The 65,007-nt window shown below is 45.0% G+C and overlaps 2 protein-coding genes across 2 annotated transcripts; one reads left to right on the forward strand and one right to left on the reverse strand.

The window, feature by feature from the left end:
- The first annotated feature begins 19,897 nt into the window (after positions 1-19,897).
- On the forward strand, positions 19,898-46,221 carry bcat2 (branched chain amino-acid transaminase 2, mitochondrial). Its single transcript, XM_080511392.1, has 11 exons — positions 19,898-19,966; positions 22,850-22,921; positions 23,336-23,536; positions 25,189-25,299; positions 26,055-26,174; positions 26,248-26,411; positions 32,533-32,675; positions 33,073-33,158; positions 33,633-33,773; positions 34,198-34,272; positions 44,659-46,221. Exons 1-11 carry the CDS (start codon positions 19,949-19,951, stop codon positions 44,698-44,700), a joined length of 1,173 nt encoding a protein of 390 aa, XP_080367518.1. The 5' UTR covers positions 19,898-19,948; the 3' UTR covers positions 44,701-46,221.
- Positions 46,222-49,987: 3,766 nt separating this feature from the next.
- ifi35 (interferon-induced protein 35) lies at positions 49,988-60,634 on the reverse strand. Its single transcript, XM_080512244.1, has 10 exons — positions 60,591-60,634; positions 60,288-60,314; positions 60,060-60,131; positions 57,940-58,098; positions 57,728-57,844; positions 57,454-57,598; positions 54,906-55,015; positions 54,653-54,836; positions 53,304-53,413; positions 49,988-51,007 (listed from the first exon to the last, which is right to left on the reverse strand). The coding sequence occupies exons 2-10, from the start codon at positions 60,300-60,302 to the stop codon at positions 50,807-50,809; spliced, it is 1,113 nt and encodes a 370-aa protein (XP_080368370.1). The 5' UTR covers positions 60,303-60,314; positions 60,591-60,634; the 3' UTR covers positions 49,988-50,806.
- Between the last annotated feature and the right edge of the window lie 4,373 nt (positions 60,635-65,007).

A 65,007-nucleotide genomic window follows, 5' to 3' on the forward strand; every position in this document is an offset into this window, starting at 1 on the left:
GAAAACGGGACCTTGGGGGAAGTTAAGGCATGTAGTGGCGCCGCGATGGAGCTGAATCCCCTGATAAACCGCCGGTAGAAGTTAGCAAACCCCAAAAATCGTAATAATTGCTTGCGGCTACCCAGGGTCGGCCAATCCGCTACAGCCCTGACCTTCTCCCTGTCCATCTCCACCCTCCCCTCTGAGATGACGTGCCCAAGAAAAGAAACGGTGGGAGCATGAAAAACACATTTCTCGGCTTTGACAAATAAGTTGTTGCTGAGAAGACGCTCCAAAACAAAACGAACATGCTTGACATGACTGGCAAGATCCGAAGAAAAAATCTAAATGTCGTCGAGGTAAACGAACAGAAACTTATTCAATGCGTCTCTCAGCACATCATTTACGAGATTCTGGAACACTGCGGGAGCATTGCATAAACCGAAAGGCATCACCAAATACTCGTAGTGGCCAGAAGGTGTGTTAAATGCCGTTTTCCACTCGTCCCCTTGCCTAATCCAGACCAGGTGGTAAGCATTGCGCAAATCCAACTTAGTAAAGACCTTGGCTCCCTGCAGGCGTTCAAAGGCCGAAGTCATGAGGGGTAGTGGGTAGCGGTTTTTAATGGTTATCTCATTGAGGCCCCTGTAGTCAATGCACGGTCGAAGAGTCTTGTCCTTCTTTGCTACAAAGAAAAATCCCGCCCCTGCAGGGGAGGACGAGGGTCTGATTATCCCAGCCTCTAAGCCAGACTCAATGTAATCTTTCATGGCCTGATTCTCGGGTTGTGAGAGAGAGTAAATGCGACCCTTGGGAGGAGTGGTACCCGGCAATAACTCAATGGCACAGTCATAAGGACGATGCGGTGGCAGGGATGTCGCCTTCCCTTTGTTGAACACCTCCTTTAGATCGTGGTAGCAGCTGGGAACTCGCTCGAGGTCCGGATACACAGGAACCTCCACAGCTGCTACCTTAACTCCCGACACTGACCGACCGTGCTCGAAACAATCCCCTCCCCAACTCAAAATAACCCCCGACTCCCAGTCAATATGGGGCTTGTGCAAACGCAACCAAGGAAGGCCCAGGATAACTGGGTAGGACGGACTTAAACCTAAATGAAAAGAAATATCCTCAACATGGGAGGGACCGAACCATAACTGAACAGAAAGTGTCTTTTTATCAATAGAAAATATCTTGCGTCCGTCTAAAGCAAAAGCCTTTAAAGGCACTGATAACAGTTCAGTGGGGATATTATGTCTCTCAGCCCACTTAAGGTCCATAAAGTTCTCATCTGCACCAGAGTCAATGAAAACCTCAATGTCCAAGGTGGTGTCGGCATACCTCAGTTGAGCCGGTGTGAGTCTTCTTAAAGGCGCAGTGGAGGAGTTCTTAAGACTCACCGGAGCCCTCCTTAACCCAGGTGAGCCTGTCCCTTTAAGAGGACACGCTGCAGCTCTGTGCCCGTGCTGACCACAGTACAGACACAGGCCGCTGGTCAGGCGCCGATGCCGCTCCTGCTTGGAGATGCAGGTGCGGCCAAGCTGCATCGGCTCCTCCGGAGGTTGTGCAGCACTCGGGACCTGCTCCTGCTGGAGGGCGGGGCGGAGAGGGGCGTGCTCCTCCCGCGCGCTCCTGGATTCTCCTCCCTGCAGGTCAGTCTGCCTCAGGCGATCACGGACCGTCAGACGATTCTCCATCTTGACCGCCAGGGCAATGAGGGAGTCCAAGTCGTCGGGGAGATCCCTCAGGAAGAGCTGGTCGCGAACCGGACTGGCCAGCCCGTAGAGGAAGGTGTCCCGCAGTGACGCATCGTTCCAAGCGCAGTCTGCGGAGACGGTGCGAAACTCAATTGCGTAATCGATCACCGACCTCCTTCCTTGACGCAGCGCTGCCAGCGCTCGAGCGGCCTCCTGTCCGCCGGGACGCCGATCGAAGATCTTCGACAGCGCCTCCGCAAACTCGTCCACCGAGTCACACAGCCGGGATCGGTGGTTCCACTCAGCGGTGGCCCAAGCCTCCGCTCTGCCGGACAGGTGGGAGATGATGTACGCGACCCTGGACCTCTCTGTTGGAAATGCGCCCGGCTGCATCTCGAAGTGGAGACCACACTGGACCAGGAAGGGTCGCGAATCCCCGGAGTCCCCCGAGAAGCGTGCTGGGCTTGAGAGCGGTGACGGCGACATCACGAGGGCGGCAGCGGCGGCAGCTGGCGGCACTGCGGCGGCAGCGGCAGCTGGCGGCACTGCGGCGGCAGTGGCAGCCCGAACCTCTGGGACCGAGAGGCGGGTGATGAGCTGCTGGAGGTGACCGGTGAGTTGGTTCAGGTGAATCTCCACTGACGTGTGTCGATGTGAAAGGTCGTGGAGACCCGCCGTTAAACCAGACAACTGCTCGTCGTGTTGCGTGAGCCGGTCCCCCTGCTGACCAACTGCTCCTAGCAGCTGGTGACCAGAGTCCGCTGGGTCCATGACGGTTGGTTTGTTCTGTCACGGATACGGACAGGACCCAAGTGCAGGACTCTGGAGGCAGGCTGGGTTCAATAAAGTCTTTTATTGTAATGACAGCACAGACCGATGATTCACAGGTTGCTTCTTGACGTGAGGAGCACAGCAGACTGGACTCCAATGACTGGACAGGACAAACGAGACATGGAAGACTAATACTGGACCGGACGGACGGGACATCGCTAACAAACAAACCAACACTGAACAAACACACAGACAGGACATATATAGGGCAGGGTGATTACCAGAAGTGGCCACAGGTGAGGTGCTGACAGCCCAGACCTATGGCCCGCCCACTCTTAAAGGGGATCTCACCCTACACCCTGACAGGAGTTTGAAGCTTTATGGAGTAGAGTCCAGGGAGTTTGAAGCTTCACGGACTAGAGTCCAGGGAGTGTGAAGCTTCACAGAGTAGAGTCCAGGGAGTTTGAAGCTTCACGGAGTAGAGTCCAGGGAGTTTGAAACTTCACGGAGTAGAGTCCAGGGAGTTTGAAGCTTCACGGAGTAGAGTCCATGGAGTTTGAAGTTTCAAGGAATAGCGTCCAGGGAGTTTGTAGCTTCATGGAGTAGAGTCCAGGGAGTTTGTAGCTTCACGGAGTAGAGTCCAAGGAGTTTGACGCTTCACGGAGTAGAGTTCAGGGACTTTGTAGCTTCATGGAGTAGAGTCCAGGGAGTTTGAAGCTTCACGGAGTAGAGTACAGGGAGTTTGAAGCTTCACGGAGTAGAGTCTAGGGAGTTTGAAGCTTCACGGAGTAGAGTCCATGGAGTTTGAAGCTTCACGGAGTAGAGTCCAGGGAGTTTGTAGCTTCACGGACTAGAGTCCATGAAGTTTGAAGCTTCACAGAGTAGAGTCCATGGAGTTTGAAGCTTCACGGAGTAGAGTACAGGGAGTTTGAAGCTTCACGGAGTAGAGTCCAGGGAGTTTGAAGCTTCACGGACTAGTGGCCAGGGAGTTCGTAGCTTCACGGACGGGAATCCAGGAAGTTTGAAGATTCACGGAGTAGAGTCCTTGGAGTTTGAAGCTTTATGGTGTAGAGTCCAGGGAGTTTGAAGTTTCACGGAGTAGAGACCAGGGAGTTTGAAGCTTCACGGATTAGAGTCCAGGGAGTTTGAAGCTTCACGGAGGAGAGTCCAGGGAATTTGAAACTTCACGGCGTAGAGTCCATGGAGTTTGTAGCTTCATGGAGTAGAGTCCATGGAGTTTGAAGCTTCACGGAGAAGTATACAGGGAGTTTGAAGCTTCATGGAGTAGACACCAGGGAGTTTGAAGCTTCATGGAGTAGAGTCTTGGGAGTGTGAAACTTCACGGAGGAGAGTCCAGGGAGTTTGAAGCTTTATGGAGTAGAGTCCAGGGAGTTTGAAGCTTCACGGAGTAGAGTCCAGGGAGTTTGAAGCTTCACAGAGTAGAGTCCAGGGAGTTTGAAGCTTCCCGGAGTAGACTCCAGGGAGTTTGTAGCTTTACGGAGTAGAGTCTTGGGAGTTTGAAGCTTCACGGAGTAGAGTCCATGGAATTTGAAGCTTCACGGAGTAGAGTACAGGGAGTTTGAAGCTTCACGGAGTAGAGTCCAGGGAGTTTCATGCTTCACGGACTAGAGGCCAGGGAGTTCGTAGCTTCACGGACTGGAATCCAGGAAGTTTGAAGCTTCACGGAGTAGAGTCCTTGGAGTTTGAAGCTTTATGGAGTAGAGTCCAGGGAGTTTGAAGCTTCACGGAGTAGACACCAGGGAGTTTGAAGCTTCATGGAGTAGAGTCTTGGGAGTGTGAAACTTCACGGAGGAGAGTCCAGGGAGTTTGAAGCTTTATGGAGTAGAGTCCAGGGAGTTTGAAGCTTCACGGAGTAGAGTCCAGGGAGTTTGAAGCTTCACAGAGTAGAGTCCAGGGAGTTTGAAGCTTCCCGGAGTAGACTCCAGGGAGTTTGTAGCTTTACGGAGTAGAGTCTTGGGAATTTGAAGCTTCACGGAGTAGAGTACAGGGAGTTTGAAGCTTCACGGAGTAGAGTCCAGGGAGTTTGATGCTTCACGGACTAGAGGCCAGGGAGTTCGTAGCTTCACGGACTGGAATCCAGGACGTTTGAAGCTTCACGGAGTAGAGTCCTTGGAGTTTGAAGCTTTATGGAGTAGAGTCCAGGGAGTTTGAAGCTTCACGGAGTAGAGTCCAGGGAGTTTGAAGCTTCACGGAGTAGAGTCCATGGAGTTTGAAGCTTCACGGAGTAGAGTCCATGGAGTTTGAAGCTTCACGGAGTAGAGTCCATGGAGTTTGAAGCTTCCCGGAGTAGAGTCCATGGAGTTTGTAGCTTCATGGAGTAGAGTCCATGGAGTTTGAAGCTTCACGGTGTAGGATCCTGGGAGTTTGTAGCTTCATGGAGTAGAGACCAGGGAGTTTGAAGCTTCACGGAGTAGAGTCAAGGGAATTTGAAGCTTCACGGAGGAGAGTCCAGGGAATTTGAAACTTCACGGAGTAGAGTCCATGGAGTTTGAAGTTTCACGGAGTAGAGTCCAGGGAGTTTGAAGTTTCACGGAGTAGATTCCAGGGAGTTTGAAGCTTCACGGAGGAGAGTCCAGGGAATTTGAAACTTCACGGCGTAGAGTCCATGGAGTTTGTAGCTTCATGGAGTAGAGTCCATGGAATTTGAAGCTTCACGGAGTATAGTCCTGGGAGTTTGTAGCTTCATTGAGTAGAGTCCATGGAGTTTGAAGCTTCACGGAGTAGAATCTAGGGAGTTTGAAGCTTCACGGAGTAGAGTCCAGGGAGTTTGAAGCGTCACGGAGTAGAGTCTTGGGAGTTTGAAGCTTCACGGAGTAGAGTCCAGGGAGTTTGAAGCTTCACGGTGTAGAGTCCATGGAGTTTGAAGCTTCAGGCAGTAGAGTCCCGGGAGTTTGTAGCTTCACGGAGTAGAGTACAGGGAGTTTGAAGCTTCCCGAAGTAGAGTCCAGGGAGTTTGAAGCTTCACGGAGTAGAGTCTTGGGAGTTTGAAGCTTCACGGAGTAGAGTCCAGGGAGTTTGAAGCTTTACGGAGTAGAGTCTAGGAAGTTTGAAGCTTCACGGAGCAGAGTCCAGGGAGTTTGAAGCTTCACGGAGTAGAGTCATGGGAGTTTGAAGCTTCACGAAGTAGAGTCATGGGAGTTTGAAGCTTCACGAAGTAGAGTCCAGGGAGTTTGAAGCTTCACGGAGTAGAGTCCAGGGAGTTTGAAGCTTCACGGTGTAGAGTCCATGGAGTTTGAAGCTTCAGGCAGTAGAGTCCCGGGAGTTTGTAGCTTCACGGAGTAGAGTACAGGGAGTTTGAAGCTTCCCGGAGTAGAGTCCAGGGAGTTTGAAGCTTCACGGAGTAGAGTCTTGGGAGTTTGAAGCTTCACGGAGTAGAGTCCAGGGAGTTTGAAGCTTTACGGAGTAGAGTCTAGGAAGTTTGAAGCTTCACGGAGCAGAGTCCAGGGAGTTTGAAGCTTCACGGAGTAGAGTCATGGGAGTTTGAAGCTTCACGAAGTAGAGTCATGGGAGTTTGAAGCTTCACGAAGTAGAGTCCAGGGAGTTTGAAGCTTCACGGAGTAGAGTCCAGGGAGGTTGTTGCTTCACGGAGTAGAGTCCAGGGAGTTTGTATCTCCAACAAGTGAGAAAGTGAAGGTGAAGAACCTGCTGCTTCCTCAGCAGAGGCTGATCCATGTCACGGTGCAGCTACATGGACACATCAACTGCCTGGTCAACAATCACGGCTGGCGTGAGTTTCCTCCACTGCAGCTCCTGACGAGGTTCCATGTTCCAAAGCTTGATATTAATGTGGTGAGGATCCGCCGGCCACTTCCTGTCTGTCCTCAGATCCTCCTCATAAAGCCACCGGAGACATGACAGTACAGGAGTTCAGAGATCTGCTAGACTTCAACTTCATCAGCTACTTCCTGGCCTCCAAAGTAATGACGCTCACCCATAATCCCACGTTCCTCTGTCATTGTAATCACCGTAGTGAAGTAATAGGATTACACTCCTTAGTTACAGATGACGAATGAGATATTACTAATCTGTTAATCTTCGACTTTGATTATATGTGGAAACAGTTGGAGAGCCATTTAATTCAAGAAGGGCTAAATTCTATAGAGCAACTTCTTCTAACATCAGATTATAGAGCATTTCTCTTCTCTAACAACCAGATTATAGAGCATCTTCCTCCTCTAACATCCAGATTATAGAGCATTTCCCTCCTCTCACATCAGATTATAAAGCATCTTCCTCCTGTCACATGGGATTATAGAGCATCTTCTTCCTCTAACATCAGATCACAGAACATCTTCCGCCTCTAATATCCAGTTTATAGAGCATCGTCCTCTATATCCAGATTATAGAGCATCTTCCTCCTCCAACATATAGATTATAGAGCATCTTCCTCCTGTAACATCAGATTGTAGAGCATCTTCCTCCTGTAACATCAGATTTTACGGCATCTTCTTCCTCTAAGTCTCTATGTTGTTGTAGACTTTTTATAAAGTTGCTCTATCACATTGTCATTGCTTAGCACCAATCTTGGCCCTCTGTCTCCCTCCCCTCCCTCCCTTTCTCTCTCCCCCTCTCTCTCTCCATAGTTTGCATTGCTATCTGCGTTAGCATCGTGGAAGCATCATCAACATCTCAAGCCTGGCCGATAGCATCGGGCAGAAAGACGTCGCCCCGTACGTCGCCACCAAGGTGAGACTCAGACCAGGTGAACCTGTAATCACCCATCCACTGACTGCTGGAGTGACGTGTTTCCTCCACCGGGGGGCGATCACCTCCATGACCAAGGCCATGGCTGTGGACGAGAGCCGCTACCACATGAGAGTCAACGTGTGTGTGTGTGTGTGTGTGTGTGTGTGTGTGTGTGTGTGTGTGTGTGTGTGTGTGTGTGTGTGTGTGTGTGTGTGTGTGTGTGTGTGTGTGTGTGTGTGTGTGTGTGACTATTTGAAAACTGAGGCTTTGTCTTCATAAACAGGATTCAATCCTGATTTTCCAGGTTAGAAAAAAAACTATCATGACTGTGTTAGTTCAGTTTATGAATTTCACTTATAAAGCACTTTATAGCTGTGTGAGCAGCCCCAAAGTCCTTTACATAGCTCACTACATTCACCCATTCATACACTATTGGAGGCTGCAGCCATGCAAGGCGCTGTCACTCCAATGGAAGCAGTTTGGGGTTCAGCGTCTTGCCCAAGGACAATTTGGTATGTTAGCAGGCAGAGATGGGAATCGAACATGCAACCTTCTGATTGGGAGACGACCGCAGCTATACCACTAGTTTAGTTTATTTCAGACATGTTGGTACAAAACAAAAAGGTCAACTAATACAACAAACAACAAAACAAATATAACAGAGCAAAGCAAACAAGGCAAAACAAAACAAAATAGGGACATAACTAATAAATAATGGTCCAACATATCCAAAAAGGAGTAGGAAGAAGCAGAGCTTATTTAGTCCTACCCCTTAGTCACATATATTTATATATATATATATATAAACATACATACATACATACATAAATACATACATAACACATATGTATCTTCTTTACAAGAAAAGAAAAGAAAACAAAAAAACAAAAAACCACAACAAAAACAAACCAGCAAATAGAAATATAGATAAATAATAAATCATCCTTACACCCGTGTCTACAGCCCTTCCTCCCTGTGCTTGGTGAACACCATTGCTTTGTACTCAGAGTTCGAATTACGGAGGAGCTGGGCTCCCCTGTAAGCCTGATTTGAAAAATTTAGGGGGAGCTCTAAAAACACTGACGCATACCTATTCTACAAACTTGAGAGGTCTGATCGGAAAATAGGGCTCCCCCGAAAGCCACATTGTAATTCGAACCCTGTTTGTACTGTTGTTTTTTTTTAATCGATTCATGCTGGACACAGCCTGAGCTCCGCCCCCAAACTGTTCTACAACGTCACTCCACATATAGAAAGACAAAATGACTTCAGTGTTTTGCAAAACCTGACATGTTTTAACTTTAAATCCCCTCCCCATTTATAACCCCCTTCTCTGGTTAAAATTTTTTATATATATATATATATATATATATATATGTAACCCGTCTATAGCCTGCAAGCAGATAGAAATAGGGCCCTGAACTCGTTAGCATAAAAACAACAATATTAGTTTTGGGACTTGAAAATCAAGAGTACCAGGAAACAATCAATGGCAGCCGATGATGGTAAGTAGAGTTCACGGTTTGGTTTTTTCACCTTTCACCTCAAAACAATTCACAGCCAACAATATGACAAAGAAAGCTTAGTAAAAGTTAACAAATAAGATGCTACTTTATTACAAAAAAAAGAAACATTGCAACAATAAACAAACAATCATGAAAACCTCGGCTAAGCCGGCATAAAAGTCTTTCAAAGCAAAATAACCCGTTGCCAGTTAAGTGGGAGTTCATGGGGAAAAATAAACTCAGTCTTGTTCTCCCAAACAAGTGGAATCAAATTCCATGCAATACCTTCTAGAGGTGGTGAGGTGAGTCGGTGGTACAAGTTGGAGCTGGGGGCAGGAGCAGGAGGCAGGAGGTGGTGCAAGTTGGAGCTGGGGGCAGGAGCAGGATGCAGGAGGTGGTGCAAGTTGGAGCTGGGGGCAGAAGCAGGATGCAGGAGGTGGTGACGAGGGGCCGCTGGGGTCCCACGTGGCCAGAGGAACTCTGAGCCTCTCGGGGGCTCAGGGCGCTATCTGGTGACGGCTGGTCGTCTTCGGAGGGAAAACAGTTCAGTTTCCGTTGATAGCTCGGACACACGCTGCGAGGAGTGGACGTCTATTCCACCACTGCTCATTGGCTGATGGCCGTACATCTACAATGAAGTTCTGGGCTAAAACTTCAGCCGTAGCTCGCTCAGTCCACACTTTGCTTTGTCAGCAAAACTCTCTCCCTCTGGCTGCTGTGTCTCCTTCTCTGCTCTCCCGCAGTCTGGTTCACCCACACCCTCTTCACACCTGTTTCCCTGCACACCCTCTGCTCACCTCAGCTTCCCAATTAACCAATGAGCAGCCATCAGGCTGCAGCCAGGCCCACAGCCATCTCTCCACCCAGAAACATCGCATTTCAGAAATACACCACATGAACACAAATAAACAGTTGAATACACAAAATGAAATACATCAAACATTCAAATAAACTTTTACATGTTGTACCTTTAACAAACCAAAATAAATGTATTTGAATCACCTTTTAATATATTTTAAACTTTTTATCCCACTACCAGGGGCATATATTTATCAATGTTTTAATAGGTATTAATATTTTCCACTGTGCTACACCCTCCCCCTTCTGAAGGTCTGATGTCCTCAGCAGACTATCAATAGTTCACCTAGTGGACAAGAAGTGGGAAGTGGTCAAGTGTATGCTAGCCCTTTCCAATCTTTATGAGCACGCCTCTATGTATAATAGTGATAGGCTGATCTTTGGATTTTCCTGGTGCATCATAATTTAACCTGACAACTGGTTTCACTGTTCTTTTGGGACGTGTCCCACATGTGCTTTCTGGAACGTCGGCTGTCTCAGGCTGTTTGGATTGATCTTGGGAATTTCCAGTTTGGACATTCTCTTCTTCGGATGCTTCTTGTGAGAGTTCGCTGTCCGATTCCGGTGAAAGTTCCCGTTCAGGTTCACTCTCGGAGTCGAGTGAAGATTCCTGGTCGCCGTCCTGAAGGGGTTCCTCCTCAGAGTCATCACTTCCAGAAATTTCAGAGGGCGGCTGAGAAACAGGATCATCTTCCTTCATCACTATTGAAGGCCCTTGGTCCACAAGATCTTTTCCCCAGGTGAAATTAGGCCTTACAGATCTGTAGAACTCCAATTCAGGGGATGAATCAGAATCTTGTGCCTCCTCCTGTGTGGATGTCTGAACCTGTTGCTTTGACCTTGCTGACCTTTTGGATGTGACACTTGTTTTTGGCTTTGTTGGTGCGTCACACTCCATTTCAGCTATTGGTAGTCGCACCAATTCCCCAATAGGCAAGATGTGATCTCTGTGTATAGTTTTCAAGCCTCCTCTTCCATCTTCCTGTCTCACCTTGAACACTGGTAGATTGGGCATTCTTCCAACTACCACATAAGGAACGGGACTCCATTTATTCTCCAACTTGTGTTTGCCTTTCAGTCCCCAATTCTTGAGTAACACTCTGTCACCAACTTCAAGAGATTGGAAACTTACTCTCTTGTCATAAGCTTTCTTGTTCTTCTGATGGGATTGTTTGGCGGTTTCAGACGCCAGATGGTAAGCTTTTTGAAGATCATCTTTTAACTTTTGCACATACTTCGCATGCTTTTCCATCTTCTCACCTGTTGTCGTTCCAAAACACAGGTCAACAGGGAGTCGGGCTTCCCTTCCAAACATGAGGAAGTAAGGGGAGTATCCTGTGGAATCACATTTAGTGCTGTTGTATGCATGAACCAGATATCCTACATGTTGACTCCACTGTTTCCTTTCCTGACTCAGGGTTCCAAGCATGGAGAGCAAAGTCCGATTGAACCTTTCCAGTTGAGGATCTCCTTGGGGATGATACGGCGTCGTCCTTGATTTCTTGACTCCCATCATTTTCAAAAGATCTCGGATCAACTTGCTCTCAAAATCCCTTCCCTGATCGGAATGGATTCTGGTGGGCAATCCATAGTGCACAAAGAACTTGTCGACCAGAACCTTTGCGACAGTTTGAGCCTTCTGGTTCTTTGTTGGGAAAGCTTGTGCATAGCGAGTGAAGTGATCTGTCACCACTAACACATTGCTAATGCCTTTGGAATCTGGTTCCAGGGACAGAAAATCTATGCACACAAGATCCATAGGTCCGCTGCTCATAATCTGATGTAATGGAGCTGCTCTTTGACCCGGGGTCTTGCGTACCAGGCATTCTCCGCAGTTCTTGACATGCTGCTCAGCCTCTCTGGCCATTTTGGGCCAGAAGAATCTATTCCTCAGCAGATCAGTGGTTCTTTCAATACCAAGGTGTCCTACATCATCGTGCAAGGATTTAAGCACGGCGGCTCGAAACTCTTTTCTTTTATGAACAGTTTGTCTTTTTCTCGTTTCAGGTGAGAGAGCTCTGAGTGGTTGGGACTATACTCAGGCCATGACTGCTGTTGAACTGCCTGCATCGCTGGTCCAACACTTTGGTCTTTCCTCTGTGCCGCGATCAGCTCTGACTGGGACAGAAGCTCCAATGACTTCAGCTGCATTTGAATAGGACAGGTGTAGAGCTCAGGAACAGCAGCAGAAGAAGCTCCCAACTGCTCCACATACCTCACAGAACGGTCAGAGGAGTGGATGAAGACATGCTGACAGACTGACTTAACACCATTCCGGGGTATAGTTATCCATTCCGTGTCATCTTCAGGCTCCTGGAAGTTTCTGGACAGCAGGTCAGCGTCAACATTGTGCTTGCCTGGTCGGTACTGTACATCAAAGTCGTAGGTGGATAAGGCTGCAAGCCATCTGTGACCAACAGCATTTAGCTTTGCTGTTGAGAGCACATAGGTCAAGGGGTTATTGTCAGTACGGACTGTGAAGCGAGCTCCATACAGATAATCATGGAACTTGTCCACAGCCCACTTGAGTGACAAGAACTCTAACTGATGTATGGGGTAACGCTTTTCTGACTGGCTCAGTTTCCTGCTCGCAAATGCAACTGGTCTCAAGCCCTCATTATACTCCTGATAGAGAACGGCTCCCAGCCCCTTTAAGCTAGCATCTACGTGTAAGATGTAGGGCTTGTCCGGGTTAGCAAAGGCCAGCACTGGCGCATGTGTCAGAGCGTATATGACCTGATGAAATGCATAAATGCAGGACTGATCCCACCTATCTCCAAATGGCTGTGATTCTTTGAGGTAGGTTTTATTTGGGTCTTTGTTAGCTTTTCTGCTTTTTTGCGTTGGAGCATAGCCTTTGGTCAACTCCGTCAGTGGCTAAACTATAGCAGCATAGTTGGCTATAAACCTTCGATAGTACCCACAGAAGCCCAAGAAAGATCTCAGAGTCTTCAGGTCAGTAGGCTGATGCCAGGTTGTAATAGCCTCCACCTTCTGTGGGTCTGGTGAAACACCATCTGCTGAGACAATGTGTCCCAGATATTTTACCTTTGGTTGGCAGAATTGACACTTGTCAAGCGAGAGTTTAAGTCCAGCCTCCCCAAGGCGGTCCAGGACTTTGAGAAGTCTCTCCTCATGTTCCTCCAGTGACTTTCCAAAGACAATGAGGTCATCCAGGTACACAATGACTTGAAGGAGATTCATGTCACCAACCGTCTTCTCCATTAATCTTTGAAATGTTGCAGGGCTCCAGTTATCCCCTGAGGCATCCTTTCAAACTGAAAGAACCCCAGGGGACAGATGAATGCGGTTTTCTCCTTGTCCTCTTCGGCCATTGCTATTTGGTAATAACCACTCCTGAGGTCAAGGACAGAGAACCAACGGCTTCCTGACAGGGAGTCCAACACATCGTCAATGCAAGGGGTGGTGTACTGGTCAGGAACTGTACGGCTGTTCAGCAACCTATAATCAATGCACATCCTTATCGATCCATTCTTCTTCCTCACGATCACGATAGGAGATGCATAAGGACTGCGAGACTCTTTGATAATGCCTGCGTTTAAGAGTTCCTGTAGGTGTTTCCTTACATCATCAATGTCTGCCGGTGTCAGGCGACGTGAACGTTGTCGAAAGGGCCTAGCGTCAGACAGACGGATCGCGTGCTCAACGTCTTTTGCTAAACCCACATCCCACTCAGTCAAAGAGAAGACGTGGGGTCTCTCGGCCAGTTTCCACTTCAGGCGATTTTTCCACTTTGAGGGCACAGGTGAGTCTCCAAAGTTGATGAGATGGGAGTCAAAAGCTCCTACTGCAGGTTTGTCAAGAGGGACAGATACAACACTCTCGGTAAGATACATGCGTCCCATGATTGTTCCCACAGGAATGATTATCTCTTTCAGAGACTGGTTCTGTACCAAAATCCGGAAGCTGTTGACATTGACTGCATCCCCTGGCACTACCATTGGGTGTAATAGAACGCTTCCTGGGAGTGGGAACAAGGGGGACATGTCAAACATCAAGATCTCATGACCAACAGGCCGTCTGAGATCAACCTTGCAGACCATTTGCAAGTCTTCACCAGGAGGTAAAGTTATATCACCTGGGCCTTGCCAGGTCACCATGCCAACATCATCCTGGTCACTGGTAAGTGATATCAAGTCATTTGCCTGCACATCATCAGCTTGTATGCCCAAGGTTTGTGTAATGTCCACCCCACTCTCCTTACATTGCTTCACCAGGCTTCTGACATGTCTAGTGTTTGTACCAACAATGACAGGGGTCTGCTCAGCTGTTCTGGGACAAATGAGCGCAAGAACTGTGACAGTCTGACATCTTCCAGCAATCTTTGCCGGGTACTCCAGATCCACCACAATGTAGCCACGGTAAGGATAGCTAACATCAGACTCACTCAAACCCCAGAGATTTAGACCAGACACCGGCTGAAGTGGGACATCAGGTAAGTATTTTTTATACCAGGACTCAAAAATGATTGTGACTTGGGAGCCACTGTCAAACAGTGCATCACAAACATGGCCATTCACTTTTAATTTCACTATGCTTGGTGGTCCAATCAAACCCTCAGGAATGTTTGCAGTCGCTGATGAAGTTACCAAGCTTTTCTTCACATTACTATTTATTTTGGGTGATGTGGACATTGTGGAAGTTTGGTTATCTTTGGACAACCTCAGAGCTTGAATCAGTTTTTTAATTACTTTACTCTGATTTTCTTCATTGTGGCATTTGGTTGCAAAATGTCCATTCTCTCCACACCTGTAGCAGAACTGCCCTTCCGCAGGTCTTGACGATCTGTCCGGAGTGTTGACAGCTCGGGAGGTAGCATCCACTTTAGCATCTTTATTCGGGTTGAAGGTATTACTCAGTTTTTGTTGTAATCTTTTTACTTGCTTCTTTAAAGCTGTAATCTCGTCCTCCTGCGTTTTATCACATATAGAAGAGGTGGTTACAGGGGTCTTTGCTCCTACAGAGGCAACCAATGACTTGAGTTCTTTAAGCTCAGCTTTAAGGATTTGTATTTCTGTCTGTTTGACTTCATTTGACTGCTTTGCCTGTACCTGATGTAGTGAAGCATTAAGTTTCATCCTTGAAGCCTCATACTCCTCTTCAGCACGAATCTCACTGAGAAGCTGGAGGAAAGTTGGGGGCCGAGCTTTCCTTTCCCTGAGACGTAGCTGCATTAACATTAAATCAGAAAAAACTGCACCTCTCAACAACTGTTCTATGCGGGCTCGATCCCTACTGGTCGGGGGTAGACCACCTCTCTGGACAACCTTAGACAGAGAGCGTTCCAGTCGTCTGAGAAAATCTGACAGATTCTCACCTGGTTGTTGCTGCAGCAATCTGAATGCAAAATACATATCATCACCTGACTCTGCAGTTCCAAAAGCACTATCAAGAGCTTCCAAGTACTCGGTGGGACTAGCGTCAGGATTTGAATCTCTCACAGCTTTGACTATCTCAAGTGCTGGCCCTTTAAGACTTTCCATCAACCCTTCGTCTTTTCTCTCGGTCAGTGCATTCGCTTTCCTCCACCATTAACCAGGCCTGTTCCAGCCAGTGGTCCATCTGCTCTTCACCCACTGGTACAGGTTGCATTCCTGAGAAAATGCGGAGGCGACGATAGCCACTTTCAGTTGGAGGTTTAGCAGTCTTTTGCATAAAATCTCCGACAGCTTGGAGAATGGACTCAGTAGAGTTTATGGCAGGTGGTGGGGTGTAGAGGAGAGCTGTCACATCATCCATGGTACGACCTTCAGCTTGCAGCAGTGCTTTCAATTTGCTCTTGAAATCTTCCTCAGCAACCGGTGAACCATCGACCACAACTAGCGACCATGTTTCTCCACTCTCCTGACACAGCACCTCCGGAGGAACACTGGCAGCTGCCAAGTCTTCCCTAGTCTCACACAAAACCATCAACTGATCCAGCTTTGCATTGAATTTCCGTCCCCTCACACAAACTTTACCCAGACATTTGATTGTTTGGAGAGTCTCTTCAATTTGGGTGATTTCCACATCTTCAGGGACCACCACCACAAGAGCATGAGTCTCAGCTACACCCTCACCTCGGCACCATCCCTTTAGCTCCAAAACTAACTCTGTTTTGTCTGCCATGGTCTTTCAAGGTCTAACAAAAACTCTTTATATTTACTAGTAACCCAAAACTAATCCCAGCAGTACCTCCATTTTATGTAGCCCGTCTATAGCCTGCAAGCAGATAGAAATAGGGCCCTGAACTCGTTAGCATAAAAACAACAATAATATTAGTTTTGGGACTTGAAAATTAAGAGTACCAGGAAACAATCAATGGCAGCCGATGATGGTAAGTAGAGTTCACTGTTTGGTTTTTTCACCTTTCACCTCAAAACAATTCACAGCCAACAATATGACAAAGAAAGCTTAGTAAAAGTTAACAAATAAGATGCTACTTTATTACAAAAAAAAGAAACATTGCAACAATAAACAATCATGAAAACCTCGGCTAAGCCGGCATAAAAGTCTTTCAAAGCAAAATAACCCGTTGCGGGCCAGTTAAGTGGGAGTTCATGGGGAAAAATAAACTCAGTCTCGTTCTCCCAAACAAGTGGAATCAAATTCCATGCAATACCTTCTAGAGGTGGTGAGGTGAGTCGGTGGTACAAGTTGGAGCTGGGGGCAGGAGCAGGATGCAGGAGGTGGTGACGAGGGGCCGCTGGGGGCAGGAGCAGGATGCAGGAGGTGGTGACGAGGGGCGGCTGGGGTCCCACGTGGCCAGAGGAACTCTGAGCCTCTCGGGGGCTCAGAGCGCTATCTGGTGACGGCTAGTCATCTTCGGAGGGAAAACAGTTCAGTTGCCGTTGATAGCTCGGACACACGCTGCGAGGAGTGGACGTCTGTTCCACCACTGCTCACTTGGTTGATGGCAGTATATCTACAATGAAGTTCTGGGCTAAAACTTCAGCCGTAGTTCGCTCAGTCCACACTTTGCTTTGTCAGCAAAACTCTCTCCCTCTTCTTCTTCTTTAGTTTCCGGCAGGCTGTACACTAGCATAAGCGTAATGCTGCCTCTACCGTTCAGGGTGTCACAGGGCTTTATTTTAGATTTTTGAGTACATGTTGGTGGAGAGAAGGAAGGTTAGAACAGCTTTGTCTATCAAGCGCGAGCTCGCTCCTGAAGAAAATAATGACTTAATTGAGAACACTGATATTGAGAGATCTGTTAACTGTCTGTATAGAACCTTTCTTTCAGCAGAGTGTATGGAACAAGTAAACAGTACATGAGGTACTGTCTCAAGCTGACCACACTCACACAGTCCGTCAGGGTGTTTACCAACGATCTTTAAATATGCTGCAAGCCCACAATGCCCCAGTCTCAATCTAGTTATCTTTACTTGGCTTGTCCGGCAACAACTCTCTCCCTCTGGCTGCTGTGTCTCCTTCTCTGCTCTCCCCCAGGCTGGTTCACCCACACCCTCTTCACACCTGTTTCCCTGCACCCCCTCTGCTCACCTCAGCTTCCCAATTAACCAATGAGCAGCCATCAGGCTGCAGCCAGGCCCACACCATCTCTCCACCCAGAAACATCACATTTCAGAAATACACCACATGAACACAAATAAACAGTTGAATACACAAAATGAAATACATCAAACATTCAAATAAACTTTTACATGTTGTACCTTTAACAAACCAAAATAAATGTATTTGAATCACCTTTTAATATATTTTAAACTTTTTATCCCACTACCAGGGGCATATATTTATCAATGTTTTAATAGGTATTAATATTTTCCACTGGGCTACATATATATGTTTTCAATATTTGACGGGAGTTGGTTGTGTATTGCTTTATACATTATTTAAGTTGTTTGAAGATTTATCAGGTCAGTGAATTTGAGTAATTTTGCTTTTAAGAAAAGTGGGTTTGTATGATCTCTATAGCCAGCATTATGAATAATCCGAATTGCTCTTTTTTTGTCAAATTGATAGTGGCTGTAGTGAGTATTTATAAGTATTTCCCCAAACCTCTGCACAGTAATTTAGATACAGTAACACCAGTGAACAGTATAATATGTGGATTGGTTTGTGGTTCAAAATGTGTCTTACTTTATTGATAACTAAAATGCTTCTTGATATTTTGTTTTGAACATGCTTTATATGAGATTTTCAATTTATTTGATCATCAATTAGAACACTAAGAAATGTACTGTCAAGAACTCTCTCAATTTCCCCTCCATCTATCTGTAAATGTACATGTACAACCTTGATACCATTGCCAAATACCATGAATTTAGTTTTGCTTAAGTTTAATGATCATTCGTTTATGTTAAACCACCTTTTTAATTTGTACATTTCACCACTGACTATTTGTATCTTCTGCGAAAAGAACAATTTTTAATACTTTTGCTATAGTAGTGATGTCGTTGATATAGAGTAAAAATAATTTTGGACCCAATACTGACCCCTGGGGGACACCACAAGCAATGTCCAAGCATGCTGATGAGTACTGCCCTATCTTCACAGACTGCTTCCTGCCCATTAAATAACTTTTCACCCAGTGCAATACCACACCCAGGCCCGCCCCTCCCTACACGCAGAACACGCGCTGTGCGTAGGGCCCCGCGATCCATGGGGGGGCCACATTTTGCGCAAGTGAATTGAATTTCCCTCGGGATCAATAAAGTATCATCATTCTCTGCAAATGCGCAAAGGATGCGCTGCATTTTGCCGAGAGGCACGTAGAACACCGCCACCAAGTCAGGAGAGAGAGAGAGAGAGAGAGAGAGAGAGAGAGAGAGAGAGAGAGAGAGAGAGAGAGAGAGAGAGAGAGAGAGAGAGAAAAGACGCAATGATTGAAAGCGCGAAGCGTCACCATCTGACCAATCAGCGTTCAGATGGGCCGGCAGGCAGTTGTTTACAGGTAGAGAGTAGAGAGAGAGAGATGGCTTCCAAACGTCAATACAATAATAATAGTAATAATAATAATTATTATTATTATGTTATTGGAAGGGGGCCCTCAAAATAAAATCCTTCTTAGGGCCCCCACTTGGCCAGGGGTGGCCCTGCTTCTCCTCCTCCTCTTCCTCCTTCCACTCCTTCTCATCCTCCTCCCTACTATTTGGCTAACTGATGCTCTCACGTGGCTCAAGAAATGAGCCCCGATGACTGCAGACAGACACAATTTACCTAAAAATCCAATGAAAAAGCACCCGGAGCTGTAAAATTGTAACAAGGAGATGAAAAAAAAAGGACCTGCAAGACACACAAAGTGACAGGGAGTTTTCAAGTAAAGACGCAAAGCTTCCGTTGCATTTTGAGTGTCCCTTTACACTTCAACAGCGTTAGGAGCCGCCGAAAACAAGTGTTCCTCCATTTCTGGAGGGGAAAACACAACTTTTCTGAAGCTCTGCTCCTGCTCCTGGTCACTCACCACTGCAACTGAACTATGGTTCTGCACAGGCTCAGTAGAGCCAACCAGAACAGTGTCATGACACACAGTCCATATTCTCCTGTACTTGGTACTTTTATTTTGACAGTAACCATCATTCAAAAAAGAAAGTAACATTACAACAAGGTTAATGCACATTAAAGAGACATAAATCCACCACAGACCACATAGACATCAAACGATCTGGTGAAAAGTCACCACAATGTGAAAGTATTACACTCATTTTTTTAAAAGAAGAGATGTGACACAAATTGATCACAAAGAAATATAGTAATTATAAAGAGGAAAATATGGCACAATAGGACTGAAAAGTGTGAAGACTGAATAAGTTCAAATAAATGGCTAAAATGACTTGAAATAGAAACGAAAGAAGTATTGTATTGAATTACAACTGAAGTACAATCAGACCAAATTAATTCAACAGTTGTATTATCTTTTATTCCCATGAGTAATCGTCTAATGTGGCAACTGATGGAAAAGTTCCCGTCTCGTGGGGTTTTTTTTGGCTCAATGACAGTTGTAAAACCGGCTCCGCATCACGCCTCTCTCCTCGACCAATCAGCGTGAAGCTTTCTGACTTCCTCTACAGCAAATCAGATGCAGGGATTCTGTTCCGCCTCACAATAAAAAAAAACAACATATATATATATATATATATATATAAATAAAAAGCCGTCACCGGAACAACAGATTAAATGTATTAAAGTAACATTTGTCCGGTTTTGTGTCCTTTGTTTTTTGTATTTATAAACTAAGAATTTAATGAAAAATAAAAACAGATTTTTATTCTTAATGATATGTAGACAAGCTGGGACAGATAGTTGAGAAAAATCCCCCTGAAGGGTGTTTATTGTGTGCAGGAGGGTTGGTTTTTCTCGCTCGGTGTGTGGTTCGGTTTCACCTATCGCAGTGTCCGGTTTCAAAGGCGGAACCATCGACTTTGACTGTTTGTTTCTACACGGACTCATATTGTTTTAATCTCAGCGGAGATGGCAGCGCTCCGTACGGTGAGTTCCTAATCTGTTTGTTATCGGTTTATCGACCTTTCCGAGTGAATGATTCACCCAGAGGAGGGTGAATGTGTCGCTGATGAGGCCGGAGGAGATAAGCAGCTGTTTAAAAGGACATTGCGCACCGAGACTGAAGAAACGGTGCAGCGAGGGAAGGACACCGACCGGGCTCTGTTCACAAATACACACATTTGAAATTATTCACCTTCCTGCATAAACAGTAAAAACATTTTTTAAACGAAGGTAAAACGTGCTTGTGCATACAAAAAATGATGTCAGCAAATCGGCATATCTCAAATGCTAAATAAATAAAACAAAATATCATCACTGTAGAAAATACAGTTTGACATGCTATGCTTACGAACTCTCGCTTCACTTGTTTCGTTTTTGGAATTAAGGTCATCAAACACGTCGTCAGTCGTGGTTTTAAGGAGCAAAACAAACCACGACTTCTGTTACTGTGGTGATTGTGCCACGTCCTCAAATACTGTAAATTGCTGGAGTTTTCCAATGGAGTTTGTCGTGAGCCTTCGATGTACACAGTTACATCATATCCTCACTGCACATTGTTTTCTTTTTTCTTCTGGAGACGATTTAAGCAATCCCTCACAGACAGAACCTTCATCCAATATGCATCTTTCAAAAGACAGCTTGAGGTTTGGTTCAGGAAACGAATAGTATTTCATGTCATAACATGACAGTTTTAAAAGTGAGTGATTTCTTTTTAAAGGTGAAATACAATAGTTAAATGAAAATGTGATTATTGGGAACGTGCATGAAATGTTTTGAACTTTACTTTAAAAACAATGTGTATGGTGGCTGGAGGCCTCTCACTAATATCAGCACGTCAGCGTTTATCAATTTATCAGGGACTTGAAGTCTGCACTCGAAGGAACGGTCCTTTATTTCCACTCGGTTCAGCCAGCAGGATGGAAACCACAGATTTGTTGACTGTTCAGATTCTGCAGTTCAACCGTTCATAATCCAAAGCACAACAACCGTTCATACGAGTAAAACGCTTGTGTTCAAAGGAGGATTCTCCTGACTGGCTACAAGTGTTTAAAAACTTTCCTTACCATCTTCTGTGTCGTTCATCCTTTTAACTTAAAATGCAAGGAAGTTCAGGAGGTTTCATGATTTGAAAAACAAATCTGTTAAACTCCAAGCACTTTTGAAAACAAAGAGAGAAAACTTTAATCAATTTGTCTTGAAATGTTAAAGTAAAACGAGGCTGACTGAAGTTGAGTGCATTTCAATCAAACAGGAGGTCAGCAGTCCAGGAACAAATAGAAAACTTCAACAAACACAAGAAATAAGAAATGAGAACTGTAAACACTTAAAAATAACAATCAAATGAATAGTATACGTTTATTGTTGATTGTTGTGTTAATTGAGTTGAATGATAAAATCTACAGAAACACGCAACAATCTGAACTTCTGTTAATTCTTCATAATAAATGTCGTTTTTGTTGGGTTTAGTTATGGAAACATATTTTTCACTTCAGACGTATGATGGTGAAAATGTGTTATCTTTGAGAAAGTGGCACGTTGAAAATTGTAGATTTTTGTGTTAAAATTAAGAGATTAAAAGGAAAATGTGTTTAATGGAGATTTTAAAAACTTGTCTTATTGAAAAACAAGATTTAATTAACTTTGTTTTAATTTTGTTGTATTGCTTCAAAAAAAATGGCAATAACTTTTTGGGGAATATTCAGACTTCTCACAATTTATTCCTGGAAATATTGAGATGATTTTATGTTTCAACAAACTTTCCTGTGTGATGGCGTGTCGTGTGTACACACACACACACACACACACACACACACAGTTTATTTCCAGCTGCTGGCAGCGACACACAGGCAGGAGTGATTGGTGAAACTCTCACACACCCACACACACAATGTCACACACGGTGACCCTGAGTTTCCATGGCGAAGGTAACCTGAGACCCAGAGGAATTAAAATCCACCTGATCCAGTCTGAGCTTCAGTCTGCAAACGCTCCGATCGGAAGTTACTATTTGATTAGTTACTTATTCATACTTTTACTTCTGAGCTGTTTTTATAAGATGTTTGATTCACTTACGACTGTTAGAAGAGGAAGATGCTCTATAAGATAATGTTAGAGGAGGAAGATGCTCTATAAGATAATGTTAGAGGAGGAAGATGCTCTATAATCTGATGTTCGAGGAGGAAGATGCTCTATAATCTGATGTTGGAGGAGGAAGATACTCTATAATCTGGTGTTAGAGGAGGAAGATGCTCTAATCTGTGGTTAGAGGAGGAAGATGCTCTATAATCTGATGTTAGAGGAGGAAGATACTCTATAATCTGATGTTAGAGGGGCAAGATGCTCTATAATCTGATGTTAGAGGAGGAAGATGCTCTATACTCTGATGTTAGAGGGGGAGATGCTCTATAATCCGAATTAGATGATGGAGATGCTTTATAATCTGATATTGGAGGAGGAAGATGCTCTATAATCTGATTTTAGAGGAGGAAGATGCTCTATAATCTGATGTTTGAGGAGGAAGATGCTCTATAATCTGATGTTTGACGAGGAAGTTGCTCTATAATCTGATTTTAGAGGAGGAAGATGCTCTATAATCTGAGGTTAGAGGAGGAAGATGCTCTATAATCTGATGTTTGAGGAGGAAGATGCTCTATAATCTGATGTTTGACGAGGAAGTTGCTCTATAATCTGATTTTAGAGGAGGAAGATGCTCTATAATCTGAGGTTAGAGGAGGAAGATGCTCTATAATCTGAGGTTAGAGGAGAAAGATGCTCTATAATCTGATGTTAGAGGAGGAAGATGCTCTATAATCTGATGTTAGAGGAGGAAGTTGCTCTATAGTCTAATTAAACTGTTAATCTTTGCAGGCTCTCCATGGGCGACTTCTTCAGACCCTCCCCTTCTCCGTGGGCTCCCTGCGATTGGCCAGCTCCTTCAAGGTAACCGGTTAAACATTTCCTACCGGTTCAGGTGAGGCTGGAGCTGTGGCTTCTCAGAGCGTCTGCAAGCCAATAACAAAATTCCAGAAACGTCAGAGAAAACTCGTCTGATCGGTGGATTAATATCGAGTTGAAACTTCCTGTTAAAACACAGACGTGTGTTAAAGTTCTTCTCTCTCTCTTTCTCCCTCTGTCTGTCTCCTATAATTCTTTAATTCAGTTAATTGATCACTTGAACCGACTGAGGAAGTAATTGTCCTGGTGCAGCATGCTGGATCAATAACCACAATATAAAACCTATTGCTGTCCTCGCTGCTCGCTCTGCTTCTCGCTCTCTCTCTCTGTCTCTGTCTCTGTCTCTCTCTCTGCCTCCATCTGTCTCTGTCTCTCTCTCTTCTCTCCGTCCATCTCCAGGCCTCAGATCTGGTCATAGAGCGCAGTACGGAGAATAAACCTAAACCCGACCCGTCCAGCCTGCTGTTTGGGAAGCAGTTCTCTGACCACATGCTGACCGTCTGCTGGTCGGAGAAGAGCGGCTGGGAGGCGCCGCACATCAAACCCTTCCAGAACCTGTCGCTGCACCCGGCCAGCTCCGCCCTGCACTACTCCATTGAGGTGAGGGGCGTGGCCAAACCACACCCACATGCAGCAGAGAGCAATGGAAGCATTATCAATAGGAGGAACGCCAGGTCGCATTGTTACTATGGTGACTGTCAAAATAAAACTACTATGATGGATTGTTATTATAGTGACTATCAAAATAAAACTACCAGGTTGGATTGTTATTATGGTGACTGTCAAAATAAAACTACCAGGTTGGATTGTTATTATGGTGACTGTTAAAATAAAACTACCAGGTTGGATTGTTATTATGGTGACTGTTAAAATAAAACTACCAGGTTGGATTGTTATTATGGTGACTGTCAAAATAAAACTACCAGGTTGGATTGTTATTATAGTGACTATCAAAATAAAACTACCAGGTTGGATTGTTATTATGGTGACTGTCAAAATAAAACTACTATGATGGATTGTTATTATAGTGACTATCAAAATAAAACTACCAGGTTGGATTGTTATTATGGTGACTGTCAAAATAAAACTACTATGATGGATTGTTATTATAGTGACTATCAAAATAAAACTACCAGGTTGGATTGTTATTATGGTGACTGTCAAAATAAAACTACTATGATGGATTGTTATTATAGTGACTGTCAAAATAAAACTACCAGGTTGGATTGTTATTATGGTGACTGTCAAAATAAAACTACCAGGTTGGATTGTTACTATGGTGACTGTCAAAAAAAAACTACTATGATGGATTGTTATTATAGTGACTGTCAAAATAAAACTACCAGGTTGGATTGTTATTATGGTGACTGTCAAAATAAAACTACCAGGTTGGATTGTTACTATGGTGACTGTCAAAAAAAAACTACTATGATGGATTGTTATTATAGTGACTATCAAAATAAAACTACCAGGTTGGATTGTTATTATGGTGACTGTCAAAATAAAACTACCAGGTTGGATTGTTATAATGGTGACTGTCAAAATAAAACTACCAGGTTGGATTGTTATTATGGTGACTGTTCAAATCAAACTACCAGGTTGGAGTGTGTGCGTGTGCGCGTGTTACACAATCAAACATCACCCACTAGTGGCCCAACATGGAAACTACATTTGTCAACAGAAGTTGGTCAAAAAGTTTGTTTTCATCTGCATGTATTTATTGGTTTGTATGTATTCTTCCAACTTTTCATGAAAACTATTAACCTGAAATTTTATGAAATCTTCAGGGATGAATTGTCATCACCAAGAATCAATCCATTAGGGTTTAAGATGTTAGTGACAAAACATTGCTCAATAAATCCCAAAAAACGGAAAAACTGTCCCATACAAAGTGGATGAGAAGCTCCTCATGGAGGAGATCAAAAGAGATCAGCGTCTGTTGGCATGGAGACGCTCCCTGCTCAGTGTTTCACATTGATGGCTATCATGCCAGTGATTAACAAGCTCAGTTCCACAGACACATGTGATGGTGAAGGTCTGTGCTCTACCGAGTGTCGCTCTCGCTTTGTGTTTCTGCTGTTTCCATGTAAACGACCATCACGTTCAGAACATTGTGTAAACGAGACCGAACACAATGCTGTTCTGCCGTCAATCTGAACCCGCCGCACTCCTCGCCCCACTCCTTTTCTGAAGAAGTGGGATGCCGGCGGCGGTTCTGCTGACTGATTTCTATGTGTTCTTGCTGCCCACAGCTGTTTGAGGGCATGAAAGCTTTCCGAGGCGTCGACAACCACGTCCGCCTGTTCAGACCCATGCTGAACATGGAGCGGATGCACCGGAGCGCCGACAGGAGCTGCTTGCCCGTGAGTCTGGACATTATCCAGTGAATCACAGATTGTTACTGTTGCACTAAACTCCAGTTTATTCATCCAAAATCTCTTTTGTCTCAATATGAAGATCAGCGTGTTACGTGTAGCACATGAGCTAAAATCAGCTGTCTGCAATTTTTATGACCAGAAGAACCGTTTTCACCAAATAAAATTCATGAAATGAAGATGGAAAAAAAAAATCCCCTGAATATTTTTAATGCACTTTAAGAGATTTTGCTTTTTTTGTTGCCCTTTTAGTGGTTTGGTTGCTTTTAGTTGCTGATTGTTTTAACAGGTTTAGCTTTCCTGTCAATTTTGTTCCTTTTTTGTTTTACGTTTTTTTCCCCTCCTTTTTTTAATGTATATTTTTTTTCTTTTTCAGTTTTTTTCCTTGTTTTATTTTCTTGGGGAAATGGTTTTTCCAAGAAATTCAAATCTTTTTTTTGTCAGTTTTTCCCATTTTACTTATTTATTTAAGCTATTTTATTCATTTTTAGTCAATTGGCTATCCTGGCTCTTTTAGCTGTTTTAACTTCTTTAGCAGTATTGATCCTTATTTGTTTAAGAATCAGTGTGTACTATAAAGCAAATAAAAATGAGAATGGGATATTTAATGTGCTAAAGCTTCATGGAGGAGCTGCAGAGCCACATCTGTCAGGGCACCTTTATGCAACACGTGTCCATGTATGTCTCACTGGTTTCAACATGTTTGATGGACACAGTGACACGTCTCCATCTCCTCTGAGCAGCTGTTTGACAAGTCGGAGCTGCTGCAGTGCATCAGGAAGCTGGTGGAGGTGGACCAGGAGTGGGTCCCGTACTCTCAGGACGCCAGCCTCTACATCAGACCCACCTTCATTGGGACCGAGGTGAGAGCGACCGCTGCTGCCGCCAAAAACCCCCGTGTTGGGCTCAGAGAGATAATCCCTGCTTCCTGTCCAGCCGTCTCTGGGTGTGGCCCGGCCCGGGAAGGCCTTGATCTTCGTCATCGTGAGCCCGGTGGGGCCGTACTTCAGCACGGGCTCCTTCAGCCCCGTGTCGCTGCTGGCTGACCCCGCCTTCGTCCGGTCCTGGCAGGGTGGCGTCGGTGCCTACAAGATGGGCGGGTGAGTTTCATCAAGCCATTCAGATAGGAAGTTAAAACAAGTTACCATGCACAATCAAGTTGAATTTAAGAAACAAGAAAATGAGATTGTAGCCATTTTCTCCAGTAATTTTATCATGTATACTCTGCGCCACAACAAAGACAAAGTACACATTTTAAAAGCTACCATGACGAGTTATGGTGAGTTTGACACGTCTGGTTTATATGGGCGCTGCTTTGGGTTTTCCCACGTTCTGTCTTGTTCCTGAACGCCTCATCTGTAGCCACAACCTTATGATAAACTAAACCGAAAGTTACGAATGTAACTACGGTTCTATGAATCACAAATGACCACCAGAGGCGGTGCTTAAAGCACTTCATGTTCCCTCCGCGCATGCGCAGTTCGAGTATGCATACCAACGATGTCACCTGTGGCCCCTGGGTGACCCAAGAAAGGTAATAAGTTCCGGTGTCACCCGAGGTTCGTTTCCTACAGAATCTTCTCGCGGAACACGGGGATTCTGAGTGACATGACGCTCTGGCGGTCATTCGGGATTCATAGAACCTTGGTTACATTCGTAACTTTCGTTCTATTTCATCCCCGCTGACCGCCAGAGGTGGTGCTTAAAGCACTGGATGACCCATACCAGCGTAATCACAAGGAATCCCAGCCACCAACCTTACTGAGAAGCCTCTGAAGATTGCAGGACCACGCCCAGTGGATGAGGAGTAGTGACATCCACATTGCAGAGCCTTTGTTGGGACCCCCATAACACAAAAAGCTGTGCAGACGTGCGTGTGGCTGCAGTGCTGTCAATATAAAATCTCAGGGCCCTGACCGGGCACAAGAGTTTTGACCTGGTCCCATCTTCTCCTGATGGGGGATCATACCGTGCAAGCCGTATAGGCTGATTAAAATATTAACCAGGCAGCACTTTAGGAATAAAAGCAGCATTCGGCCATAATGTGACACCCGCACCATCTGGGTGCCACTTCAGACACGACGGGCTGACCGACAACGCATGCAACTCACCGACACATTTTGTCGAGACGATGGCGATTAAAAACGCAGTTTTGCGTGACACCAACTGTGGCTCCGCCCTGGCCAGGGCTCAAAGGGAGGCCAACACAAGCCATTCAGCACTAAGTGCAGGTCCCATGTAGGGGCTCGTGGAGTCCTTGCGGGGTTGAAGTCTCAGAGCCCCCTTGAAAAACAAAGCCACAAGGCTGTGGCCCCCCACTGTGCCATTGTCGAACTTAGCATGTCGGTTCGATATTGCAGCCACAAAGACCTTTAAGGTGGATGGATCCGACCTTTATCAAGGAGAGACTGCAGGAACTCCGGAACCTTGGGTACAGAGCAAATTACTGGGTCCTTCCCATGGCTCTCGCACCATTCCACAAACAACTTGGCACCTGTTGGCATACTGGAGCCGAGTGGACTGTGCTCTGGAATTCAGGAACGTATGCCTGACAGGTTCTGCACATCCACTCAGTAGGGAGTCGGGCCTTTCAGTGGCCAAACACATAAGTGAAGGCGGTGGGGATTGAGATGCCAAACCTGACCCCCCTGCATTGACAACAGATCTTTCCTGTTGGGGAGACAACATGGATCGGTGAAACGGAGTCTCCGCAGCAAGGGAACCATGTCCGAGCTGGCCAGAAGGGGGCCATCAGCAACAACATGTGGCCCTTCTGGAGAACTCTCTGAAGTGTCTATCGAATCAGAGGTAGCAGTGGAAAGGCATAAGGAGGCCCTCTGGCCAAGGGTGCGCCAGCGCATCTTGGCCCAGAGGGATTGGTGGCTTCTCTCAGTGAAAACCAAAGGGGGCAGTGCGTTGATTCCCTCGAGGCAAACAGATCGACCCCTGCTTTGCTGAAAAGACTCCAAATCATGCGCACCACCTCTGGGTGGAAGCGCCACTCTCCCGGTGGAGGCTGTTGACGGGAGAGGGAGTCGGCAAGCCGGTTCAGATCCCCCGGTTGATACATGGCCCGCAGACTGGCCAGATGGGGGGGCGGCCCACCTGAGAAGGTGATGGGAGACTTGCAACAGTCGGGCAGACCTGGTCCCCCTTGGTGGTTTATGTGGAAGACTGTTGAGGTGTTGTCTGACCGCAAAAGTATGTGTTTTCCCCTAAGGTATGGCAAAAAGTCCTCGAGAGCGAGTTGCACTGCTCGCAGTTCCAGCACATTGATGTGATCGGTGCTCTCCCGCACCCGGAGAGGCTGGCATCAGTAGTGAGAGTCTCGCGGCGGCCTGGGACTGCGCCCACCGAGACGCCTCTCAACAGGAAATCCCTGTCTCTCCAAGGGGCCAAGCCAAGGGGACACTGGCTGACACCCTGAGCTTCCAGTAACTGTGGTAGCAGTTCGGCCACCTCTGCAGGGCGCGCAATGACAGCAGACCCAGCGGGACCATAGCTGTCATGGATGTCAGCTTGCCTAAAAAGTCGTAGGAAAGTGACATATGGCAACATCCTGTTCACCTGGAAGCCCGTGAGAAGACGGAGAATGTCCGCTACCCGGTGAGAGGTCGGTCGTGCCCTCATGGTCAAGGTATCCAAGGTCATCCCAATAAAGTTCCTCCTCTGAGAGCGTTTGAGGCACGGCTTTTCAAAATTCACCCTGATGCCCAATTGGGCCACATGGGCAAGGAGACCAGACGTATCCTGGGCCACCTGAGCTTGTGACTGTGCACAAATTAGCCAGTCGTCCAGGTATGGCAACACCTTCATGCTCCGCGACTGCAGGGGGGCAAGAGCAGCTTTCACAAAACAAGTGAAGACCCTTGGGGAGAGGATGGGCCGGTGGGGAGCACTCGGAACTGCCAGTCCCTGCCTCTGTATTAATAATATTGGCCTGTATCCACCAGTTTTTTTTATCACAAGGAAGTAGGCGGAGTAGAAGCCTCTGGGGTGTGACAGAGGATCTCCTTCCTCTATCACCTCTTTGGCCAGGAGGGTGGACAGCTCCTGGTCCAGTGCCAAGGCTTTCGCCGGATCGCTGATGACGGTGGCTTTGACCCGACTGGAGGTGGAGGGGCCGGCGTCGGAACTGAAGCTTGTAACCGTGAGTCAACGTGGAGACCACCCATGGGTCCGAAGCATGACCAGCCCAGTGACTGAGCTGCCGGGGGGGAAAAGACACCGACGGCCAGCCCAAAGGCCTCATTCTCTGGCCCTCCGGCCCCTTGGGGCCCTAGAGGGACAGTGGAGGGGACCCTCAGCTTGAGTTTGCCTGGGTGGCAATGGAGCTGGGGTGCGAAAGTCCACGGTTGGTGGCCGTGAAAGTCGCTGAGGACCACAACCCCTACTGGGGTGAACCTGTTGTGGAGGGTGGACACGAGGGATAGTGGAGGGGCCCCTAGGTGCTAGCTAGCTGCTGTCTTGTTTCACGTGCTCTGACGGTCCTTTCCAACGCCTCAACCGCGGCAGAGCCAAAAGCCCCGGTTCCACCGCACACAAGTGCCGGGACGGAGCGGAGCGGTACGGAATAGAGACCCCGACCGAAATTTTGGGTCGTGTCTCCACTGCAGAGAGGAGTGTTAAAAGTGGGTGGGGCTTATGAGCTCCGCAGAAATGTGACATTATAACAGAAAAGAAAGTCGTCAGATGTAGATCTTATGAATCCTCTGTTGTTGTTTAAATTCTCCACTTTGCACTGTTATTTTTTGCAGCGGAAAAAAAAAAGTTACTTTTTGCAGCGGTTATTTTTTGCAGCGGAGAGCTGCAGCGCAACTTCCGTGTTTGTTTTGAGAGAGCGAGTCGCTCGGCCACTTGCCGGCGGCTTGGGGCGACGTGCCCCGCACTGAGCGCTCGGGAAAGTCTGGAATGTAGTGAAAGTGACGGCTGAGGGTTTTTCCTCAGAGGATCCAGAAGTGGAGAGATCCAATGGACAAACGGGGTCTGGTGACGCCAAGCCTCTGGAATCTTTTGGAGTTTCTGTGACGCTGAGACGTCAACAAGCCAGGGATGCCCTGCCAAAATAAAATGCAGGAAATACCAGTTAGTCTGAGTGTGAAGAGCAATTTCCATTAGGAAGGTTTTTATTAGAGACAAACATCAACAACTACTACAGGAATCTCAGTTTGATTCTTAGAGGATTCTGGGAGAGGAAGTTTAGAAAACCTTTAAATTGAGTCTTTTCTTACTTTAGTTTTGTAACGTAAAAATCCGTATAACACTATAATGTGCAGATAATACAGGATAAAGTGTAGTTAAAAGTTTGTTTAAATGAAGGTGTTACTGTATCACCATAAAGCTTCTGAGCCTCTTCGGGACAGTTTTTAGCATTAAGTAGGGTTGGGTAGTAACGGATTACTTGTAATAGTAATTTTGATAGTTCAAAGCTTGTTCTGTTAAGTGTAATTTGTGTTTGCTGTGTATAAGATGTGTCAATACACTAAGCATGGGCCCTGGTGGATCCTGTCATCACAGACAGCGCTCACATGTCCCAGCTGCCCTGAACTACACACCGGCTCAGCGCTTAGTAACACTCTGAATGTCAAACAATTCACCGAACGCAACCTGTAGCCTCTCACTTTATTTATTTATTTGTTTGTTTGTTTGTTTGTTTATTTATAGCACTGTATTATTAGATTATTTTGCTTTTTTTGGGGGGGGTGAGATATATTTATTAGGTTTTTAACAACTTAACAAAAACACACACATTTGGCTCACATACATTATGATAAACAATCACTTTAACGTGTTAATACAACATCATGGAAAACCTTTATGGCTTCATGGTTACTCAAGACTTCACTGAGATTCCTGTGGTGGTGACTAATCTCTCCAACCCTCAGAAAGTCTCATTCTCAGGGTGTTTCCTGGAACGATGTCACGCCTCAGCAGAGAACGATGGCTGCAGTGCTCTCCTCGCTCCAGGAAGCGCTGAAGCAGATTACACTCTGTGTTTTCCTGTCAGCAACTGATTTTAATAACCTCACACATCTTTTCTGCCTCACCCTCATGAAGCCATAAACCATAATTAATGTTTGCATTTTCATGACTGGCCATATTTCACATCTGTTCATTGTTTAATCAAGGTTCCATTTCAAAGTTATCTGAGTCCAAAACATCCAAATTCTACCCAAAAACATTCTCATTTTAACTTTTTAACATCAAAATCATTAAAGATATTAGTCAAAAACATAATTTTTTTTTACTTTTTAAAGTTAGAAAAACATTAAAAATGTATGTTCTTAAAGTTCTCAAGTCAAAAACATGAAAATGTTTACTTTATCAAAAACATTCAAAAGTTTACTTCTTAATCAAAAACATTCAAAAGTTTACTTCTTAATCAAAAACGTTCAAATGTTTACTTCTTAATCAAAAACATTCAAAAGTTTACTTCTTAATCAAAAACATTCAAAAGTTTACTTCTTAATCAAAAACATGAAAATGTTTTCTCAAAGTAGCAGGAGTACAAATGACAGGTTAAAACAGGTTATTTAAAGGTTTTAATGAATATTTCATGGTAGAATAGTCAGTTTTGTTGAAAACGTTAACTTTCTATATGTGAGTGAGTTCTGAGGTTCATGGTTTTCTGTAATAACTCATTTATAAGCAGAGAGTTAGTGTTTTTTTAGCTGTGAAAGTTTGTAAATCTCAGAGTGGAGGACCCGGCGAGTGTGGGGATCCCATCCGGCCAAACTACCAGGATTTCCAAGAAAACAGAATTTTTTTTTTCAAACTGATTTCTTAAGAGTAGCAACACAATGCTGAGATGTCGCTGACGCTGTGGTGAAAGACGGGACGAGAATATAATACCCTTGAAGATTTCACTGCTTTGTGTTGCAGTTTGTTCCCCAGTTGTTGAGGAAATAAGTTGAGGAACTGAAGTGAGTGTTAAGAAGAGCTGATTGGATAAAAGCATCCATCCTGAGGGTAAATGTGATATTTCAGTGTTCATATTGATTTATATTTCATCCAGAAAACACAAAAAGACAGTTCTGATGCCATCTTGGATTCTTCTTTTAAAGGGTTCTGCTTTTAAATCCACCAAAGTCCAGTTTCCCTCACTAGGTGGTGCGTTGAGTCACTGGAAGCTGCAGTGGGATTCTTAAGCAGAAAAGTGATGGAAGCGTGATGAAGTCTACACAGTGAGCTAAATCTAAATACATTCCTCTTCCTCTGCAGGAACTACGGGCCGACCATTGCGGTGCAGAACGAAGCAGTGAAGCGCGGCTGCCAGCAGGTCCTGTGGCTGTACGGCAAGGAGGAGGAGATCACCGAGGTCGGCACCATGAACCTTTTCATCTACTGGACCAATGAGGATGGAGGTTAGACCCCCAACACGCCCTCACTCAGGAAATACTCCACTTTACTGTCACTATAAGTGTCATGTCCAACACGAACACTTATACGAGTCGCACTCGTAACTCAAATAAATGCACAACAACCATAATATGTCAAAGCTATTCTGCTTAACGCCGCATTTATTCAACTGACAAGACACTTTAGAAGAACTGCAGCAGTCGATGGTCAAACGGGGACATCTAGTGGCCACACCTTGGACTTTTTCACACAAGTTGCTTTTTAATATAAATTGCATTTAAAAAATGAAATTCAGGAGCTCTGTTCAGATTTGCTGGGGGTGGAGGATGAGTGGGCGCCAGCAGGGAGACTGCAGCTCAGGCTGATGGTAATACTAATGATGGTGTTGGTGTGTTTGTGCAGAGAAGGAGCTGGTGACTCCTCCTTTGGATGGCATCATCCTCCCCGGGGTCACCAGACAGTCACTCCTAGATCTGGCCAGAGATTGGGTAAGCTCCACCTCACCTGCAACGGGAACCACCACGTTCTTCCTGCTTTGCTTGAATTCAGCTTCCAACTTTATTCCTTAAAGTTCACTATTCTGATGTGAATAGTAGATGTGCGATGGTGAAGTCAAAAACAAAACAACATTTTGTTTTCAAAAACATTGCAATGTACTATTTTTAAAGTCAAAAACAGTCACATTAAAACCTTAACTTCTACAAGTCAAAAACACTGAAATGTCCTATTTATGAACTCAAAAGCATTCAAACTGTCTTGTTAAAGTCGGCAGGTTGTTTCCATATTATTAAACTGAATTATTAAAAATTAAATAAATGATTGTGATGAAGTGATCTCTCACCTTCTGAACTAAGAAGTTCAGCCTGGCAGAAAATGAACCTGAACCAGTCTGAGACTCAACGCTGCCACCTGCTGGCCGACACAAGCATAAGTGCGTGTGCGTGTGTGTGTGTGTGTGTCAGGGTGAGTTCAGGGTGACGGAGCGCACGATGACCATGTCGGAGCTGCTCTCTGCTCTGGGCGCGGGCCGGGTTCTGGAGGTGTTTGGCGCCGGGACGGCCTGTGTGGTGTGTCCAGTGGGAAGCCTCCTGTACCAGGAAGAGGTGACCATGATGACAGGAAGCCATTTCTCTCCATGCCACATTCCACACTTCTACCAGCTTTCAGACGCGTTCAAACTAATTAGTATTAATATATCCAGGCACATATATTTTATGTATAATTCACTCCAGTTGGTACATATTATTTACTCCAGTTTTATCTTTTTTTTTTTTTTCTCTTTACTTCATTAACAATTCCAATCCACTACATTCATACGTTTAAATAGTTAATAAACAAGGTTCGTTATTGTCGTACACACTTTTTTAATAAACCTCCTTTTATTAAAATGTCTCGTGTGAATTAATTAGGTTGATTTTTAATTTAATCCCGTTGTTTTTTTTTAAACAGATGTGCACTTCCTGATGAAGAGTTTGCGTTTTCTATTTAAAGGGAAGTTGTAAACAGATGGGACCTTTTTCTTCTCAGACGTTCCAGATTCCCACCGTGCAGAACGATGGCGGCCTCGCCAGGCGCTTCCACACGGAGCTGACCGATATTCAGGTGAGATTCTGAGGAATTAACAGGATTAAATGTTGCAGCTCAGCGGGGGCCGGAACCTCTCATTTCATTAGAACCCATACACTACCATACCGCTGCTCAACGGTACCAATATTCGGTACTTTTGTATGTTTATGTTGTAATAAATGTTCATTTGTTTTTCGATAAAATCTCTAAATCTATCAATTTAACATTTATTTCTCAACATATAAACTTTAACGTATATATCAAAACAGCATCCAACTGCTTGTACTGTAACAACCTTTCGCCTCATTGTAGATCTGTGATAGCAGAGCTATAGAGTTGTGTAGCTGTAGTTCTGTGACGATATAACTGTAGACTGTGTTGGTAGAGCTGTAGATAGATCTGAGTTGATATAGCTGTAGAGCTGTGATGGTAGAGCTGTCGCTCTTAATGGTAGAACTGCAAATCTGCGATGATAGAATTGTATAATCTGTGATGGTAGAACTGTATAATCTGTGATGGTAGAACTGTATAATCTGCGATGGTAGAACTGTATAATCTGCGGTGGTAGAACTGTATAATCTGCGGTGGTAGAACTGTATAATCTGCGATGGTAGAACTGTATAATCTGTGGTGGTAGAACTGTATAATCTGCGATGGTAGAACTGTATAATCTGCGGTGGTAGAACTGTATAATCTGCGATGGTAGAACTGTATAATCTGTGGTGGTAGAACTGTATAGTCTGCGATGGTAGAACTGTATAATCTGCGATGGTAGAACTGTATAGTCTGCGATGGTAGAACTGTATAGTCTGCGATGGTAGAACTGTATAATCTGCGATGGTAGAACTGTATAGTCTGCGATGGTAGAACTGTATAATCTGCGATGGTAGAACTGTATAATCTGCGATGGTAGAACTGTATAATCTGCGATGGTAGAACTGTATAGTCTGCGGTGGTAGAACTGTATAGTCTGCGGTGGTAGAACTGTATAATCTGCGATGGTAGAACTGTGTAATCTGTGATGGTAGAACTGTATAATCTGCGGTGGTAGAACTGTATAATCTGCGATGGTAGAACTGTATAATCTGCGATGGTAGAACTGTATAATCTGCGATGGTAGAACTGTATAGTCTGCGATGGTAGAACTGTATAATCTGTGGTGGTAGAACTGCAGATGTGTATTGATATAGCTGTGCATCTCTGATAGTGGATTTGTTAGGGTTGGGGTTTTTGGTTGAGCTGTAGATCTGTGAGAGTAGTACCGAGGTCATTGGATTGTGCAGTCGTCAGCCTGGAGAAACATCTCATGTTCCTGGTACACCACCAGGATCTTCTTCAGGTTACAAGTTCTCCCGCCACTGGCCTCGCACTGCACGTCACCAACGTTGCAGCGAGCGTAAAGCGCATTTTGATTGCATTTTAAGAAGCGGAGCCGTTCTGTCGAGTGCTTTCTGTCTCTCTCTCCGTTGCGCAGTATGACGTCATCACGCTCCGCATACGATGCCGAGTTCAAGTTCGGCTTGGAAAATCTCCTACTCTTCACTCTCTCACAGTCACACAGCCGCATTTAGCCACTGAGACGTGGTACCATTTGATTTCACGTGAATCAGTATTCGGCAGTATCGGTCAGTACCTATAAAAGTACCAAATTCAGTCCCCATCCGTACGGCTGAGATTTTTTTTTTTTTAACAGAAAATAGAAAAGCCCAACATATCCACATGAGCAGCAGGTGTGTTTGCGACTGTGGAAAGGAAAAACTCCCCAACAAGGAGAAACTTTGTAGAAACCAGAGTCAGAGGTGGAGGAATTCTGCGGACCAGTTGGGGTGAAAGGATGGAGGAGAGGAGAGGAGAGACCACCCCGGGGCCCGAGGCCACCAGGGCCAGACGCAGCCGCCCGGAACCGGGGAGGCCCCAACACGGAAGGCACCAGACAGAGAGTGCAGAGAGGAACCCCCCCCCAGGCAAGAGGGGCCCACAAGAGAAGGATAAAGGGCACAGAGCCCCGGGCCCCGATCCGAGCCGCCCAGCCGGGCCCGGCCGGAGGACATCTACCCTCCAACCCCCAGGAGCCCCAGTACCACGGCCCCATCCCCTAATCCCAACCCACACACACATGCACACCTAAGCATACGCACGCGCATACACATACACACACAGACACACATATACACATTCGCACACATACATTTACTTGAGGGGAGGGGGATGCCCCCCCACTCCCCAGGCCGTCAGCCAGGCCCCCACCAGGCCACTACGAGATCCCATCCTCCACCAATTGTGTTAGGGAGGAGAACCACCAGGGGGAGCCCCCCCCCCCACCCTGTGGGGTGTTGGGTGCATGTGGAGGTGTGTATTTGAGTTTTGAAGAGGTGGTGCAATGTGTGTGTCTAGGGTGCGGTTTAAAATGGAGGGGTAGCGGGGGGGGGGGGGGGGCCCGGGCGTTCTACCGCTGCCCAGCGGCAGAACCCCGAAAGCCAGCTGATCCCCTCAAGACCCTGCGTGACTAAGTGTAGTTAAAATTGTGGGCGGCGCAAAGTCGGGGGAGGGGCAGACCACAGTTAAGTGGCCTGGACCCCCCACCCTAGGCCCCGCCCACTGGTCCCTATTGTTGAGTGAGGTAACGGGGGGGGGGGTTGAGAGGGAGAAGGTCCCCCCGTCGCTAGGAATTAGCCCAGCTGGACCCCCCGCGCCGCCCCACCCCACCCTCGAGTGACCATTCTGGAACACAGTGACCAACACCCACCCCGACAAGGCACCGCGAGAGGACCCAGGCAGGAAGCCCCCCCACCCCACCCGATGGCCGAAGAGCAGAGTCTAAGACCCGCATGGCCCAGCACGAGCCCGGCTGGAGGCCAGCGGCTAGGGAGCATAGACCCCCCCGTACCCTCACATACTCACCTCGCATATTTATATATAGAACGCACACACACACACCTCGCATACACACACACCCATCCACACTCACATCCAACCCCCCACCCCACCCCACACACACACACACACACACCGCCGGACCGTCTCCCATATTTACGGCCCTGGGGGTTAACTCCAGCCAGCTGTCCATCCAAACCCGGAGCCCCTACTGCCCCCCGTCTCCCCCCGATCCAGGGGTGAGCCAGACCCGGAGCTCGGCAGCAGGGGCCAACCCTGCCCCAGCGGGGGAAGGGCGGCAGAGGAAAGATCCACCCCCGGTGCCGCAGCGGGCACCCCCACCAGAAAGGGGAGGGCACCCAGCCCCCAAGGCCCCGAAGCCCCACACCCACCCGCCTCGGCCCGGCGAGGGCCCGACGCCCAACACCCCCACCCCACCCCAGCAGAACCACCCCCTACCCAGAGCAGACCCTCCCCATACATCCCCATCAGCACCCCCCAGGCCCGGCCGCCACTCCCCAGGATAGATGCCACCTTCCCCCCAGACTGCAGGGCCGCCAACCACCCAAGCCACGACGCCCCAGCCACAGATGGCCCCAAGAGCCCCAAGAGCCCCAAGGCGGCACTACCACCCCCCCACAGGGCTACATGGTGTATTCAATTATTGGGGACCATGTCAACTCAAATTGAGCCAATTGATTTTTCCTGCAAGCAGAAATTCTCTCCAATGTGATGTGGTCTAGGAGTAAGTTTTTAAATAACTTTATATTCAGATTATGTTTTGATTTCCAGTTCATGAGGATCGCCTATTTTGCAACGCTTAGGGAGACCAGGAGTGTGAAGCACTCATTTTTCTCTCCTTTAATTTCTGTGAGATCGTCTAACAGGCAAAGTGCAGGTGAAACTGGAATGGGGGGTCCAGGCATAATGATAAGTCTTCACAGATCTTTTGCCAGAATGTTTGGACTGGTGTACACTGCCAGAGTGTGAAGACAGGTATCAAGGAGAACACAGTGTAGACAGGTATCAGGGAGATCACAGTGTAGACAGGTATCAGGGAGATCCCAGTCTAGACAGGTATCAGGGAGATCACAGTGTAGACAGGTATCAGGGAGATCACAGTGTAGACAGGTATCAAGGAGATCACAGTGTAGACAGGTATCAGGGAGATCACAGTGTAGACAGGTATCAGGGAGATCCCAGTCTAGACAGGTATCAGGGAGATCACAGTGTAGACAGGTATCAGGGAGATCACAGTGTAGACAGGTATCAGGGAGATCACAGTGTAGACAGGTATCAGGGAGATCACAGTGTAGACAGGTATCAGGGAGATCCCAGTCTAGACAGGTATCAGGGAGATCCCAGTCTAGACAGGTATCAGGGAGATCCCAGTCTAGACAGGTATCAAGGAGATCACAGTGTAGAGAGGTATCAGGGAGATCAGTGTAGAGAGGTATCAGGGAGATCAGTGTAGACAGGTATCAGGGAGATCAGTGTAGACAGGTATCATGGAGATCACAGTGTAGACAGGTATCAAGGAGATCAGCTGTGCAGTTTGAACATATGTTAGAGGAAGTGAGAGCATGTTGAACATCTTTGTCCTGTAATGAACTAGTGTAGGATCTTGTATTGTCTGAGCTGTATATTGGTGTTTCTGCTCATTGTGAATGTGTTTCTACAGATTAGTGACCAAAGCGTTGGGTCTGTGTTGATGTTGACATCTTCTTCACATTTGGAGCTTGAAGGGATATTGTGGTATTGGAACATGACAGGATTAAAGGATTTTAGAAAGTGGTTTTGGAGCTGAGATCTTCAGGAGGTTTGTCACTGTCTGAGGTCAGTTTAGGTTCATCTCTTCTAGTTTGAACTTTGTTTGTATTATTGACTGGAGCTGAAGATGTTCCAGATAGTTATTTTGACTGATACCATACGTTTCTATTAGATCTTTAAATGGAATAAAAGAGTTATTGAAGAGAAGGTGTTCCAAGGTTCTTCTTCCCTTGTTCTGCCATCTTGTGAAGTTTATTGGTTTCTTCCTTTGCAGGATGTCAGGATTGTTCCAGAAGGTGTGAGTTTGCAGGGAATGAGTGACGATCCATTCATTTGAAGAAATTCCCACCAAGCTGTCAGAGATTGTTTATATTGATGCTTTTAAAGCAGTTGTGTTTTTTGATGACAGGACTGAAGAAAGGAAGGTCTCTGATGTGGAGATCTTCACAGAAGGTTTTTTCAATGTCCAGCCAACCTTCATCTAAGTTTCTGATTAATCCATTTTACAACATAGTAATTTATTGGTAAGATAATAATTATAGAAGTTTGGAAGTTCAAAGCCACCTTGGTCCTTGGTGTTCTGCAGTGTTTTTAAACTTATACGTGATGGTTTGTTTTTCCATAAGAATTTTGAGATATGGGAATCCAATTTATTAAACCATGTTTTTGGTGGTTTTGTTGGAATCATTGAAAAGATGTAGTTAATTTTAGGCAGGACCATCATTTTAATTGTTGCTACTCTCCCCATAAGTGATATAGGAAGTGTCCTCCACCGAGTGAGGTCCTCTTCTATTGTTTTAATAAGGGTGTGGAGTTTAAGTGCACCAAGTCTGACAGTTTGGTTGAGATATTAATGCCGAGGTATTTGATGTTCCATGGTTTTAGTGGAGTATTTGCTGTGTGCTGAAAAATAGTTAATAGGCAAGACAAGTGATTTATTTCAATTTATAGAATATTCTGAAATTGCAGAGAATCTGCCTATTAACTCTATTGTTTCTGGAAGAGAGGTCTGTGCATTTTGTAAGAAAAGTAATACATCGTCTGCATAAAGGCATATTTTATGGGTTACATTTGCTGTTTGTATTCCTTGTATGTTATTGTTCTGTCTAATGGCTGCTGCTAATGGTTTGATAAAAAGTGGAAAGAGAGATGGTGAGAGTGGACACCCCTGCCTGGTACCTCCCTCGAGATTGAACCTTGAGGAAATTTGATCATTTGTTTTAACACAGGCACTGGGTGAGGTGTACAATGTTTTAATCCAGGAGAGGTCATTTTGTCTAAATCCAAATTTCCGTAGTGTTACGAGTAGAAATGTCCAATTTACCCTATCAAAAGCTTTTTCTGCATCTCAGGAGGTGATAATGGCCTTTTGTTTATTCTGGTGGCAGTGGTCTATAAGATTAATTAATCTGTGTGTGTTGTTAGTGGAGTGGTCTATAAGATTAATTAATCTGTGTGTGTTGTTAGTGGAGTGGTCTATAAGATTAATTAATCTGTGTGTGTTGTTAGTGGAGTGGTCTATAAGATTAATTAATCTGTGTGTGTTGTTAGTGGAGTGGTCTATAAGATTAATTAATCTGTGTGTGTTGTTAGTGGAGTGGTCTATAAGATTAATTAATCTGTGTGTGTTGTTAGTGGAGTGGTCTATAAAATTAATTAATCTGTGTGTGTTGTTAGTGGAGTGGTCTATAAGATTAATTAATCTGTGTGTGTTGTTAGTGGAGTGGTCTATAAGATTAATTAATCTGTGTGTGTTGTTAGTGGAGTGGTCTATAAGATTAATTAATCTGTGTGTTGTTAGTGGAGTGGTCTATAAGATTAATTAATCTGTGTGTGTTGTTAGTGGTGTGGTCTATAACAGTGATTCCCAACCGGGGGTACGCGAGGGTATTGCAGGGGGTACGCAGAAAGATTATAAATTAGCCTACAGTATCCACACAAAAAAAAAAAAAATGTATACTATATTATATTGTATTATATCATGAATTTTAGTAAGGCCATACGTTTATTTTCCATGAGTAGCAGTTCATCCACAGTGATTGTAACACTACAATGCACATAATATGAAAAGACTATAAAGTGGCGCGCTTTAAAAAAAAAAAAAAAAAAAGGTTCACGTTCTTGCTGCGGGCGCGCACGATTCGCGAAGCTAGCTAACTCTAGCTGCATACCGACTGTAAACATGGATGCATGGCTAGGCAGGAGTAAACGTCCAGCTAGCGCTACTGCTACCGTCGCCTCGGACGCAGGCACAGGGGAGCCCAGTGAAAAAAGGAATTATGAAAGACTTATGAAAGACAAGCAAGCGCAAGTGTCTCATTAAAAGGTATGTTTTTACACTCACAATAATTGTTTTATTTAAATGAGCAGTTGGATAGATAGAAAGGCAAAGGGTTAAATATAAGTACACATTAAGGCGAATAATCACACACGAGAGAGGGGGTACTTTTCACATGGAAACCAGCTCAAGGGGTACACTGGTCAAAAAAGGTTGGGAACCACTGGTCTATAAGATTAATTAATCTGTGTGTGTTGTTAGTGGAGTGGTCTATAAGATTAATTAATCTGCATGTGTTGTTAGTGGTGTGGTCTATAAATTAATCTGTGTGTGTTGTTAGTGGTGTGGTCTATAAGATTAATTAATCTGTGTGTGTTGTTAGTGGAGTGGTCTATAAGATTAATTAATCTGCGTGTGTTGTTAGTGGAGTGGTCTATAAGATTAATTAATCTGTGTGTGTTGTTAGTGGAGTGGTCTATAAGATTAATTAATCTGTGTGTGTTGTTAGTGGAGTGGTCTATAAGATTAATTAATCTGTGTGTGTTGTTAGTGGAGTGGTCTATAAGATTAATTAATCTGTGTGTGTTGTTAGTGGAGTGGTCTATAAGATTAATTAATCTGTGTGTGTTGTTAGTGGAGTGGTCTATAAGATTAATTAATCTGTGTGTGTTGTTAGTGGAGTGGTCTATAAGATTAATTAATCTGTGTGTGTTGTTAGTGGAGTGGTCTATAAGATTAATTAATCTGTGTGTGTTGTTAGTGGAGTGGTCTATAAGATTAATTAATCTGTGTGTGTTGTTAGTGGAGTGTCGTCCTTTAATGACCCAGTTTGATCAGGGTGTATGATGTGGGGTGTAATTGTTTCTATTCTGCTTGCTAAGGTTTTACTGATTATTTTAAGATCTACATTGATTAGTGATATTGGGCGATAGCTAGATGGTAGTGTAGATCTTTATCCGCTTTAAGAAGAAGATTGATGTTTGCACAGTTCATATGTTGGGGGAGAGATAAAGATTCTTTAATCTCAATTGTTATTAAAAAACAATTGGTGAGAGTAAAGGCCAACATTCTTTGTAAAATTCAGTGGTGTATCCATCAGGTCCTGGAGCTTTACCGTCAGGTCCTGGAGCTTTACCGTCAGGTCCTGGAGCTTTACCGTCAGGTCCTGGAGCTTTACCGTCAGGTCCTGGAGCTTTACCATCAGGTCCTGGAGCTTTACCATCAGGTCCTGGAGCTTTACTATCAGGTCCTGGAGCTTTACCGTCAGGTCCTGGAGCTTTACCGTCAGGTCCTGGAGCTTTACCATCAGGTCCTGGAGCTTTACTATCAGGTCCTGGAAGTTTACCATCAGACATGTGCTGGAGAGCTTCATGCAGTTCTTCTACTGATACAGAAGCTTCCAGGCCTTGGATCTGTTCGTCTTTTAATTTTGGAGGTCAACTGTTCAGAAAGTCTCTAGTTCAGATTGTGAAGGGTTAATTTGTGAAGAGTAAAGTTTTTTATAAAATTCTCTGAAAGTAGTATTTATTTCCTGAGGGTCACAAGTGATTTCACCATTTTGAGTTTTAACTGAGGGGATTGTACACTTTTCTTTATTTCATTTTAACTGATTGGCTCAGAGTTTGCTGGATTTATTTCCATGTTCAAAGTTCTCCCAGTGTAATCTCTGGAGTTGAAATTGTGTTTTGTGTTCAATTATTTCATTCAAATCCATTTTTAATCTCTTTAACTCCGTTAATAAGCAATCATCTTTGGAAGCAGCATGAGCTGTCTCTATGGTCTTGATTTTATCTTCTGATTCTTTTTCCTTTATTTTTTCCTTTTTGGTTTTGTATGAGGAGTAAGAAATGATTGTGCCTCTCATGACAGCTTTAGCGTCTCCCAGAGGACACCGGGAGAAACACCAGGCAGATCGTTTGTTTCTAAAAAGAGTGTCCATTGTTTTTTAAAGAATGTGAGGAAGTCTTGATCCTTGAGCAGTGAAGTGTTAAATCTCCATTGTCTACTAGGAGGGTGAGTGTTCTATTAGTGACGTCATAGTGACAGGTCATGGTCACTGGTAGTGACGTCATAGTGACAGGTCATGGTCACTGGTAGTGACGTCATAGTGACAGGTCACGGTCACTGGTAGTGACATCATAGTGACAGGTCACTGGTAGTGATGTCATAGTGACAGGTCATGGTCACTGGTAGTGACGTCATAGTGACAGGTCACTGGTAGTGACGTCATAGTGACAGGTCATGGTCACTGGTAGTGACGTCATAGTGACAGGTCACTGGTAGTGACATCATAGTGACAGGTCATGGTCACTGGTAGTGACGTCATAGTGACAGGTCACTGGTAGTGACGTCATAGTGACAGGTCACGGTCACTGGTAGTGATGTCATAGTGACAGGTCATGGTCACTGGTAGTGACGTCATAGTGACAGGTCACTGGTAGTGACGTCATAGTGACAGGTCACTGGTAGTGACGTCATTGTGACAGGTCATGGTCACTGGTAGTGACGTCATAGTGACAGGTCATGGTCACTGATAGTGACGTCATAGTGACAGGTCATGGTCACTGATAGTGACAGGTCATGGTCACTGGTAGTGACGTCATAGTGACAGGTCACTGGCAGTGACGTCATAGTGACAGGTCCCTGATAGTGACGTCATAGTGACAGGTCACTGGTAGTGACGTCATAGTGACAGGTCACTGGTAGTGACGTCATAGTGACAGGTCACTGATAGTGACGTCATAGTGACAGGTCATGGTCACTGGTAGTGACGTCATAGTGACAGGTCACTGATAGTGACGTCATAGTGACAGGTCACTGGTAGTGACGTCATAGTGACAGGTCACTGGTAGTGACGTCATAGTGACAGGTCATGGTCACTGGTAGTGACGTCATAGTGACAGGTCACGGTCACTGATAGTGACGTCATAGTGACAGGTCATGGTCACTGGTAGTGACGTCATAGTGACAGGTCACTGGTAGTGATGGGGTGAATCTGTGTGTCCCAGGTGTCTTTAATCAGTGATTTACTCTCCAGAAAGTAATCTAAGCATGAATAGGATTGGTGCTCTGCTGAGTAGAAGGTGTACTCTCTAAGAGGAGGATGAGAGGTGCGCCAAGCGTCACAAAGACCAGAGTCACTCATGTACTGCTGGATTCTATCTGGTGATTCCCAGTGTCTGGTGTTTGTGCTTTACTAACTCTGTCCATTGTGGACTGAGGGCGATGTTGAGGTCTCCTCCAACTATCACTGTTCTGTCAGAGTGTTGAGAGGCTGGTGAAGAAACTTTGATAGAAGGAGGGGTCGTCAACATTTGGGCCATAGATGTTTGCAATACACATCTCTATGTTCTGAAGAGAGATATGAATAATTATAAATCTTCCCTCCGGGTCTATGATTGTATTTATGAGAGAATTGTTTTTTATTTTTATTTACGGCTGAGATTATAATTTGGAGTTATGTTGCTGGATTATGGCTCTCCTGCTGCTTCCTTCCTCAGTACGGACGCAAGGCCAGCGATTGGGCGCCGATGGTCGTTTGATCGGAACTTTACACACACCGGTTGTATCAACAGTCAGTCTCCTTATTCCAGTGTGGACGACCAGCAGCTCCTCCTCCTCCTCTTCATCCTACATGCACTCCTGCCTTCCTGTGTGATCAGATCGGAGACAGACGGACGTCTCTCTCTCTTTCTCTCTCTCTCTCTCTCTCTCTCTCTCTGTGTGTTACTGGGGTTAGGAATGTATCAGCAATAGAAATGACTTCATTTGAACTTTGTAAAAACACGACTCCAAGCGGAGCAGATTATATCAGATTATAGAGATTACATCGCATCCAAGATCCCCTGATTTCCCATGTTTAACAGCACAAACCTGAAACTAAAATGAAATTCATTATTCCTGCTTTTACAGGCACAAATTGGTGTAGATTAACCACTAGGGGGGTAGAGGGGTATTTCCACAAGCGTCACATTTTAGCTTCATGAACTGTTTGAAAAGTTTGACAGTAATTTGTGGTTTCCTCCCCGAGATGTTTTTAACTGAGTGAAATCTGTACATACTGACCGGACCGTGTGTGTTTTTAAGCTTCCTTTGTTTGTTTGTCGTTGTTTTTTTCCGTGGGGCCACGTCACTTTGACACCAGAGTTTGCACTGAGCTTTTTTTTTTTCCAGAGAGGGAAACACTTAAGTTTGTCTCTTTCTGTTAGTTGCGACTGCACAAAGATGTATAAGGAAGAATCAAAAATGTCAAAGTTGAACCTGCACAAAACGGCGGGACGGCAGAGTTTCCTCGCTGCACATCATCCACATCTCCTGTTGCTGATACTTTTAAATGATCGTGCTGGATGTGAGATTGGGTCTTCCACGAGCAGCGTTTTAAACAGAGTCCAAACAGACGATGGAAACGGAAACCGAAACTCTAAAAAGACCCGAGTAGGGAGAGAAAACTTTGGGTACTACAGCTCGTTGAGACGATCTTAGAATACTGTCACCTTTTTCTTTGTTTTGTTTGTTTGTCTCTGGAAATTGAAGTTGTACGTGTTTGTGGTTATTTTTTTCCTTATAGAATCAGGAAACACAATAGTACAGCTTGTAATGGAATTAATAGCATCTTCTGTTTCTCTGGGTGACACAATGAATGAGAATTCTGACCACAATCAGCCACAAAGGTTCACTTTAAATACACACAAATTCATCAAAAGCATATTTTTCTGGATTCTGGGTTGTGTTAGTTGTTAAAGTTGGTCTTTTCTCCTCCATCACTGATCTCATACTTAATTATCCTTCTTTTAAAGGTTTTACGCCTTTATCAACTCATTTCCTCATTTTCCAGCTCGCGCACACAAAAAAGTTTGTTTATCCAGTGAATAAGTCCTGGAGGGTCTTTTTACAGCTTCGGTGTGGCCGTTTCTCCGTCCCTGTCTGGGCTCCTCTCTTCTCAAAGTGCCTGACCTCCGTCTGTCAGCCGTTTCATTAGAAACATTCACTTTACTTTGATTTCAACATGCTGTCACTTTTACTCGGCTGTTATATTTTTACAATAAACCCGATTTGAGTCCACACGAAGTCTCTCCTCTTGTTTTCCTGAATATCTATAATTGTTTTTAATGTATTACAGCCATTTCAATGACATTAATGTCATGATGGTGGGAACATTGTCACATTTAAGACTTGGTTGATTGTTTTGCCTCAATTTTTAACAACAATTTTAACAATTTGAAGATCTTACTTCAGTCTGCCCTCCATTCTTTTCTTTTTTTTTTTATTGAAATGTATCATTTTCACCATTTGAAGGTCTTGAGCCTCGTTTCCACTCCACAGAATATGGCAGGTCGGTAAAGCAAAACGCACCCAGAGAGTCTAGTCAAAATGTAAGTGGAGTTGTGAACGACACTCATCTTAACATCATTGGTTCTGCCATTTTTTTTTTTCTGTTTAGGACAGACTTCATCAACTTCTTGGAGAAATTCTTTAAACTTGTATTCCCTGACCAGGAATTGAAATTCCACAATTTTCTCAGTGTAGTGGTTTTACAATAACCATAACTCTTTTTTCCCCCAAAAAAATGTCTGCAATTCTCCCCCTTGAACTGCTACCTTACCGTGGTGGGGGAGTTTGAGCACCCGAATGATCCTCGGAGCTTTATGCCCCCCAGCAGGGTCTCCCAAGGCAAACAGGTCCTAGGTGACGGGTCAGACTAAAAGCAGTTCAAAAGACCCCTATGGACAAACACTGAAAGAGAGGAGAGACGTCGCCCGGTAAGGCGGAGCCGAGGCCTCACCCTGGAGCCAGGCCTGGGGTTGTGGCTCATTTGCGAGCGCCTGGTGGCCGGACTCTTTCCCACGGGACTCGGCCGGGCTCGGCCCGAAGGGACGACGCGGGCCCCTCCTCCTCATCGTCCTGTGAGCCCACCATCTACAGAGGCTGCCGTAGGGGTCGGTGCAGTATGGTTTGGGTGGCGGTTGACGGCAGGGGCCTCAACGACCCGATCTCTGGACACAGAATCTGGTTATCGGGACGTGGAACATGACCTCGCTGGGGGGGAAGGAGCCCGAGCTTGTGAGGGAGGCTGAGAGATACCGTCTAGATCAGGGGTGAGCAATCCTGGTCCTGGAGGGCCGCAGCCCTGCACGTTTTAGATGTCTCCTCACATCAATACAGCTGACAGCAATTAGTGGCTCCTTGTCAAGCTTTCTGCAGAGCCTCATCATGATAACAGGTGTGTTTGAGCAGGGAAACATCTAAAACATGCAGGACTGCGGCCCTCCAGGACCAGGATTGCCCACCCCTGGTGAGGTGAGGTGAGGTGAGTGGAGGTGAGACCAACTATATCTAGATATAGTCGGTCTCACCTCCACTCACAGCTTGGACTCTGGAACCCAGCTCCTCGACGGGCTGGACACTCCATTTTTCTGGAGTTGCCCACGATGTGAGCCGGCGTGGGCTTGCTTATTGCCCCACAGCTCAGCCGCCATGTGTTGGAGTTCACCCCGGTGAACGAGAGGGTCTCCCTACGCCTTCAAATAGGGGACAGGTCTCTGACTGTTGTCTCGGCCTATGGACCGAACAGCAGTTCAGAGTACCCAACCTTCTTGGAGTCCCTGGGAGGGGTGCTGGATAGAGCTCCAACTGGGGACTCCATTGTTCTCCTGGGGGACTTCAACGCCCACGTGGGCAATGACATTTGAGACTTGGGAGGAACGGGCTCCCCGATCTGAACCCGAGTGGTGTTCTGTTATTGGACTTCTGTGCCAGTCACAGTTTGTCCATAACGAACACCATGTTGGAGTACAGGGGTGTCCATAAGTGCACGTGGCACCAGGACACCCTAGGCTGGAGGTCAATGATAGACTTTGTGGTCGTGTCATCTGATCTCTGGCCACGTGTCTTGGACACTCGGGTGACGAGAGGGGCAGAGCTGTCAACTGATCACCACCTGGTGGTGAGTTGGATGCGCTGGACCGGGAGGAGGCCGGATAGACTCAGCAGGCCCAAACGTGTTATGAGGGTCTGTTGGGAACATCTGGCCGAGCCCTACGTCCGTGCAGTCTTCAACTCCCACCTCCGGGAGAGCTTCTCACAGATCCCGAGGAAGGCTGCAGACATTGAGTCTGAGTGGACCATGTTCTCCACTTCCATTGTCGAAGCTGCTGCTCGGAGCTGTGGCCGCAGGGTCTCTGGTGCCTGTCGTGGCGGCAATCCCCGAACCCGGTGGTGGAAACCGGAAGTAAGGGATGCCGTCAAGCTGAAGAAGGAGTCCTATCGGGCGTTGTTAGCTCATAGGACTCCCGAGGCAATCGACAGGTACCGGCAGGCCAAGCGAGCTGCAGCCCGGGCTGTGGTGGAGGCAAAAACTCGGGTCTGGGAGGAGTTCGGAGAGGCCATGGAGGAGGATTATTGGTCGGCCCCGAGGAAATTCTGGCAAACCGTCCGGCGCCTCAGGTGGGGGAAGCAGTTCTCCACCAACACTGTTTACAGTGGAGGTGGGGAGCTGTTGACCTCAACTGGGGATGTCGTTGGACGTTGGAAGGAATCCCACCATCACTTCTTCCATTGAGGACGGTACCTCTGGACTGGCAGACCAGGGTGGTGGTCCCTCTCTTTAAGAAGGGGGATCGGAGGGTGTGTTCCAACTACAGAGGGATCACACTCCTCAGCCTCCCCGGGAAAGTCTATTCCAGGGTACTGGAGAGGAGGGTCCGGCCGTTAGTCCAACCTCGGATCCAAGAGGAACAATGTGGTTTTTCTCCTGGTCGTGGAACACTGGACCAGCTCTATACCCTCCACCAGGTTCTCCTGATGGTGGAACACTGGACCAGCTCTATACCCTCCACCAGGTGCTTGAGGGTTCAGGGGAGTTCGCCCAACCAATCCACATGTGTTTTGTGGATCTGGAGAAGGCATTCCACCGCGTCCCTCGAGACGTCCTGTGGGGGGTGCTCCGGGAGTATGGAGTCCGGGGCCCTTTGTTAAGGGCTGTTCGGTCCTTGTATTCCCGGAGCAGGAGCTTGGTTCGCATTGCCTCCAGCAGGGCTGTCCTTTGTCCAGTTCTGTTCCATTACCTACATGGACAGAATCTATAGGCACAGCCAGGGGCCGAAGGGGGTCCGATTCGGGGAACACGGGATCTCATCTCTACTTTTTGCCTCCGGTAGGAGGCCTCGGGGCAGACCTAGGACACGCTGGAGGGACTATGTCTCTCTATGGCCTGGGAACGCCTTGGGGTGCCACCGGAAGAGCTGGAGGAAGAGTCTGGGGCGAGGGAAGTCTGGGCAACTCTGCTCAGACTGCTGCCTCCCCGACCTGGGCCCGGATAAGCGGAAGAAAATGGATGGATATCTGCAATTTTTATTATTTGGTCGCCTGTAGCTGTACCTGAAGGTCTTAAAGGAGCTTTTCCTGTTATTTGTTACACAAAAATAATGCAGCAATTTTCACAATTTAATGGTTATACTTCAGTTTGTTGTCGAAAAGAAAATTGGTAAGGTCTTTGCCTTGCCTGTTTAAGGGAAAACTTTTATTTATTTATTTTTTTTTCATGATTTTGAGGCCATATTAATAGCCTTATCTCTCCTCTTATTTGAATTATTTTTTTTAAATCACATTAAATTTGTAGTATTTGGAGGTCTTACTGTTTTTGATCCCTTCAGAGGGTCCACCATAGCCTCACCTGCGCGCGTCATTGACACAAGTCATTTTTTGCAATATTCAGTCAGGAGTGCCACAGAAAACAACGGACATTCAGAATAATCTAAAATGTCACATTTTCTACAAAAGTGAAAAAAACCAACAGTCATGGTTTACTTTCTATTTCTTAAATTACTTGCTGTCGAGTTGCTTATCGATGGAAAGATTTCTCAAGTCAATATCACATGATTTGCATATTAAAGATGCCAGAAAACAAAAAAGGTTCTGCCCCTCATTTCTATAATTTATCTCTTCATTTGTAATCATTGATCCCTGAAAAGTGAGAAAAGAGTGTTTCCATGTCAAATGTAATCTTTTTTCTACTTATAAAATGAGTCAATAAATCTGATGGGTCTTGCATTTTGGTGTGGCCGAATTCTGCAACGATACAACTGTTTGGATCACTTTATTATTTTTCTGGCTACTAAGAACTTTTTTTTTTTTTTTAACTCCACCACAAAGTACATTTTCTTGCTGCTCATTATGATTTGCTACAATATGCCACAGAGTACAGTTAGTGTAACTACAAAGTACATTTTGCATGTTTTTCTCCCAGAAGTCCCCAAAGGTTCATGAATTATCAGGATGTTAAAGGCTGCGCCGGCTTGCCTCTTCTGTTTAGAAGTAACAAAAAGCTTCAAGCGTATTTTTAATTATATTTGTGATTATTATTGGCTCCACTTAAAAATAATCACATTTGATTGAATATTTTGAGATTGAGCTCAAACTATCAGGAAAATAAACACAAGAAGGATTCAAATACTTACATTTTGGGGTAATAAGCCTAAAACGAATGGATGTTTTACAATTTGGCAAATGAAGGATTGAAAAGATTTACAGATGCACCCGTTAGTTATAAAAATAATCTTTCGTTGGGACTTTCGTGGAGAAGAACAGGTGAAACAGTCACGACTTGAGTTAATCCCACCACCTTCACATACTCCTGACTGGTTTCTCCATCTACTCGTCCTGCTCGCTGATGGAGGAGAAGAGCGCCGTGCTGCTCTGGCCCAGTGGGTTGTACAGGAACGCCTTGATCTCGCCGCCGCCGTTGTCGCTTTTCTGGAAGTGGATCTCCAGCAGGTCCTGCAGGTTCTCCTGCTCCATGACGGAAGGGATTCCCGTCAGCAGCACGGTGCGAGGACACGGCGCCATCTTGGTCTGACGAGCCAGAAGCAGAGAAAAGGTTCAGACACGTCTGTTGTAAGGTCTGTAGTGTCTGTTCACTTCCTGTTTGATCTGGACCATGGGGTACATCGGCAATGTCCCTCCTAACTCCCTATCTATCGACTTTCAATCAACCCCGTGGATATGACGTCATGGGGTTAAGGAAAGGTGTTAGGAGGCTTCCTAAAGGAGTAAGTGAAAGGTGATCACGTTAGTGTTGCAGTCGGACCGCACTTTCACTTAGTGACGTCATAATAATGCGACAGCGGCGCAAGTCAGTGACGTCTGCCGTGGCGGGGAAAGAACTACAAGTTTCTGGAAATGTACAACAAAAAGCGCATTTGGGTTTTAAATGATTTAAATTTGTTTAATGCAGATTATTGCTTTGGTAACTTACATGATCTGTGTCCTTTTTCCGCCATCTTGATTTTCCATAAACGCTTGGAAGAGGAGGTCCCTTTAAATGTTGTCGCAGCAAGGAATTGTGGGGCAGCATGAGCTCGCCTTCTTTGTGAAAGGATGCATCGGTGCTATCCTAAGCTAAAGGAGGCTCTGAAGGAAGCAACAAGCCTCCTTTTCTTTGCATATTGAGAGTTCGGACGGTCCTTATCGTGGCCGCTACACAAAACACTTCCGGGGTTAAGTGAAAGTCGACAGATAAGGAGTCGGTAGGGACATTTCGGATGTACCCAGATTTTCTTCAGGCTCTGTTCACTTCCTGTTTGATCTAGACAAGAGTCTCTTCAAGAACAAGCCATTTGGTTTGGGCGACGTGACCATGCCCACCAACTCTGAACTTGAGCTAGCAAGGTCTTCTTGAAATGCAGGAGGAAGAAGAGAGGAAGGCGGAAGAAGTAGAGAGGAAGACTCAGTGATATCTGGTCTGAAGACTTAACGTCACGGTTGTTTGTCACCCATTAGCCACGAGCCAACACGACTAGCCACCATGGGCTAAATAGGGCTTTCAGTCTGGACCAATTGATGAGACGCGTTTCTCCTTCGCTTCCTCTCAGAGTTGGTTTCAGGCCACAGCACCCCCAAATAAGACCTGGTGGAACTGCAGGACGTTTCCCAGGAGGTTTGATGAGAACTCCAAATGCAGCCTGAACCAAATGAAGGCTCCGCCCCCTCCCAGGTGAACTGAGTCCTGGACTGTCCAATGAGAAAAGCCCCTCAACAAGGCCAAGTTATTCACAGAGCAACAGTCACTGTTTCACAAAGAAACGTTCATTACCAGTAGCGTGCGGTGGTGTATTAGTCAGGGCCAGCAGTTAACATACTGCCACACCGTATTTATTGTATTAGTCACTTTTATCCATATAAATGTGTGTCATGTATTTTTATTAGATTAACAAATCATCCTGTCCCTGTTCTTCCTCCTCAGTCAACTTTGTTTCTGAACCCATAAAAAGTTCTGGAACTTCAGGATTAGAAAGTCAAAATAATCAAAAAAATCTGTCGTTTTAGTTGAAGTTGTTTTTATGTGTTGAATTCGAGTGAGTTCGTAATTCGCTCTGGTGACGATCTGAATGTTGACGGAAGTGAAAAATTCAAAATGGCGGACAATGACGACATCATTCGACGGATTCCCGAGGAATTACGCAACGCTATCCGATCAGAATGCATGTTTTTCAAGTAATACGCGGCATGGCTGACCAGAATGGGGAACATGGATCGGGAAGAAAATAGCAGCCGCGGTCTTCACATACCGACATCAAGCGTTTCCCCACGCTATCATCTCGTTCACATGAGAATCACGTGATCGCGCTCTCAATGTGAGAACTGGCCGTGCCCGGCGGTGGCGTGATCCATTGGTGATACCAAGTGATGTTTACCAAAAGAAACGTCAAAATATCACCAAAAAACTACTAGTCCATTCGAGCAAGCTGGATAGATGATTCACTTGCCCGAGCAAAGCTTTTACTAGTCCCGAAGAAAACCTTAATGTCGAGCCCTGCATGCACATATATATACATACATATATACACATACACATATAAACACGTATACACATACACACACACACATCATCAGTAGGGTAAAACTAACGTGTCTCACGACGGTCTAACCAGCTCACACTCCCTATTAGTGGTGAACAATCCAGCGCTTGGTGAATTCTGCTTCACAATGAGAGGAAGAGCCACATCCAAGGATCAAAAAGCGACGTCGCCATGAACTTGGCCGCCACAAGCCAGTTATATATACATATACAGATACAGATATAAAAAGTGTGGGTATGAAATGTGAGGAAAGTATTTTCCGTGTTTTCAGGTGCAGAGCAGAAGCTCACCTTCAAGCTAGCGATGCTTCCGTTGAGGAACGGCGTGATTCGGACTCGCTGCTTCTTCTGCTGCTGCAGCGTCACGTCATGGAACTCCGCCTCCGTCAAGCCCTGAGCGACTGAGAGGAGGCGGAGCTTCAACACACTGGCCACCATCTTGAAAAACACTTCCTACTCAATTCTGCTGAATCACAGTCAAAACAAGGTCCTGTTCTCTTTCATCCCTGCGACCAACAGGAACCATGGATCCATGGATTCATAAGCTCCACCCTCCAACCTGAGACCAACAGCAAGTAACAGAATCCCTGTGATTGGCTATGGAAGGTACCAATGTAATCTCTGTAATTAATGTAATCTGAACCTACCAATGTAATCTGAATGTACCAATGTAATCTCAATGTAACAATGCAATCTGAACCTACATATGCAATCTGAACCTACATATGTAATCTGAACCTACATATGCAATCTGAACCTACATATGTAATCTGAACCTACATATGTAATCTGAACCTACATATGCAATCTGAATCTACATATGCAATCTGAACCTACATATGTAATCTGAACCTACATATGCAATCTGAACCTACATATGTAATCTGAACCTACATATGCAATCTGAACCTACATATGTAATCTGAACCTACATATGTAATCTGAACCTACATATGCAATCTGAACCTACATATGCAATCTGAACCTACATATGTAATCTGAACCTACATATGCAATCTGAACCTACATATGTAATCTGAACCTACATATGCAATCTGAACCTACATATGTAATCTGAACCTACATATGCAATCTGAACCTACATATGTAATCTGAACCTACATATGCAATCTGAACCTACATATGTAATCTGAACCTACATATGTAATCTGAACCTACATATGCAATCTGAACCTACATATGTAATCTGAACCTACATATGTAATCTGAACCTACATATGCAATCTGAACCTACATATGTAATCTGAACCTACATATGTAATCTGAACCTACATATGCAATCTGAACCTACATATGTAATCTGAACCTACATATGCAATCTGAACCTACATATGCAATCTGAACCTACATATGTAATCTGAACCTACATATGCAATCTGAACCTACATATGTAATCTGAACCTACATATGCAATCTGAACCTACATATGTAATCTGAACCTACATATGCAATCTGAACCTACATATGTAATCTGAACCTACATGTGCAATCTGAACCTACATATGTAATCTGAACCTACATGTGTAATCTGAAAGTTCCAGTTGAGTTTGAAAGCAACAGAAGGAGTGGCGACTATGGATGACACAGTAAAGAGCTGACTTCCTCTCCTCCTCACTCACTGTCCTGGTGGATGAATGTGAGAACGACGGTCCCAGAGTCCGGCAGCAGCTCGCACTCCTCCACCTCCCCGCCTTTGTTCTTGGACTTGGAGAAGTGGATCTCCAGCTTGTTGAGCAGACTCTCGGTGTTCATGGCCGGCAGGTTGGAGATGAGGATGCGGCGGGGGCAGACGTCAGTGTCGATCTGCACGACAGAGGATGGAGGTGAGGTGTGGGAGGAGCTTCACTGGCTCTCCTGGGGGAGAAGCTTCACCTCCACCAGCCGGGGCAGCATCAGACACACTGGACCAGCCTCCACAGTGATGCTGCAGTCACCTCCCAGGTCCACATGGTGGCGCTTCAGGGCCAGAATGTTCCTCGCAACTGAAGATCCAAAAGAACAAGAATGACTGAAACATCACAGGAGACATGAAAAACTCTCACTTCGCCTGGTCTGTGTCAACGTGTTGGAATAAACCTTTATTAAAGAAATCTAATCATAACACCAGATTATAGAGCATCTCCCTCCTCTAACATCAGATTATAGAGCATCTTCCTCCTCTAACATCAGATTATAGAGCATATTCCTCCTCTAACACCAGATTATAGAGCATCTTCCTCCTCTAACACCAGATTATAGAGCATCTTCCTCCTCTAACACCAGATTATAGAGCATCTTCCTCCTCTAACACCAGATTATAGAGCATCTTCCTCCTCTAACATCAGATTATAGAGCATCTTCCTCCTCTAACACCAGATTATAGAGCATCTTCCTCCTATAACACCAGATTATAGAGCATATTCCTCCTCTAACATCAGATTATAGAGCATCTTCCTCCTCTAACATCAGATTATAGAGCATCGTCCTCCTCTAACACCAGATTATAGAGCATCTTCCTCCTCTAACATCAGATTATAGAGCATCTTCCTCCTCTAACATCAGATTATAGAGCATCTTCCTCCTCTAACATCAGATTATAGAGCATATTCCTCCTCTAACATCAGATTATAGAGCATATTCCTCCTCTAACACCAGATTATAGAGCATCTTCCTCCTCTAACACCAGATTATAGAGCATCTTCCTCCTCTAACACCAGATTATAGAGCATCTTCCTCCTCTAACACCAGATTATAGAGCATCTTCCTCCTCTAACATCAGATTATAGAGCATCTTCCTCCTCTAACACCAGATTATAGAGCATCTTCCTCCTCTAACACCAGATTATAGAGCATCTTCCTCCTCTAACACCAGATTATAGAGCATATTCCTCCTCTAACATCAGATTATAGAGCATCTTCCTCCTCTAACATCAGATTATAGAGCATCTTCCTCCTCTAACACCAGATTATAGAGCATCTTCCTCCTCTAACACCAGATTATAGAGCATCTTCCTCCTCTAACACCAGATTATAGAGCATCTTCCTCCTCTAACATCAGATTATAGAGCATCTTCCTCCTCTAACACCAGATTATAGAGCATCTTCCTCCTCTAACACCAGATTATAGAGCATCTTCCTCCTCTAACATCAGATTATAGAGCATCTTCCCCCTCTAACATCAGATTATAGAGCATCTTCCCCCTCTAACATCAGATTATAGAGCATCTTCCTCCTCTAACATCAGATTATAGAGCATCTTCCTCCTCTAACATCAGATTATAGAGCATCTTCCTTCTCTAAAATCAGATTATAGCCTCTTCCTCCTCTAGCATCAGATTATAGAGCATCTTCCTCCTCTAACATCAGATTATAGCATCTTCCTCCTCTAACATCAGATTATAGTTTCTTCCTCCTCTAACATCAGATTATAGAGCATCTTCCTCCTCTAACATCAGATTATAGAGCATCTTCCTCCTCTAACATCAGATTATAGAAAATCTTCCTCCTCTAACATCAGATTATAGAGCATCTTCCTACTCTAACATCAGATTTTAGAGCATCTTCCTCCTCTAACATCAGATTATAGAGCATCTTCCTCCTCTAACATCAGATTATAGAGCATCTTCCTCCTCTAACATCAGATTATAGAGCATCTTCCTCTATCATCAGATTATAGTTTCTTCCTCCTCTAACATCAGATTATAGAGCATCTTCCTCCTCTAACATCAGATTATAGAGCACCTTCCTCCTCTAACATCAGATTATAGTTTCTTCCTCCTCTAACATCAGATTATAGAGCATCTTCCTCCCCTAACATCAGATTATAGTTTCTTCCTCCTCTAACATCAGATTATAGAGCATCTTCCTCCTCTAACATCAGATTATAGAGCATCTTCCTCTATCATCAGATTATAGTTTCTTCCTCCTCTAACATCAGATTATAGAGCATCTTCCTCCTCTAACATCAGATTATAGAGCACCTTCCTCCTCTAACATCAGATTATAGTTTCTTCCTCCTCTAACATCAGATTATAGAGCATCTTCCTCCTCTAACATCAGATTATAGTTTCTTCCTCCTCTAACATCAGATTATAGAGCATCTTCCTCCTCTAACATCAGATTATAGCATCTTCCTCCTCTAACATCAGATTATAGAGCACCTTCCTCCTCTAACATCAGATTATAGTTTCTTCCTCCTCTAACATCAGATTATAGAGCACCTTCCTCCTCTAACATCAGATTATAGTTTCTTCCTCCTCTAACATCAGATTATAGTTTCTTCCTCCTCTAGCATCAGATTATAGAGCATCTTCCTCCTCTAACATCAGATTATAGAGCATCTTCCTCCTCTAACATCAGATTATAGAGCATCTTCCTCCTCTGACATCAGATTATAGAGCATCTTCCTCCTCTAACATTCAAACTCACTGGCTGAACTCACCGACTTCCTCCTCAAATGTGACGAGCGCCGTTCCTCCTTCCATTGGATAAACTACGTTGGCCTCCATCTCAAATGCCTCCGTGTTGTTGGCCTTTCCCGTCTTCCCAGTAAAGACCAGCTTCCTCTCCGGCACGGCGGCGAACACCTGGAATGTCAGTCGGCTCAGGTTTCGGCTCAGATCAATGTTAAGGTACACTAATCCTACGTCACGCTGACGTAGGGCATCACGTTAACGTACGGCTTCACGTTATCGTACGACGTCACGTTAACGTACGTTGGTCTGCTGCGTGAGCTGCTGGTTGCGCTGCACCTCCTCCTTCAGAGCTGCTTCCACCGTGACGATCTGCTGCTGCAGCTGCTGCTCCTCCTGCAGCAGCTTCTCCTGCTTCGTCTGCACAAACAATGAAGGTCCAACAACCTCATTCTGCAGTCATCTACTCTCTCACACACACACACACACACACACACACACACACACACACACACCTGATGCTCCCTGATCTGCTTGTCGTGTGCCTCTTTGTCTTGCTGGATCATCAGCATCTGTTTGTCGCGGCGTTCCTGGAACTGCTGGGCGAGTTTCCGCCGCTCGTCTCTGACGTCTCCCAGTTCCTTCTGCTCCTTCAGCAGCTGATCATACTTCTTCTGTCAGATCCAATCACAATCACACAAACATTTAGAACTATTTCCTAACCAGGAACACAAATTCAATAACTTCAGATTAATTACACACACACACGCTTTTTTTTATGTTATTTTTTTGCAGTGTTTCTTAAAATAAATCCCTCTCGTTGGATGTTTAACTCGTTTTACTGGGTTAGTCACCACACAAAACTACTTTCATGTAATTTCATCATTTTCAAACACTCAGTTTAGAGTTTAACTCTGTTCATAAATTCTACATATATTTCTTTTTTTTTTTTTTTACAGTAAGCACACTGATCCAAATATTTTCCAACTGTTATGAGATTAAACCAGCCTGAGCAGCTCTATCTAAACAGTAACATGATTTTCTAGATTAAACCAGCATGAGCAGCTCTATCTAGACCAGGGGTGGGCAATCTGGGTCCTGGAGGGCCGCAGTCCTGCACGTTTTAGATGTTTCCCTGCTCAAACACACCTGTTATCATGATGAGGCTCTGCAGAAAGCTGGACAAGGAGCCACTAATTGCTGTATTGACGTGAGGAGACATCTAAAACATGCAGGGCTGCAGCCCTCCAGGACCAGGATTGCCCACCCCTGATCTAGACTAACATCATTTTCTAGCAAGAGAATAAATTAGCAGGTAGGCAAAACAACAACAACAACAACAACAAAACAAAAAGCAAACCAACAACAATGATAACAAAAGCAAAAACAAAACAAAGAACAAAAACATGATTTTGATAATTGAAAGAACAAAAGCAGAAAACAAGAAACATCAGCAGCAAATCTCATCGATGAGGAGTGGAAGTGTGTGTGTGTGTGTGTGTGTGTGTGTGTGTGTGTGTGTGTGTGTGTGTGTGTGTGTGTGTGTGTGTGGTTTGTCCACACTGGGAGTGATTGGAACTGTTTTGGGGGGGCCCCCAGTACCACCCTGGGGCCCGAGGCCACCAAGGCCAGACGCCGCCACTCAAGCACCCGGCAGCCCCCCCGGACCCGGGGCGGCCCCGACAAACCAGACAGAGAGTGCAGAGAGGAACCCCCCCCCCAGGCCAGAGGGGCCCACAAGAGAAGGATAAAGGGCACAGAGCCCCAGGCCCCGACCCAAGCCGCCAAGCTGGGACCGGCCGGAGCAGGGCCCCCAGGCCACGCGGGCAGGGAGCCCCCCTGATCCCGGCAGCGGAGCCCCAACCCCCCCCCCCCCCCATGGATGCATGTAGAAATGTGTATTTGTGTTTGATGCAATGTGTGTGTCTAAGGTGCGGTTTAAAATGGAGGGGTAGCGGGGGGGGGGGGGGGCCCGGGCGTTCTACCACTGCCCAGCGGCAGAACCCCGAAAGCCAGCTGATCCCCTCAAGACCCTGCGTGACCAAGTGTAGTTAAAATTGTGGGCGGTGCAAAGTCGGGGGAGGGGCAGACCACAGTTGAGTAGTCTGGACCCCCCACCCTAGGCCACACCCACTGGCCCCTATTGTTGAGTGAGGCAACAATATTCCAATTTCATTAGTGGAGAACAGATGGCTTAGTTTGAGGGTTGAGGTTTAATTTCCAATATTGGACAAAAAGTCAAGAAAATCACATTTCTTGGTGGCAAGCAGAAATAGCAAAAAGTAAAGTAAAGAATAAATCTATATTGAGTGCAATGAATTACCTTTAATTACCTTAAAATGGAGATAAAGCGATTGTGACCTGGAGCAGCTTCTGGGTGAAATAAACATTAACTTCGCCCTTAGAGCTAAAAGCCCTTAGAGCTAAAAGCCCCTTGAGACACATTGATGAGGAAACGACATTCAGTTTTCGACATTTCCTCACTGATTTAACGTTTGTTTTGCTTACAGAAATTAGCCTTTTTTCTTTTTTTTTTTACTTTTATGTGCTTCAGTGAATGCTCTATAAAGGGTAAAAACTTTGTTTTTGACTGGAAAAAGAAAGCTAATATGTAGAATAAATGTGTAAAAATGACCTTATGGTTTCTCATCAAAGCCTGGATTTGTGCCAAAGATTCTTCGGTTTGTTCAGTCACCAGAGAAAAATCCTAAAAACAAAAACAAAAAACAAGTGTTGTTGTTGTTATTCTTATTATGATTATTATTACAAAAAAAACATTTTGCTCTGTATTCCACAAAAACAGTAATTAATTCTTGCATTTATATACTCTCGAATGAAAAAGAAGATAAAAACCACTCCTCACCTCGTCTGAAGACATAATTAAAGCAATCTGAAACATGACACAGATTATCAAGATTATCAGGTGTTGTCAATCAACCACATTTGATAAAGAACATGATAGAATCAAACACAATATTTAACGTATAACGTGATCTTAAGTTTAATCGAGACCTTCCCAAACATTTACTGTCCTAAAACCACTTTTAAACTGTTAAATCTCACCTAAACCAAACACTCTGACTTCACTCTGCTAATAAAAATTAACTTCGTTGTTTAATCTCAATGTTAAGATGTTTAATTTCGTTTAAAGATCGCTAAAACTCACCTCTGTCGCCGACCTCGACTCTTACTCTTTCACTTTCATTTTCCTGCAACAGGAGAAGGCACTGAACGCCTCGTCCGGCAGGGGGCGCGCTCAGAACGCAGGACGCATTCAGGAGTCTTCGGGAAATAAAAAAGTGCACAGTAAAACAAGTGCAGATCAGCTTCCAGCAGGAGACCATGAACGCATTTTCCGACACAACGCATTCAGGTGTCATAGGAAAAAGCGTGACCGAGGCCAGTTCAGGTTGTTTCCGTAAAATAAAGAACTGCAGAGGAAAACGAGTTTTCAGTTTCCAGCAGAAGCAAGAGAACAGGAATGAATCACTGTTGTTATCCGTTGTAACGGATGTTAGTTCAGGTGCAGTCGGAAATTTTATTAATTTACGATAACAAGTAGTTTTTTTTCGAGTCCAAACAGCGGCCCTTAAATGTCTCATCCTGCTGGTTTCGCTGCATTCAAATGCAGTGGGAAAAGATACACAAAATATCTCCAACAAAACGGGACTAATTAACCAGTAGACAAAGATCATTAATACAATATGTATTAGGATGACTTAAAATGAAGCAGATAAATTACCTTTAAAATGAAATTTGTTAATGTCCTTTTGTTAAATCACAGGTTTTGACATACAATCTGCTTAAGATTTCTGATGTGCGGAAATGGGAAATCAGATTTTTGTTTTCTGATTTGATATTGGGAGACAGAAGATTGGGAGATGGCTCATCTCTTGTTTCCTGTTTGGAAGTTGAAAATCAAAAAATGGAAATCAGGTTGTATTAAACAAATTTGGGGAAATAAAATCCGACCGGAATTCTTTATTTCATGCTGGATTTGCCGTAAAACCTGGAAGTCAAGTCTCTTCTTCATTTGATGGGACAGTAAATAACGGCGCATTGCTTCTGGCTGTCTGTGACCTTTGAACTCGCCCACCAGTTGATATAGATGTTGTTTATCCGGCTGTTGCCGTTTAAATTGAATTTACAAAATAGACATTGTACATACTTGTTTGCGGACGCCGCCATAATTGCTCAGAGTCAGTGCCATACTACTATCAAAACTCAAACCCCGCCAGTGCGGTATCAAATAATGGCGGCTCACGGGCATCGACATACTAGTGTGCGGTTGCCCACATACTTGTTTGTGGTCGCCGCCATATTTAAAAGGCCAAATGACATCAGTGGCTTCAGTTACATCACAGTTTCATGGATCATGTTCAGTTCAAAGAAGCACAAGTACACTGGAAGGTAGCTATTACCTGGATAAAGCTCAGAGAGTATTTATAAGGTCCAGAGCCAAGTGGACTGAAGAGGGAGACACCCCCCCCCCCCCCGCCATCATATTCCATATTCAATTTATAAAAACACAGCCTAGAAAAAAAAATCTCTCATGAAGGGGGAAGAATGCTTTGAACAAAAAGTATAATGGAGGTTTTGAGTTTTTTTTATCAACCTGTAGTCATCTTCTTAAGAAAATGCTGAATCACTTTTCAATTACATAAATGATCTGATTCTCGTAAATGAAGAAAACTTTACAAATGTAGAAGAGAATGCAACCCAATTTTGAACAATTCAATATAATGTCTCATCATCAGGGCCCTGGCCAAGTGGGGGCCCTAAGCAGGATTTTATTTTGGGGGCCCCCTTCCAATAACATAATAATAATAATAATTATTATTATTACTATGATTATTGTATTGACGTTTGGAAGCCGTCTCTCTCTCTCTCTCTCTCTCTCTCTCTCTCTCTCTACCTGTAAACAACTGCCTGCCGGCCCATCTGACCGCTGATTGGTCAGATGGTGATGTTTCGCGCTTTCGTCTCTTTTCTCTCTCTCTCTCTCTCTCTCTCTCTCTCTCTCTCTCTCTCTCTCTCTCTCTCTCTCTCTCCTGCCTCAGGCTGACTTGGTGGCGGTGTTCTACGCGCCTCTCGGCAAAATGCACGCGCATCCTTTGCACATTTGCAGATTATGATGATACTTTATTGATCCCGAGGGAAATTCAATTCACTTGCGCAAAATGTGGCCCCCCCATGGATCGCGGGGCCCTACGCACAGCGCGTGTTCTGCGTGTAGGGAGGGGCGGGCCTGATAGCATACATCACGAGGAACTGACCGATGTGAGTGAAGTTAGTGTATGCAAGGTATAAATATGAACCACGCGTTGCAGTTGTGCCCTTCTTCACTGCTAACCCGGGCTACACGCCGTGGGTACGAGCTCGTATCTCTGATATATGCGAACAGTTTTAACAAATCTGTTTTGAACCGTCTTCAAATGGTCCAAAATGCTGCAGCGCGGCTTTTAACAGGATCCAGCAGAAGATCTCACATCACTCCTATTTTATATTCTCTGCACTGGCTCCCCATCAAATTTCGAATTGATTTTAAGATTTTAGTTTTGACTTTTAGAGCGTTGCAAGGTCAGGCACCTAAATATGTGTCTGACTTGTTGTGCCCCTGGTACTCCCCCGGTCGCTCCCTTAGGTTCTCGGGCCAGAACGTCCTCACTGTTCCACGGACCCACTTTAAATCCAGAGGAGACTTGGCCTTTGAAGCCGTTGCTCCTCGATTGTGGAACGACCTTCCTTTGTCGCTGTGTGCCGCCGACTCTGTTGACTCTTTTAAGAAACAGCTGAAAACACGACTGTTCAGACAAGCTTTTAGTTAACATGGCTGTGACTGGTTTTTATTCCGTCCGTACTATTTTATTATCTTATTGTGACCATACTATTTGACTGTGTCCGCACTATTTTATTATGCCTGTGCTATTTGATTATTTTTATGCCTCGAAGCACCTTGTGATTTTTTATTTGTGAAAGGCGCTATATAAATAAAGCTTCTTCTTCTTCTTCTTCTTCTCATGAGGTGAACGACACAGTGAAGTGCTACTGACCGATTCAGTGAACGACTCTTTCCAGCTTCGAGCTGACTCGGGCATGTGAGCTGAACGATTGAATCGAGGTCATTCGTGCTGAACTTCACCTACAAGCTGACTGGAGCTGCTGAAAGCCTCATGTGACTGTAAGGTGCCGGAAGCTGCTGTGCTGAGCAGCTAGCGTTAGCGGCTAGGCGACTAGCTGCTTTTAGCAGCTCTTTTAGCAGCTCTTTTAGCATTACAGCTGCTTTTAGCAGCTCTTTTAGCATTACAGCTGCTTTTCTCACAGGGCACTAAAGTGAGTAATGGAGTTAGACGAGCTGCAGAACAGTGACATTTCTATTTTCCTCTCTGCAGCTGGAGGCTGGAGCAAGAATGACTCAGTGAACGAGTTAATGAACCGTTCAGTAAAGTGACTCGCAAGTTTTGAACGATTCGTTCAAATTCTATCATCACAACCACTGAGATCTCTTGCAAACATTAGCTTGTTAGCAGCTAAAGCTAACAACCAGTTTGAAATAAACATTAACTAGGTCTTTTATTTCCGAGTACGAGTTTCAAACTTATTTTATCTGAGAAACTGAAGGTTGAACTGACTGCAGCAATGATGGAACACATTGTAAGTGTAACCCACCCAAATATTACTAATTTGTTTGTGAGACTTTCTCTTAAAATTTTGTTAAACGGGGCTTTACCGCATGCGTCCATTAGAGGGTGCTATTGCCTTGGCTGTGAATGCTCCGCCTTCTTATGGAAAGCTTCGACCGCACATGTGAAAAGTGCGTAAAAGTGCTTAAAATATTACTAAAATGTGTTATTAACAGCTTGTTTTTGGTTCTTAGAGTTGAAACATATCCTTAACACATAAGGGAGGTCTATCCAAACTGTACTCCTTAATAATAGACAACAAAAATGATCGCGTGGAGAAAATAAGGAAACAATGGGAAAATGAACTGCATAAGAACATAAGTGTGGATGTCTGGAATGAAGTGCTGTTTCAAATCAACAATGGCTCCTCTTGCAACAAACTCAACATACAATTCAAAACAGTGCACCGCTGCTATTTCACCAATCATAAGCTCTCCAAAATGTATCCCGGTGTGAAAGATCAATGTAATAGATGTCAAATGTCACCTGCAGATATGACACACATGTTCTGGTCCTGCCACAAGCTGAGAAATTACTGGTCAAATATTAGTTTACACCTCGCAGACAGTTTAGACATCCTACTGGCACCGACTGCCGAACTGGCTTTATTCGGGTCATCTAATGACCAACTAAGCGAGTCCGCAAGGTCTGTGCTTTCTTTTTCTACCCTGATAGCTCGGAGACGAATCTTATTGGAATGGAAATCAACACCTGCCCCAAAATCTTCACAATGGTTGAATGACCTTATGTCCTTCTTAGATCTAGAAAAGATCAAATATGATCTGAGAGGTCAAGGTTCTACATTTTATGTTTTGTGGAGCTCCCTTATAAACCACACTAAATCTCTTAAATCACTTGAGTAACTTCGGCTAATAGGGCCCAGAACTTATAGCTTAAATC

This window comes from Blennius ocellaris (assembly GCF_963422515.1).
Source record: "Blennius ocellaris genome assembly, chromosome: 16".
Lineage (NCBI taxonomy): Eukaryota > Metazoa > Chordata > Actinopteri > Blenniiformes > Blenniidae > Blennius > Blennius ocellaris.

Bases quoted from the DNA above. Each gene is read 5' to 3' on its own strand.
- bcat2 (XM_080511392.1), top strand. The intron at 22,922-23,335 runs GTAACCGGTTAA...GTCCATCTCCAG, and splicing joins GATTGGCCAGCTCCTTCAAG to GCCTCAGATCTGGTCATAGA. The intron at 33,159-33,632 runs GTAAGCTCCACC...TGTGTGTGTCAG, and splicing joins TAGATCTGGCCAGAGATTGG to GGTGAGTTCAGGGTGACGGA.
- ifi35 (XM_080512244.1), bottom strand. The intron at 58,099-60,059 runs GTCATTTTTACA...TGGATCTGACAG, and splicing joins CTTTGATGAGAAACCATAAG to AAGAAGTATGATCAGCTGCT. The intron at 57,845-57,939 runs GTGTGTGTGTGT...TTGTTTGTGCAG, and splicing joins AGCAGATCAGGGAGCATCAG to ACGAAGCAGGAGAAGCTGCT.